General features: G+C 42.9%; 2 protein-coding genes across 2 annotated transcripts; both read left to right on the top strand.

The window, feature by feature from the left end:
- Positions 1-4,763: 4,763 nt before the first annotated feature.
- On the top strand, positions 4,764-7,536 carry LOC127301768 (gamma-tubulin complex component 3). The gene is made up of 2 exons (XM_051332036.2): positions 4,764-7,062; positions 7,154-7,536. The coding sequence occupies exons 1-2, from the start codon at positions 4,838-4,840 to the stop codon at positions 7,407-7,409; spliced, it is 2,481 nt and encodes an 826-aa protein (XP_051187996.1). The 5' UTR covers positions 4,764-4,837; the 3' UTR covers positions 7,410-7,536.
- Positions 7,537-23,032: 15,496 nt separating this feature from the next.
- On the top strand, positions 23,033-24,838 carry LOC127301769 (uncharacterized). The gene has a single exon (XM_051332037.2). The coding sequence runs from the start codon at positions 23,120-23,122 to the stop codon at positions 24,662-24,664; it is 1,545 nt and encodes a 514-aa protein (XP_051187997.1). The 5' UTR covers positions 23,033-23,119; the 3' UTR covers positions 24,665-24,838.
- Positions 24,839-72,089: the final 47,251 nt, after the last annotated feature.

Raw genomic sequence — 72,089 nt, forward strand, 5'->3', positions numbered from 1 at the left:
GATAGGGGCTTAGGGTTGGTGGAATCCTGCAAGCTGACACGAGACATCGGTTCACAGACAAGCGGGGAGAGCGATTTACCCAGGTTCGGGGCCCTCGATGAGGTAAAACCCTTACGTCCTGCCTGTCTGTTCTTGATTATGATGAAAACAGGTTACAATGGGGTGCCGAATAGTTCGGCTGTAATCTCGTCGAGATGCTAGTTGCTAGGGTAACCTAGTTCTAAGCTTCTGCTGGCTAATATTGTTAAGGTTGATTGTGTCCCTCGATAGCCCCTCTCCTGGCCTTTATATAGGTGGCCAGGTCCCGAGAGGTCTAATCGAGTACGAGTAGATTTACAGTAGATCTATCTCCAATCTTTCCTTGTTCGGCTTCTTCCGTGTCTTGTACTCCAAGTAATCTTCCGCCGCACCGCCCTAGTGGCCCATCTTGCCATCGGGTACCTTCATGGGCCTCCAGTTGGACCGTGTAGGGTAGAGCAACATTGGTTACCCGAAGGGTAATGCCCACGTCAGCCGACATGCCGCCTCCAGTCAATCTGTTCAACGGAATGATAAGCGAGCTCCTGCTGGCGACCAAGATGGTAAAGCTCTTTCCCATCTCTTGTAATTGTTGGCCATTGCTACTTGGTACTGTCGGCTTGTCATGGCCGCTATGCGCATAGGAATGTGAGGCCACGCACGACGAGGCCATCATGCAGGACATGATCTACGAGGGTGTCGACAAGGAATAAGGCGACTACACTGAGTACGACGAGACTCGGTACGAGGATGTTCATGAGGGATACTCCATTGACGAGCAGCCACTATTTGGCAACGACGGCTACACCCAAGACATGGCCGGGGAAATCACCCATGCCACCGCGGCCACACCAGCCATGTCACTTGCCGCCACGCTTGCCGATGGCAAGAAGGTCAGCCAAAGGACGTCGAGCTATATTGTCGAAGAGGACAAGATACTATGCTCCGCTTGGATTGAGATTTCCCAAGATCCACTTTGCGGTGCCGAGCAAAAGGGCAATGCTTATTGGAACCGTGTGGGCAAGTACTTCCATGAGCATCGGCTGTTGTGTGAAAAACTCTTCTTCAGCAAACACAAAAATCTCTCCCTTTCAAAGCGGTGGAGCTTCATCCATGTCGAGTGTAGCCAGTTCCAAGGCTCGTACGAGATGGTTACCGGAAGGCAAATAAGTGATGTCTCGACCGTTGACATAGTAAACCTCTTCCCATCGTCTCAATGTTCGTAGCACATATGAGAGCATATACCATTGTTTGTTGTGCATGTGTGTAGGTTGTTTATGCTTTGGAGCAGTACAAGAGTACCTACGACAACAAGGGCTTCACAACGAGCCATGGTTGGATGTTGCTCAAGGACACCAAGAAGTGGGAAACAAGCTATGCCCTTTGGAAGAAACTCAACGTGGCGAAGAAGGGCAATGGAAATTCATCAACGAACGACACCATCGACCTTGAGTACGATGGCCAAAGCCTAGGCACCGACGCAACCGAAGAGGCAGGCGGTGGTAGCTGTGCCAAACAGTCGGCTAGCCACAAGGCAACCAAGACCGAGATGCACCCTCAAGCTTCCTCAATGGCATTCCAAGAGACCTTGAGGGAATTGATGGTCAAGAAGGAAGAGGCCATCACCAAGAGGGAAGAGAGGCATCACAAAGAGAAAGAGGCAACCGCAAAGAGCTTTGTTGATCTTCAAATGAGAGCTCTTGAGGTGGAAGAGACCCTTGCCAAGTCTAATTTCATCGAGGCCGAGGCCAAGGCAAGGCTCATGGATGCCGATGCCAAGTCCAAGGTGTTGGATGCCGAAGCCAAGATCATGGTCGAGGAGAACCGGATCATGCTTACTGACTTGGCCACCATCACCGATCCCGTGCAAAGGGCTTGGATGAAGAAGAGGCACAAGATGATCCTTGCTCGCGAAGATTAAAGGTTGCCACTTTTTGGATATATTGTAATATATTGTCTAACTTTTCACATTCCGGAGACACTTGCCACTAGTTGGCGCTACCTGGAGGGCAAATCAACATATCGTGCTTGTCAATTTGCTATATATTTGTGTTAAAATTTAAAATGGAGTTTGCCAACTGGCCCTAGGCAAAGCCAGCGCAGACCGAATGGGTCGAGCTGCTGGACGCTCTGTCCGGACATGCTAGACAACGCGATGCATCCAGTTCACGGGCCGACCCAAATGGATAAAACCGGACCGTTTGGGTCGCCGGTTTGGGTCGACCCGCTGGAGATTCCTTAACAGATCAAGATACAGTGGTAATGCTGTCCCATGGTGACATACTTAGATACTAGTACGTTCCTGTCGTGGACCATACTGGACGCGTTTGGTAGCTTGGCCTCGCCTTGGCTCGCATCAGGGCAACCATATTTGACCCGTTTGGTTACTTGGCCTCACCCGCGTTGTTGCAGGAACCGATTCTCAAAGCACCCTCAGGCCAGGCCCTGGAGGAACGCCCGGATCGGTCGTTTCTAGCGAGCCACCCCCGTTTTTGCAGAACTCGAGAACGCCACGTTCTTGCAGAGCCACCGCGGGAGATGGCGCGAGCTGGCGCGGGATGATGAAATCTCGGCGGGATGAATTCAGTCACAGCGCTTGAAATTTCTCCACCGTATATAGGGGTGGCTCTCTCACTGCCAAATCCAAATCTCAATTTCCCCCCATTTCAAGCTCATCCACCCTTCCCGATCTAGCGACATGGCCGACTCTTCCTCACCCGCACGATCGGCGAGGCTTGCGGCGGCGACGGTGGCTGTGGCGGTGGCTACTAGCAGCGGATGGTTGTCTTCTTACTCTGCTTCGATGACTTGGGTTGTGGTAAGTTTCTGCAAACCCTAGATTTAGATCTAGATCTTTTGGGTACACATGGGGGTCTGAACGAATCCATTCTAGGCCATTCCTTCGTCGCCGATCGAGGTTGTCGAGGTTGTCCAGGTTGCATCTGACTCTACCACGGGGACGGTTGTCGCCGTTGCATCTAACTCTTCCACTGGGACGGTGGTGCTGCCTGCATCTTCGCCAGGGTCCCCTGCTTCCCCGACGTCGGTGCTGCGTGTGGCTCCTCTAACTATAAGGCCGCTTTTTTTTCTCGTTTTTCATTGATGTGGTAGTGCTTAATGATGTGGATGTGGTAGTGGTAGTTCATTGATGTGCTACTGCTTAAGGATGTGAATGTGGTAGTGGTAGTTCATTAGTCTGGTAGTGTTTGTCATGTAGGCGATCATACCATTGGGTTCCCCTGATATTTCCGCTCCTACCGTCAATGCTGAGCAATGTCCGATTTCAAGCAAACTAGCCATGGTTTGTAAACCTGAGCTTTCAGAGTTTGTGCTCAACCGGTTAGTTCAGCTCGTCCGTAGCGGCGTCTGTTTTAACATGGGATTCAAAGAGCAACAGATGAAGAAGGTAGCTGCTGATGTTCTTGCATTCACTGGCATACATGTGACCACTCTTCAGCTATACAACCACATCAGAAACTGGAGGACCAAGTGGAGCATCATACTGAAGATGAAAACCGATCACATTCTGGACTGGAGCAAAGATGGTTGCTGCTTCTATGCTGCTTAGGAAGATACATGTAGTAATCCTAATTGAGTTCCTTCATAGATCTGTATGTGAATATCGTCCGCACTAACAATTGTTCCTTGTGGACTGCAGCGCAACCCGAGGCATCGTTAGTACGTCGGTATCCCTGCTTAGTGCTTCTACATCCTTGGTCATGATCTGATGATTTTGGGAGGTGGTCTCGTATTCCTCCATTAGCTAGGACTTGCTTGAATCTGATCCCCGGTATGTAACATTGAACTTGTTTGAGGTGGTGTATACTAACCCCTCGTGTGATGAACTTGTGATGCATCGCCCAGTAAATACTTGCTTTGTATTACCAATACCTTTTGATGAACTAAATCTGCTGAATTGTGTTGTTATTCAGTTAGCAGTACTGGGATAACCTCACCACTCTAAGAGAAGGGGTTACCACAACACGCTCCTATCTACAAGACTGCAACCAAACAGGGTGTGGGTTGCACGAGCAGGGAAGAAAGTAGTATGTGCAGGCACCCAAACAATGGAGCCTGGCTTTCCTCTCCGGCGCAGAAAAGACCGCCCATGCTACTAAACTACCCACGTTTCATGGCTCATAAGGGCATGTACAAAGGAAGCAGTCACATGTAGTCGCTTCAGTTCAACCAGATCAGCACAAGCATGCAAGGCCACCGCTCGGTTTCCATCTGCCCAACGCACTGGTAGCTTTCTGATGTAAGCATAATGCACACGCTGGCCCACGGCCATCCAATCTCCTTCCTGAGTTTTACTTTTCTCCTTCTGCTTTTCCCATCTCCTCATTCTTTTCTCCTTTCTTTACTTGAGGATCATGCCTCCTCTGCAAGCAGCTACTTTCACAACCGAACCACAATTCAGCCTACACCGTAGCATCCGATCCTAGTTGGACCTGTGGGGAATCAAGTTAGGGCATATGATTGGCCATGCCCTAACCCGTTCGCGATGAGCAAGTGAGCCCATCTCAATAGGGCAGTAAGACACGAAATGGATGCAGGTGACCAAACGACCCCCAGTGCAACTCCATTTCCAAACTCTCAGCCCCACTTGCAGAGACACATCACAAGACCTTCTACACTCCTGATCTGATTTTCAAAATGATTCATCGCCGCGCCCAGAATATTGAAATTCCCCGAAACGCATATCCAACACACAAAAATTACAAAACAAAGCAACCACCCCCCGCAAAATTCCCAAACCCCCCACCCCAACTCTCAGCCGCTCTCGGCTGGAACCCTAGCGCGCACCCACTTCCCCCCAATGGAGGACCACCAGACCCAGGATCTCGTCAAGGAGCTCGTCCTCCGCCTCGTCTCCGCCGAATCCGGCGGCGGCGCACGCGACGCCGGCGGCGCGCTGCGGTTCGCGCACCGCCTCCTCTCGAGCCGCCTCGCCCCGGCCGTCCTCCCCGACGAGCACGCGCTCGCCGAGTCCATCAAGCGCCGCCTCGCCGCCTCCGGCCGCCCCGACGACGCGCTCGCCTTCGCCGACCTCCACTCCAAGCTCTCCGCCCGATCCCGCCCCGCCTCGCTCTGGCCGCTCCTCTACCTGCTCGACTCGCTCTCCTCCCACCGCCGCGGGGCCGCCGCCTCCTCCTGCCTCCCCAACCTCCCCACCGCCGCGCCGCCCACGACATCAGCAGGGAAGCCAGCCTCGCGGGTGCCCGGCACGCCGCTCGGCGGCGTGCTGCTGGTCTCCAAAGATCCGGACAACATCCGCGAGATCGCGCTGCGGGAGTACACCGAGCTGGTGCTCGACGAGACGGAGGTGTCCGAGGCCGCGCTGGTGCGCGACGTGCTCTACGCCTGCCAGGGCATCGACGGCCGCTACGTCCGCTACGACAAGGCCAGCGACACCTACGACCTGCCTGACGCCGTCCGCGTGCCGCGCTCCACCCGCACCCTCGTGCGCAAGCTCTGCGAGGTCGGCTGGCTGTTCCGCAAGGTGCGAGGCTTCATTTCCGACAATGTCAGCCGCTTGCCCTCTAATTCCGCCACCGAGGTCGGCACTGTTGCTCAGGCCTTCTGCTCAGCTCTACAGGAGGAACTGTCCGATTACTACAAGCTACTTGCGGTTCTAGAGTCATACTCATTAAATCCGATTCCAACACCTGGATCTGACTCTGGCGTCTCAGGCAACTACCTCTCCCTGCGGCGTCTTGTTGTGTGGCTTGCTGAGCCTGCAGTCAGGATGCGCTTGATGGCTGTCTTGGTGGATGGATGCCGTGGTCTGAGAGGCGGCGGAATGGCTGGCGCGATCCATGGGCACGCGCAGCATGGGGATCCCATGGTTCAAGATTTTATGGGCCGCTTGCTGCGCCGAGTGTGCTCGCCACTGTTTGAGATGGTCCGGAGCTGGGTGCTTGAAGGGGAGCTGGAGGATGTATTCGGCGAGTTCTTCATCGTTGGGCAGCCGGTGAAGGCTGAGTCTCTGTGGCGGGAGGGCTACCTTATTCAGTCTGACATGCTACCAACTTTCATTTCGCCGGTGCTTGCACAAAGGATTCTCAGAACAGGCAAGTCAATCAACTTCCTTAGAGTCTGCTGTGATGACAATGGTTGGGCTGAGGCCGCCACTGAGGCTGCAGCCTATGTTGGCACCACAACCAGTCGAGGCGGGCTTGGTTATGGGCAGATTGATGCTCTGGAGGCACTGGTGGTAGAAGCAGCCAAGAGGATTGACCAACGTTTGATGGATGTGATCCATAAGCGATATCGGTTTAAAGACCATTGTCTCGCTATCAAGAGATATTTGCTTCTCGGGCAGGGTGATTTTGTTCAGTATCTGATGGATGTTGTTGGTCCAGAGTTGTCAGAACCTGCTAATAGAATTAGCTCCTTCCACCTCGCTGGCTTGCTGGAGACTGCAATACGTGCATCTGACGCGCAATATGATGACCGTGACATCTTGGACCGCATAAAAGTGAAGATGATGGATCATGGAGATGGTGATCGTGGCTGGGATGTCTTCTCCTTGGAGTATGATGCCAGGGTCCCTCTGGATACAGTGTTCACAGCTTCAGTCATGAAGATGTACCTCAAGATATTCAACTTCCTATGGAAGCTTAAGCGCGTTGACCATTCCTTGACTGGAGTCTGGAAGACCATGAAGCCTAATTGCATCGTTTCGTCTCCATTTTACAAGGAAGGAACAAGCATCAGGGCTCAGTTTGTTTCAGTTCTTCGGAAATGCCAAGTTCTGTTTAATGAAATGAACCATTTTGTGACCAACTTCCAGTACTATATTATGTTTGAGGTCCTGGAGATTTCCTGGGCTCGTTTCTCAGAAGAAATGGATGCAGCAAAAGATTTAGACGATCTTCTCATGGGACATGACAAGTACCTCACCTCAATTGTGGAGAAGTCTCTCCTTGGTGAGCGATCCCTGGGAATTTTGAGAAATCTTTTTGCACTGTTTGATATCATATTACAGTTCCGCAGCCATGCTGATAGGTGGTTTGAGAGGATATATGAGTTGCAACTAAGGTTAGATTATTGCAGAAATAGCTAATGCATTTCCTTCAAAAATCCTATCACATCTACTGTTCAATTTACTGAGCTTTTCTTCTTAATGCAGGGGAAAGGGTAAATCAAAAACAAAATCCAAGGAAACAGGTTCATGGTTGGATGGAGGCAGAAAAGCCATGATTCAACTTGCTGGGGAACTTTTTCGGAAAATGGGAGAAGACTTGGATAGCATCGCAAAAGATTATACAGCTTCTCTTGATTCATTTATCTCCCAGTTGCCCCTCCAGCAGCATGTTGATTTAAAATTCCTTCTCTTCCGTTTAGACTTCACTGAGTACTACAGCCGTGTTTCGTCCAGCAAATGAGTGTGTGTTCCTAATGTGGAAGTAGGAGTTAGATTTTCCTTTTGGTTGGGATTTGTGAGGGCATTCTTTTGTACACCTTAGCCCCAGTGTTTGATGTTTTGTTAATTGAAAGGCATTGGCTCATTAATGTTTCGTGGGTTTCCTCTTGAAGGTAATTAAAACTGGGGTTAATGTGAATATTCTCAAGTTAAGCATGATTGTCAGTATGAAAATTTTCATTTATTACCATGTCGCTGTTCTGGTGCAGATGCTTTATTCACCCATGCCATGAAGTTGAAGGCTGCATTACAAGAAATGTTAGTGTACAGAGTTGATGTAAGTTTACTTTGATTTGACATTTGTTTTGGGTGAATTGGTACACATTTCATGTATCTGCTTTTGTGTTTTTTTATTTTTTTGAGTTAGATTGCATGGGGATTTATCCTTATCAGCTTGTATGCTTTAGTTAAAGGAGAATGAAACTCTAATTCTACTAGTTGCTGTTTGCTGGTTATAAAAAATCACTTGTCCTAATTTTCAGCTAGCTGAAATTTGATTTCACTGTCACTCTTATTTTTGAACATTGATTCTCACGGCACAGCGTGCATCTCAGCATCGTGTGTGGTGTGTACTGTGTGTGTAAAAGACCTTTTGCATCTGGGCTTCTGTTGGGTTTCGGGTGCCAACTTCAGATTGTGTTTTTGTGTTGGCCCTGTTTAGTTTATAGCTGCATGTCTTATTTTCCACCGGATTACATGGGAGAGAAACAGTATGAACTGTTTGAGAGAGAGAGAGAGATGGCGAAGGGGGTATGTTCCTCTCGCCGTGCGCTGCCATTTTGGCCCAGACATAGCGTGGGCATTTGGGCTTTGTGGTGGTGGAGTATGTCGATTTTGATTTTGCTTCAGCCGGCGTAGTGAGGATTTCTACTGTTCCCTGGCGTGCAGCAAGGTGTTTTCTGTTTCCGGTAAGCTGTGTGATTAGTTAGGCTTGGATTCTCGTGGCCTGGCATCAGGCCTCAGGAAAAATGGTGCCTCCATGCAGCCTGAGTTGGTCAGGCTAGCCTGGTACATGAGTGTTTGGTTGCTACCCTGGCCCGAGTTTTGTTGTTCAGCACTTAAAGAATCTTTACAAAGTAGACTATACTACTATTCACTTGAGATTCGTTCCCAGGCAGCTGCAGTAGCATGCCTGGCGTAGGAAATAGGGGGCCTGAGGCCAGGCTAATCATCCTGCTTGTGTCAAGCCTTTCATTTTCTTCTTTAACAAAAACTGGGCCAGGAACGCTCAGGCCAGGCATTCATTTATTTTCCAAGGACACAAACCAAACAAGTATGAGGCAGATTCCAGGGAATGTCTAGGCCAGGCGTGAAGTGCGCAGGACACCAACCAAACACCCCCTTAATCTGTGTGGTTCAGCTTCTCTGCATGTGTCCCTGTGTTCTATTTTCTTTTACAACCTTGAGATTGATCTCAAAGAGTAATCTATGTAATGTGTAGCACTACTCTTGTGACAGATCAGGTTCTGCCGCTACTATTTTCAGGCATTTCTGTTTGTGTATATAAGCCTGCAAAAGATTCCTTCAATTTTTAGTTTATTTGGCAGCCGCCATGAACATTTCTGTTTGTGTATACTGATAAGCCTGCAAAAGATTTCTTCAATTTTTAGTTTATTCGGTAGCCGCCATGAAATTGAATCATGGATTTCTGAAACATTCAGAGATTCAATTGTAGATAATGGGAACTCAGAAGAACAAAGCGTCGTTAAGCCAGCAGTTTCTTTTCACCATAACCATTAGCCTAAACCATCCTCTGTTTTCCGTGGCCCCGGAGATTTATTGGTCTGGCCGTGTAGGACATTTTACCGGAGTACTGGACAGTTGATGGTTTCAGTTCTTTTGTTCTATGTAGCAGTCCTATCAAGCTTTTACGGAAAAATAGCTTTGGTTGATAATGTTTAAGAGTAGTTTTTGTCTCTAGTAATGATTTCATACCTGTTAATGCCATGTGTGCTTAATGCGTCATGCAGTTTGTCTACTTAGTACATGTTTATCCAATTTCCCATCCTGTGGTTCATTTATATAGCGATGGATGGATGTTTGTTAGATTAGTACTGTTGCCGAATATCTGAAATGATATAGTGTTTCACCCATGTAGATGTGAACATCTGCATTCTGCAAATGTACAATACCTGCTTCTTTACTTGCAGCAAGCTTCGATGTGATACATATCAAATGCAGGAGACAAGCAGCCCAATATAGTGTGACATCAATCAACCTTTATTGGTGTCTTTCTGTCGACTTCACTGCCAAAGGAGTTGTAGTTACTGTGGATTATTGAGTGTGGTACTGGCCTTTGTTGTACCTGTGTATCCACCTATTATTTTAGGATTTAGACAACTAATCTGTGATGTGTTCTATGACGTGGAACAGTGTCTCCTTTTTTTTTTTGGATAATTGGTGAATTCCTGCAATTTCATGTGTGTGCATTTTCAGGCACGGTGTTGGTCTTTATGAATTCAGTGTATGTGCATGTGTGTCATTTTATTCATCCTGACTTGTATTTTCTTTAGTGTTATTTACATAGGTGTCTATATGCTTTTTTTTTGCGTGAGAATTTTTGGTATATATAGAGGGGTGATGACATGTCCATCAAGTCATTTTTGTGAGGGACTTTTTTCACACAGAATTACATTAGCGCAGAGAGTATAGTTTACACTTGCACCAAAACTGGGTGTGATCAGTGGCTGTCTTAAACCGAAAATAATGCATGGACTTAGTTTCTTAGTTTCTCATCTTAATTTACTTAGTATCTCAGCCATTCTTCATTTTCTTCTTTTGCTTATTTACTCTGTATTATAGAGTTTATCATATCAGTTATTCAGTAATGCATTCTCAGTTTTTCAAGATAATTTTCATTTTCTATTTCTTTCATCTCCTTTAATTTTCCCCAGCCATACTTCTTTCATCAATCTTTTATTTTCTTTGTTATTCATTTTCTCCTTTTTTATTTCTTTCATCTCCTTTATTTTCCCCATCCATTCTTCATTTCTTCTTTCACCAATCTTTCATTTTCTTTGTTATTCATTTCTCCTTTTCTATTTCTTTCATCTCGTTTATTTTCCTCAGCCATTCTTTATTTCCTATTTCCTCATTCCTTATTTTCCCAGTCCTTATTTCTCTCTCGCTCATTTTGTTTCTTCCTTTTTCTTCATTCCTACTTCTGTCTGCCATTCTCTCTCTTTTAGCTCTTTATATTTTTTCATGCTCTCATTTTTTTCTACATTCCCACTTCTCTGCTTCCTTCTCCCTCTCTCTTAGTTCATCACATTTCAGTTTATTATTGATTTCTTCTTAGTTTTGACTTGTTCAGTCCCTCCTTTTTCAGTTTCTTCATTTATCTCTTTCTTCTGTCCTTATCATAGCTCCTTTTTTCTGCCTTTAGTGTGTCGTATTTCAGCTAATCCACATTTAGTTTGTTCAGTCCTTATCATAGCTCCTGTTTCTTCAGTAATTTTTGTATCAGTATGTCCCTCGGTTTAGTTCTCAGGTCCCCAAAGGCAGGAAAACATATTCGGTAAGTCCCACTTCACCTCATCTCATTCTCTCAGTCTTTCCTCCCCTCAGTCTCTCAGTTTAATTTGCTCAGTCATCTCTACCTCAGTTCATGTTTGCTCAATCTCATTTTTCATTTCTTCAGTTGTCTCTCAGTTCATATTTGCTCAGTCCCATTTTTTTCATTTCTTCAGTTTAATTTGCTTAGTCTGTCAGTCTGTCAGTTTATATCTAGTTATTTCCTCAGTCTTAAGTTGCTCATTCTTATATTCCTCCGTGTTCACTCTTTGATTCTCTTAGTCTTCTCATAATGTTAGTTATTCTCCATGTTCCTCAGTTATATCATTTTACCAGTTAATTATTTAATCATTATGTAAGTTTCATAATTGGATTAGTGTTAATTTCCACGGTCCTAGTCCATTTAGTTCTTCAGTTTATTCAAAGAATAACCATGTAAGTCGTCTAGCCTCCCTTCTTGAATTATAGCTTAGCCTATCTGTTAATTCTGAATAATCATTCCGTTATTGCGTAGCCTCTTACAGATTTGTAGTACTGTTAATTATGTATTATCTAGTTATTTCCTTAGTCTTTTCCATCAGATTGGCCTGTAGTGTTTACAACTCATAGGATAGTTTTATAGTCATTGGATCATATTACCTTAGATATCCACTATTCTTGTTTTCCTCTGTTTTTAGTTTTCTTTTCTCTCTTTGGTTCGGTTCTTAGATTCTCACTCCCTCTTTCATTAGTATTCCATATATCATTTCCTTAGTTTCGTTTGCTCAGTCTATCATCTTCATTTACTTAGTATCTAAGTTAGCCATGCCAGAAAACGTGTTTTAGTTATCATTATATCACCACCTTCTTTCATATTTTGTCTGTAAGTTCCTTTTTTTTTTGATCTTGGTTCCTATCCAGAAACCAACGTAGATAATGATGTTTTGATTTTTATTCAGTAAGTACGCACCCTTGTTCAATCATTAACCTGCTTCAAATTTTCATTTCTTCAACATGTGCTTTAGTTTTGGTTGACACATTTATGTTAAGTCATATTTAACTGAATTTATGTAGTACTCCCTCCAATCCATAGTAAGTGTCGGGGGGTTTAATTCATATTTGAGCTAATTTGAACTAAAACCCTGACAGTTATTATGGATCGGGGGAGTTCAAGGTGAGATTGGTGCAGGCGATAATGGTTTTTTGGTGCGGGTTATGATATGGGTTTGATTGGTCCGGGCTGAAATGGTTCCAACAGAAAATTGGACTTCTGTGGTCTGGGCTTAGCAGAAAAGCGGACCGGCAAGGTGCGGTTTGGGCTCGGAAAAAAACAGGAATGGGGATAGGAATTGGCTGAACCCGTGGGTTCAACCCGTGGAAGTCGTCGGGGGCCATATGACTTCACGCGACTATGCCCTCGTCACCGGATTCCCATGCCACCTCTGTTTCTCCCCATGGCCATGGCAGCCGCACATCAAGCCTAGGGTCCACAGGCCCCACTTCTACTGCCGCTGCCCTGAATAGCTACTGCCGACTGCCGTCGCCCTGAACCACCACCCAGCGACGCACACCCTCGCCCTCTCGTTCCCCGATGCACTAGGGTTTCTTGCACCGCCGCCGCCGGCCTGCCTGCACTACCACCACAGCCGCCTCCCAGCAACGCTGGCGGCTTTCTTGTTCCCATGGCCGCTGCCCTGCCTGCACTGGCGATGCCGCTGCCCTGCACCGCCACCGCAGGCCACCTGTGCTGCTGATTGTTGCATACTGTAAGTTTAATTTGAAATCTGGTGTATCTTGTATGCAAGATTGGCTCACCAAAACAACCGTTGATTATTGTCTTGTTTATTCTTCTCACATGTTCGATATCTTGATGATTGTATATATGTTGTATGCAAGATTGTTACCTTACTGTAGTTGAGGCAGAAGGAATTCTCACTTCGTTCATGTCGTTTTTTCTTATTTACCTTATAGTAGTGGTACAATTATATTGTACTGAATACCAGTATATTTCTTGTCAAACTAAAACTTGCCTGGCTGCTTCATTGTTGGCTAAACCAAACAAAAACAAAAAATTCTTCAGTGTAAAGAAGTAGGCTGTTCTCTGTGTCATTACTATTTGTAAAGATGCTTATACTGTTACTTCTTGAAAAAAGCTTCTTCCACTTGAGCATGTTATATTTGCAGTACATGGTTACCTTCTATACATGGTTGTTTGTCATGCATCAACAATCAACAGTGCTTTATTTCACTTTCCAGAGATGGTTGGCTAGCTAGCTACTGCCATAATCACTTATTCTATGATTTTTTGGGGAGAGAAGCTTATGACATTCAAGCAAGACCACGTAGGACTCCAATGCAAGAGTTGGGGCTGGTGGATTCCCGTTTTGGCGGTTCCAAGGATCCTCGATAAAACTCCTTTCTATAGTCTAGTCTATAGACGGCGAAAAAGTTTGGATGTTTGTGAACCGTCAATCTCATACATGGTTGTTTGCCACTTGAGTTAGCAGTTCATATTATCATGCTACTGTAGCTGCATATTTGATTTGATTGTTAGCTCTAGTTTGATTTTTTTTTATGTTCTGTAATTATATGATGCATGGAGATCTCTAGGAAAAATTAGTATGTTTTTTTCTCGTTGAAAAGTTGTGCTGTATGAAGAAATGATATCTAAGTGTGGCATGGTCAAGTTAATCCTGAACTTGCGATATATTCTGAGTGTTGTGGCATTACGATTTATTCTGTATTTATAATTTTTTAAGGTTTTCTAAATGGCAAAGTAGGACTTTGTTGAAGAGATCTATGGGACTTGGGTGTTTATAAGCCAGTGTATTTTCATTTTTTGCCCACACTAGCAGTACCAGCTAGCATACACCAGAGTAGCATTACCATAGCCTGGCTGGTTACCTTGATGTGCTTGCTTTGCTGCTCTGTTGTCTCTGCAGGCAACTCAGGACTTGACCTCTCTCAAGAGTATGGCTAGGGAGAAGAAGTTGGCGTCTAAGTCATCCATCACTGTTAAGAATCTAATCGTCTATGACATCCATGATGTGGCTCCTAGATTAGCCAACTGATGTCGCCAGCGCTCTTGGCTGTACGTCTGCACCGGCCTCCTTAGAACTTTATTGTAGACATGCTTTTACAATTTAATGTATAGAAATGTTTTAGAAAAAATATTTTTATTTTTTCATGCCTACATAAATTGTAATGCATGAGAAAATGCTCTCCGAGAAGAGTCTATATAGTAGACAGTAGTATGTGGCCATCGGCTTTGGTTGCTTATTTTCCATCCTTACACCTACAGACTTGCTTAATACAGTTTTGGGTGTCCCCATGATTTCTGGCCTGGGCTGAAAACGTTTTCAAACCGCAAAACTGAAACAGGTTGGAGCATTTTGGGGTCTGATGTGTCGCGGGGTGGTGCGGGTTGGGCTGCCAGAGATTAATTAGGGTGTGGTTTGGTGTTGGAGTGACGTCATTCTGTTTGTGGACAGGTGTGGGTGTGGTGCGGTTCCTGCCCCATTCTCACCTTGAGGGGGAGTATGTCTTTTTGCAATAACCTGCACTAGTGATGGATGAAGAGGACAAGAACAAGGATGGCCGGATTTTTTATCGGCTCTGGATTGGTAGAGTTCACACTTAAAATGAACTCAAGTTAGTGCTCAATATGCTAATTCTGTTTCACGTGTATGGAGCTTTTCTGTTTTTGTCATTTGATGTGCACGAGTTAACAAAATACTACAGTTGGGGGGCTTACCTGTTTAGTGTTTACATAAGCTGGGACAGTGTCTAAGTTCAGATATGAAGCTACTGGGTTAATTCAGTACCAGCTTTGAGTCATCAACAAGTGTGGTTGTGTTTTTTTTGGGTCATTAAGATGTTAAATTGGATGTAATTGCGCTAGCATGTAGTTTTTCATCAGAGCCAAAATTTGGAAGGGCTTTTATTTGTGAATTCCTTGGTGGAAGCAGGTAAACAAACACCTTTAAGGTGTGGTGAAAGATATTGAAGTCTAATGTTCCTGAAGTTTTTGTCTATCACTCTATCAGGTTGGAGGACATGGGCAATGTCTGCGTTTGGAGGCGTGTGCCAGAATTAAAAAGAGCCGAATGGAGAGACAAACGAAGAATGAAGATGAAGATGCTAGTGCCACTGAACTGATGGACAGGGCCAGGTGAAAATGGGCAACCAGTTTTCGGGTCTGCAATCAAACCGGACAGACCCGAAACCTGGGTTGATTCATTTTCGACGGAGGTGTTATGGACACGCAGAAAACTGACTTAAGGCCAAATGAGAAATCATCTAGGTGATGATCACACTGTCCCTGTCCAAACTATCTTAGGGTTTCCCTTGCTACTTTATACAAAGAGTAAGTTGTTGGTTACGAATGCCGGGACATTATGATTTCCTTCAGGTATAGAAATCTTGAGCAATGTCTTGCGCCCCATGCTTACAAACTTTGTCATACTAGTGATTATGATGTGCTCAACTATTTTAACATTTAAGATCTTCTAATACGTAGTAGGTACAATCTGCTAATGTTGTTGCTGCCATTCAGATTCAAGGTTCCTGCATGTTTTGACAAATATTTCATGCTAGGTACGCTGGTGCGCCTAGGCAGTAATGGAGTTTGGCTGGAGTGATCATGCAGATGGGTTTGCCGGAACAGCTAGACGCTGGCGTACTGGTCCACTCTGTCTTGGGGCGTGTCATGGTGGCTTTGCTTTTCCTTGCTGTTCTCCCACGCCGCTGCTGTCTGACGCGCGCACCGGCGTCCTCAATTGTCGTTCCGCGGGGAGGCTAATTGCCCTAGGCGGAGACAAGGGACAAGGGCGGCGGCGACGGCAGCGGCAGCGGCAACGTGCGCGTAGAGTTGCCAGATACACCATGAGAGAGGGGAGCAGGTTCCCCGGAACGATGCGAATCTCCGCCTTGCTCGCACGTCCAGACCATAGCCCTCGAGGCTCGAGCAGCTTGGGTCTTCGTCCTCTAGCCTGGATCTGGAGAGAAGGCGGAGGTCCATAGAGGAGATGAGGGTGACAGGACGAGACGAAAGTGGACGGGGAGCGGGCCTCGGTGGGCTAGATGGGCCTCAACCGAGTATTTCGGAGAGGCTTTTTTCGTCGTCCGGCACCCGGGATGCGAAAATCCAGGGGGCTAAATCGCTGCTCAGATTAGTAGTACCACACCGGAAGTTTACATTGAGCGCGACCGCTTTATTAGCTCGGATCCTCCCAATTTCTTCGCCAGCACGGGGATGATGCACGGCTGTCAGCTGTGAAAGATGCCTAAGAGCACAAAAAAATGAGGCCACAGAGCCCATCCTGTGACCCAGCACACACACTAGTGCGCACGGGAAGAAAAAAAAGAGCCCCGCATCAAAAGAGTGCGGGGACAAAAATATACAGTGAAAAGAACCCTATGAGGACACAGTCGTAAAAAAAGCGCAACTGCATCCCTCGTGCCGGCATGCGCCTGGCTTTTTGTTTCAAAATTCTTTTACTTGTAGTTTCTTCATTCTAGTTAGTTAATGCCAGTAGTTGACATGCTCTCAAATTGAGTTCGGCTACCAAATGTTTTTTTACAATTACCAAAAAATTGATATATCGATTGTGATTATGCTTTCATACCCTTATCTAGGAGTTTGGCTACCAAATCAGTAGTACAAGTTACTAATGTAATTCCTTCATTTTATTTTATACCGATTTCTAACCTCAAGTGTCTTGTTGTGATCCATCTTCACTGTGGCAACACGAATTGAAGTTCTTCTGCAGGAGCCTGTACAAGTGATTGATGATGAAGCACTTGAACGATCTGTGCTTTCTGCCGCTCGCCGTCAAGATCGTCCTTCCGATCACGATGGTCACCCTGTTCCTTCGTACACGGTCCATCATTGTCGCCTCCCTGGCGCCACCGGCGACGTTGTTGAGCGTGGTGACAATGGACTCCGAACCCGTCGCCCTCCATGTCCTGCTTGCCCATGTAGCCCTACTTCACCACATAGCTATACACCCCTGCTTGTCCTGCTTTCCCAATTTCTACGAGTCTAGACACAAGCCCTTTTAAAATCCCACTATTAGCGACTCTCTTACTCATAACTGCCAAAACATCTACAACTAGGTCAAATAGCAGAGGAGAAAGTAGATCTCCTCGCCTTAGTCCTTGATGCGTGCAGAAATAAGGTCCAATATCATCATTCACTCTAACTGCCACTTTTCCTCTGTTTATAGTGTTCATGAGCAAGTCATTCAAGCCAAGCGAGAACCATTTCATCTCAAGGATTTGTAAAAGGAAAGTCCAATTTACCTTATCAAAGGTTTTTCAAAATCAGTTTTGAAAAGAACGCCTGGATATCTTTTTATATGCATCTCATTTAAAATTTCATGCATTAACGCCACACTCTCTAAAATATATCTCCCTTTAAGAAAATTAGTTTGCGAGATTTTAATCATTCTCCAAATAATCTTGACTAATTTACTAATAAGAACTTTTGTGAAAATTTGAAGATCACATCCAAAAGACATATGGGTCTATACTTTTAGATGCAGTCAACGTCTTTCCCCTTAGGTATAAGAGTGACCACACCATAACTATAATTGAATCTTGCAATGTCCAAATCTGAGAATTTATCAAATAGAGTTTTGATATCTTTTTCAACCAGCTCCCAAATTATTTTGGTAAAATTCTACATTGAAGCCATCCAGGTCTACTGCTTCAATTTTTTTTCCTTCACCGCCCGTTTGCTTTATGATGGTGATATTTTGAACTAATGTCTCCTTTTAATTCACGTTTCTTCGTCCTCTAAATCCATTTAAGTTCTTCATCTCTGATTAGCAATCTCAGTTGATGCTGCAGCTGGATTTGAGTTACTCTATTTTGAGCAGTCAACCCATCCAGCTCATCATCTGTTTGAGTTGACTAAGATTTTTTTAACAATCAACCTACAAAAGTTTAACTGAAATTTAGTCTTGCATGTATTCCAAATCATAATTATTGATCGCATGTCCATTGATACTACTTCGATGTGTTACCTGTATTACACTGAAAGTATGCAAAGTGTTTATAATACTCCCTCCATAGGGTTTTTTGGGCTCTTAGTGAAATTAAGAAAATACATAATAATTAATAGCCATTGTGCCTCTTGAAATTTCTCCCACCAATGTATCTTCGCCACCTAAAACTAAAACTAAATTGCCCCATGCATAACTAACGAGAAATAAGGGATTTTAACTTAGGATATCATTTTTCTCTACCAGCGGTTGCCTTGATTCTGAGACAACTCATTAGGAACACCCAATAAACCGGTTTAGAAAAAAACTTGTTTTGCTCAAGCGACCAAACATAATGGCAATGGAAAGCCAGCTCCCCGGCCCGGCCACACGACCGGAAATTTCTATGTTGCAACCTTAAGGCATCTCTAACGGGGTGACGCATTTCGAACGTCCAAATTTTTCGCGAGTGTCTGTTTGCGTCGCCTGGCGGACACGAAAATAACCTTGAGACGCAAATTATCTGTTTGCGTCGGGAGCACCCCAGCGGTCCGACGCATTTGGAGACCCCAATGTTTTGTTTTCAGAACTTCTTCTTCTTTTTCTTCTTTCAAGAACCCAACCAGATGCATGGCACCTGCCCATGAATCTTTGAAACAGCATGGAGAACAAACGTGAAAACAAGTTGTAGTGATCATACCATGCTTTCTCGAATCGAACAAGTTCAAATATATTTAACATACAAACTAAAAAAACAAACGCGAAAACAAACACATTTTAAACTAATTCTTGGCCTTCTTATAAGAAGGCCCCGCCTCGTCGTCCTCACGGACGCGCCTCCTGCTTGTCACCTCCTCCTCCGAAGAGGTACTGCCGGTCGACGCGTCCGACGAGCTTGAATTCTAGTCCGACGACTGGTCATTGGGTCTTCCTCGTCGTCGGTGAATGGACGACGAGCCTCCGCCTGCGCCCGCGCCCTCGCCCGGGCCCTTGCCTCCTTCCTTGCCGCCGCCGCGTCGTCTGCCGCCTCCAGCGCCTCCAGCCGTGCCCACTTTGCGTCGGAGTCCTCCTCCTCCTCCTGGCCGTCGAGGCCAACGGCGCCCCCTCCTCCTCGCCCTCCGCCGGTGGGGAGCTAGGGTTGCTCGACATCGCGGCCCTATCCCACCAATGCCACCATCCCGACGGCTTCCCCGCGCTGTCGGTGTCCAATGACAATGACATGTTGCTCATGGTGGCTAGCCGGTGTTGGAGAAGAAGAATAATGGCAGCCGGTTGGACGTGAATTACAACAGGCACATGGGTTATATTTAGCGGGGATTAATGGCGGCGCGTATAACAAAGAGGCATGCGGTTGCTCTTCCACGGCGGTTCGGCGCTCTATTCAGGCGGTTGGCAGGTTGATCGGCGCGGTTGCCACTCCGGCGGTTGACCTCCCTGACAGTTGCTCAACTTTAATTCGCGCCGATCGAGCCAGGGTCGCTGCCAGACGGGCCTATGGGGGAAGCGAGCGGACGCTCGGCACGACCGCGTATCGTCCACGGAGACGCAAACATGCCGCATATTTGCATCGCGTTTGCGTCTCTGCGGACGCCCCGGACACGATGCGTCGCCCCACTGGAGCTGGGTGCAGGCACATTTCTGGTCCACGCGATGCAAACGGGAAACAACTTATGCGTATATGGGTGTAAACATTGGAAAGATATTTTATCTTCGTTAGAGAATGTTTTATTACACAAAAAGTTTAAACATTACATTCGACCTCTGCTTAACTAGGAGATTAATACAATATTCGATCCATAGTTCAATTTGTCTCTTAATTCTACCATCCTACTTTCAAGAATTTTAATCTCGAGTCATGGATTTCTACTGAATCTGTCTCCTTTTGAGGACTTTGTCTAAGAGATGTTAAACTTTTCCTAACAGTTTGCTCTGGGTGAAAGCTCCAGATCTGCTCGGATCCGGCGGCAACAACACCAGTGGGCGCCGATTCCTTCCTGAAGACACTATCTTGGAGACCATGGTTTGTCTCTCCGTTGACTGTGGTGTTGGCGTTAGCAGTGAAGCTTTCGGGAAGCGAATTCTGTGACGGTGGTGTACGAGTCTTGGTGTGATGCAGCGTATGTTGGTGACCGGCTCAGGCTCAAGGGAGAGCTCTGGCCCGAAGACAACATCTCTTGTTAGTCCAGGGACATGGGTTCCCTCTGAAGACAAAAATCGAAGGCGGGACGACAATGCTCTACCGTCCATCGGGTAGTTATCCTTCGAAGTTTCTAGCTCTCTATTTGGCACTCCACATTGACGCGGTTTACTTCCGATGCCTAGTTTACTTTCTAGTTCTATCTTTGGGGCGTGTGTTGGGTGTTGTTCTAACCTCGATGAGCACTCTTGTATCCTCCTCCAATGTGGTGTTATTAATTTAACGTCGGGCCTCGACGCAATGTTTAAAAAAAGTTTAAAAATCCGTTCCATTAATATACATTTTTTTTAATTTCTAAACCTCCACACCTAAGCCACCCTGATCCTTGGGCCCACAAATGATGTTTCACCGAGAAAGTCTACACTTTTTCTTATGTCCAGTGGAGGAAAGAGAACTCCACACCTAAACCACCCTGGTCCTTTGAGAGAAAAAATGTTAATGTGAAAAAGTCTAATATTTTTCTTACCTCTATAGGATATCAAAGAACGAAAACAACATAACCTTATTAATACCAAGTTTATGAGAATAAACTATGTGAATAATAAGCTTTTGAGGACTAGTGCTGGTGATTTGAGGATTCACGTCGATGATGTACTTGCTTGGTGTTTTGGGCTTCATAGCATCGGCATGCGAGTGGGAGCGTCAACACAGGAGAAGTTCAATGTCTACCTTCCAGGGTGAAAATCCAAGATCTAATCTTAGCTGATTGTGTCCGGTAATAACCTTGTTGAAAACATTCAAGTGTTGTCCTGGTGGTGTTTCTGCCACTCCTATAAAGACTGAAACACTATAGCGAGACTTTTCCTTTTTTTTAAACTTCTTTTTCCGGCTGTGTGCATCCATACTACCATTAGGGCATGACGTTGTTGCAAAGATTGAATGTAATTGGTATCTTCGTAATATTAATATATTCATTTAATCAACAAATGAGAATAAACCAAGTGAATAAGCTTTTACGGGGAATGAAGTCCTTGGCCTACTGAAACGGTTCGCCCTCCTCACGTCGCCCCCTCCTGGCGATCGAGGAGGAGAAACCCTAGCCCCGCGCTGCCGCCGCTCCCCTCCCGTCTCCCCCTCCTCGTCGCCCCCAGAGACGCTGCCGAGCTTCTCTCGCGTCGCTGGTGAAGGGGGCGGTGGGGATCTGAGCTCTCTCCCCCACGCGGTGTGTAGGTGGAGGATCTCCGCGCCGAGATCGTCTTGACCGAGGCGGAGGCGCTGTGGATTCCTCTTGCTCCGACGGCTAGCGGCCTCAGGTAAGAGAGGCTTCTGCGGGTTTCTTCCCCGATGCGGGCTCGAGAAGCTAGGGAAGCGACCTTGGGCTGGTGGGCGGCGCCGACTCTCCGGCGGGGTGGCGCTCGTGTGGTTGCTGGCCGCCGTTCTTGGCTGCGTGGGCAACAGCTCGGTGGCAGGTGCTGGTCTGGCGTGCTGATCTCTTCGGCGTCGCGCTCGCCATATCTGAAGGTCATCCTTCTGCTGCCAGATCCATGGTCGCGCATGGTCGCCGAAGCTCGGCTGGGTGCGTCATGGGGCTGGGGCCTCCGGGAGAAATCCCTGGCCAGTGGCCACGACGGTGGTGACGCCCGCGGGCATCACTCCCTCGCTGGAGGCGCCGTCGAGGTTGTTCCCCTTCCTCCTATCAATCCCTTCTGCCCGGGTGAAAACCCCATTCCCCTCAGAATGGGCGGCGTCTACGCCTCTGGCGTGGTGTCCTTCTTGAAGGCGCCATTTTGGGTAAAGGGGGCAGTGTTGTGTTGGTCCATCTCAGTTGGAGGCAGTGGCGTGTTTCATCTGCAGCGTTCTTCTTCAGTTCTCCGGCGAGGGCGCCTTTCCTTTGAGCAGCTGTTCCTTCGTGGCACCGTCAGCTTGCGTCAGGCCGGGCGAGTTCTCATGTCCGGCGGTCGAGTTGGTCTCGTGGTGTTCTTGGCTGTTCTTGGTGGCCAACCCTGGCCTCTACTCTTTGGTCTCACTGTCCCTGACATCCGTTCGAGCTCTAGGGTGAGCGACTCCGGCCAACGCTACGGCGCCCTTCGATTGAGGGCGAGGGAGCAAGGGCTTCCTTCGGGTTCGGAGACGGACCATGGGCTTTGGCCATTTGATGTACGTGCATGAAGGATTTCTCCTCGACGACGATCCCCTTCCGAGTGTCAACGGTTGCCGCTTCAAGTGTAGGGCTTTGCCTTGGTGGCTGAGGACTCCGACGATCAAGCTATGTGTTGTGTTTTCGGTGTGTGCTTGTGTGTGTTGGTGTCTTGTAAGCTGTTCTCTCAGCATCCTGTAAAACTGTGTCGTTCGTGGCTTTATTAATTTAAAGCTAGGCTAAGGCCTTACGTTTTTTTTTTTAAATAAGCTTTTGCGGAGCTATGCTGATTTTTTGAGTCGTTAGAAACGATATAGATAATTGCACACCAAGTCTATTATCCACTTTATCCATGTCAAGTTGATCAATAGGACGCTAGTCTGGTTGCCATTTCTCTTTGACCTGCGTGATACAAAAAAATATAGAAGTCATTGTTTGATAGTGATACCACATCTTTCCCATCGATAGCTTGATAGTGGGGTTTCGCAACGCGCTTAATCTAGATTGTATTAAATACAGTCTTTTGATTGGGAAGTGCATGGTGAAATGGAAAACTCAAATGTTTTGCGCAATTTGGCTGACCTGCTCTCAGCTCTCGGTGGTCATCATCTGGGGTGGGGAGAATGAGCATCCACATAATTATAATCAGCAAAGTGGCAAATGGATGTTAATCAAAACTTTCGTGTCAAGTTCTTAGACTCCCATCCCATGTCAGTATGTCACCAACGCGTGGAAAGCGATCCAACAGGAGGGAGAAGGAGTCAGCTGGAGCTGAGGACGACAAAGAAACAGAGAAACGCGGTCGAGCCAGTACAACAATCACTAAACTGACCGAGCACTGTAAACCCTCTTCTTGGCTGAGGAGGTTGATATACGGGGTGGAGCCGGCCGTGAGGGAGCATCATAAGCCCACGCACGCCATGTCCACCTCCGCCGTGTCCTCGGTCGAGACCCTGAGCTTCTACTGCCACACCTGCAGCGCGAGGTTCTCGCTCCATGCCCCGTCCTCCCCGTTCTACCTACCGCTCTGCCCCTCTTGCCGCGGGGACTACCTCGACGACTCCCCCACGCCGCCCCAGCCGGTCTTGCCGCCTCCACCGCATCCACGCGCAGTAACCTGGCCGTCGGCTACCTCTTCCACGCCGTCGCTGCCTCCGCCGATCGCTTCTTCGTCGTCGTCGCCTTCTTCCACGGCGTTGACCTCGCGTTCGTCGCTCGTCCACAACCGCGGAGACCATGATCTGCTTCCTCCTCCGCTTCCACCTTGGCTGCTGCAGCCGTCCGCGTCTCACGATACATGGAGTCACAGCTTGAGTCCCTCTGACTGCCAACCAAGGTCGCCGCCGCCGGCCGCTCCGCGAGTCACCTTGTCGCCGTCTTCTTCTTCCACGTCCACACAGCCGCTGACTCTGGGGTCCTCCACAAGGCCACCACCGCCGTGGAGCAACGACGCATGGGAGTACTTCTTCGCTGCCTCTGACCTAGTCGTTGCCACGGGCAAGGAGGGGCCGCCGTTGAACATGTCCCTTCGCCAGGCATGTCGCCAATTCCGAGTTCTCTGCCCCCAAGAAGAGCAACGCCGCCGGTCTTCCCCTGCCCTCTCTCCCATATTGTCAGCATGCTCCTCCGCCTCCTCCTCCGCCTTCTCCTCCGCCTGCGCATCCCCTCTTTTGGCGTCACCGCCGCTCTACCGGCAGCACCAAGGGGAACTGCAACTTGAGCCGTTTCCTCCGGCCTTGTCCCCGTCCACAACCGTGGAGACCATGCCGACCTCTCCTCCGCCTCCGCCTTGGGATTCCCCGCTCCACGGTGCATGGGACGATGACTACAACTTCAGTCTGTCGGGCTCCGATTACGAGAGCCCGCCCCGACCGCCGCCGCTGCCCCCGTGGCCGCCTATTTCCGCCTACGAAGCCACGTTCGAGTCGTCGCTCCAACGTCAGGGGTTGCCGCCTATTTCCGCCAATGAAGACACGTTCGAGACGTCGCTCCAAAGCCACGGGTGGCCAGCGGCACCGTCTTCTGTTTCTGCCTACGATGCGACGTTCCACACGCCGCTCCAACGGGGCGGGTCACAACCGGCGCCGGCGGAGTCCATCGCCGCCCTGCCCACCGTCATCGTCAACGACACCGAGCTGGTCTGCCCCATCTGCACCGACCCCCTCCTGGCCTCGGCGCCGGCACGCCGGCTCCCCTGCGGCCACCTGTACCACTCCGACTGCATCGTCACGTGGCTGTCGCTGCGAAACTCATGCCCAGTGTGCCGCGGCAGCATCCCGTTGTTCGACTTCACCGACGCAGATATTGTGTCGTCGTCGTCGCCTTCCTTCCACCCGACGTCGTCCAGTAGGAGACGATCTCTACAAGGGACGAGCCGGATAAGAAGGATCTGCAGCAGGTTGCTCAGACGCATGGAAATTAGCCGTGGTCGCCGCACAGATAGCATCGGCAATGTGCATGTCTGATGGATGGCATTGTTCTGCAATCATACCATCGTCTGTGTCTCGTCACATTGCACAATATCAGTCTTCTCAAGTTCTCATGTGTATTCGAGAACATGATTATTGAGTGTGTCCATTGATACCTGAATATGGTAACTGTAATTACAATGAAAGTATGTCACGTAGTGTGTTTATAAACTAGATAATACCCCGCGCGTTGCTACGGAAATTGATGCAAATAAATTAAAAACATCTTGAATGAACTATTTGGTTAAAATTATAGTCTTTGGAAAAGACAGTGAGCATTGTGTCAAATACAATTCTACTCTTTCTAATAGACTACTATGCTAATTAGAAAGTGTGCTAGATATACTATCCAAACTATACAAATTAACTATGGGATTACTCAGCCAGTGGGAGCAATTTGCATCATTACTATTGTAAAGTAATACATACAAATTACTGATCTGATTTGTTCTTATACGGTACAAATCTCCATGCAAATTAATGGTATATTCAACAACCTTCTTTTTTGGCGGGGTTAATCCAACAATCTGTTCAACAAAGGCAAGACCAACATAATGTAGTTTACCTTCCAAAAATACATATGACACCTGAGAGCAAAGTAATATATTTGAAACATTATGAGATATACAAAAGGCATTTCATGTATTAAATGCAACCAATTCATGCATATAACAGAAATTTTTTCCTCTCCCGGAATAAGGCAGAATCACACATATTCAGATCACTAAGAGCATCTCCAGTCGCGTCCCCCAAACCGTCCCCCAAAGCGATTTGGGGCGCGCCGGACAAAAAAACGTTCCCAGCCGCGCGCCCCAAAGGCCTTTTTTGTCCGGCGCGGCCCGATACGGTGTCCGGCGTCCCGAGTCCGTCCCCGTCCCACAGGGGACGCACCGGGCACGCCGGACACAACGAAATGAGAGGCGAGGAGGCGCGGGCCCGACCCGTCAGCGGCTCGGACGCTCAACCGCCACATACGTAGCGACGGTGCAGTTGCCAGGAAGCAGAACCGTCGCATTGGCAACCGCGTCGACGGCGCGCCAACCCCGCCGGAATGGAGCGCCGACTCCTCGGAAGAGCAACCGCTGCTCTCTTCGACTTCTGCGCCGCCGTTCATCCGCGCTCAATAAGACCCGTACGTACGCCGTACGTACGCCACCATTCATCCAAGCCTCCATCCGACACCTCCAGCGACGATGAGCTACATCTCCCAGCTCCCGTCCGACACCTCCAGCGAGGGAAAGCCTGCTGGCTGGCGCCATTGGTGGGAGAGAGCCAGGACGCCGAGCAGCGGCGACGATTCCCCGCCGCCAGTTGACAGCGAGGAGGAATGGCTGGGCTGCAGGGAGGAGGACGCGGAGGAAGAAGAGAGCGAGGACGCGGCGGCGGCGGTGGCCCGTGCGAAGGCGAAGGCGGCCAAGGCCAAGGTGGCCAAGGCCAAGGCGGCCAAGGCCAAGGCCGCCAAGGCCGCCAAGGCCGCCAAGGCCAAGGCCAAGGCCAAGGCCAAGGAGCAGGCAAAGGCAAAGGCAAAGGCGCAGCCGACGTTCACCGCCGACGACGAGGAGGACTCCGACGCGTCGGGCGCCGACACCGCCTCTTCGGAAGAGGTGGCGAGCAGGAAGCGCCACCGCGATGACGACGACGAGGCGGGGCCATCAGCAAAGAAGAAGAAGTAGATAGTTTATATGTATTTAATTATATTTTTCCGAAGTTTTATATATAATTTGTTTATGTTCAACCGATTTGAATATTAGTAAATAGTTTTTTTCTAGCCAAAATAAGTACTTTTAATGTTTGGGGGCGGCGTTTGGGGGACGCGGCTGGGGAGCGACGTCCCCCAAACGCGGCACGAACAAAACACGTCCCCCAAACGCTCGATCCGGCGCAGTTTGGGGGACGGTTTGGGGGACGCGACTGGAGATGCTCTAACATGGATATATAGTACACACATATGGCAGTAGGAAAAAACATCTTTTGCCAAAATCAATGCTGTTGTTTCTGTGAATATTGTTAATTGCCTGATTTCCAAAATGCAGACCGGGGGCACAACCTTTTTTTTCTGATTAAGAAACTTGACATCGTTACATGTAAGATAGTCAATAAGAACTTGGTGTGGACGTAGAAGCCAGATTTCAACAAAGCTGAGGATTGCTGTAAGGGGACAACAAAGAAGCTAATGCCAGGAACCACTGGTAACCTTCAATTTAAGAAAAAAGGAGCAGCTTCATGTAGACTTACTAAGCGGCATCTTGTCGAATACATACAGGGCAGAAGGACAATATGCATCGGACATGAATGAGTGACAAAATAGAAAGAAGGGAGAAACAAAATATTCAATCGCACAACATACAGAAGGAACAAAAGAGAAACACACATCTGCAAGGGTGTACCTTTTTGAGCCTCTCAGGGTGCTATTTCCGTTGATCCTAAATATTCCGTTGGACCAAAGATGATCTTGTTGACCACCAGAATTAGTAAGGTATATTGCCGATCTGCGGCTTCGTCCTCGTTCACAGATAATACCAGCGCTGGTAAACCATGAAAGAGCATGGTGAAGCAGACCATCGAACACCCATCTTCTGTTGAGAGAGACGACAGAACTTCAAAATCATCTATTCAGTAGCAGCGGTTTCCCCGGGGAGAAATCTGCTGGGTCTGTCAAATCTCGACCGGTGGAGGCAAGAGCGGAGCAACTCTAGAGCAGGAGGCGAGCATGAGGCGTGGGGAGGACGGGAAAACGGAAGAGATGCAGTATTTAAACTGGAGAGTAACTCTCCGCTAATTAGTGCTGCAGTTTCTCGAAGTGGAAGACGAAGGACATGAGAACCATCAGTTTAGGTAAACACTATCTATCGTAGTCCGATGCAAAGGAAAACGTCGGACCGATCCGATGCCACCCATTCCAATTTCATCGCACGACCCGCATGCATCAAGCCTTCTCAAAGAAAAAAAAACGAGACCATTAATCTCGCATGTTGACCACCGTCACGCCCGAAATTTCCGGCAGTTGGCACCTTCCCAAAATTCTCCATCGGTGAGCTCCTCCCAAAATCGATCTGATGCCGCCGCCTCTGCTCTCCCACCGTGCCCCAGCTCCACCCCCCACCTCATCGCGCCGCCACTCCTCTCCCAACGGCGCAACCATCTCCCATCTATGTGGTGACCTGCGCCTTCACCTGGTTCAAGCCCTGCATCGGCGCCGCTCCGTCGCGGGGAGTCGTCGTTGAGGCGTCCCTGGCCGCGGACGGCCGAAGGTCTAGAGGCTACACACCGCACGAAGCTGCAGGCCGGAGGGACGACCGTATGTAGACCGCACGGAGCAGGCTGGACTGAGAGGCTACTTCCTTGAACAACTAACGTAGGTATTTGCAACTGACCTATGTCCCAATCTTGGGCTTAGATCTTTCTGAAGTTATACTGGTAATTATCATATAATTACGCATCCACAAGACCAGTCCGTTGAGATAGTGCTAATATGAAATTTATACTATTGGGATAGTGTATATGAAATTTTTGTGCTTCCGATTTAGATCTTCATGTTGAGATTATGTTTAGATGGCACTAATCTCTTGCTATGTGCTGCATGTGAAAGGGTATATGAAATTTCTGTTCTTCCAATATTTATGATTTGGCATGGGATGGCACTAATATCATGCTTCAAAATAACCATGCTTCATATGTACATTATGTTTCTTTCTTTAGTCTGGATAGTTTGCTTCATATAACCATGCTTCACGCTTGTTGATTTTTGCTATGTCATCTTCGTTACCATTGTAATTTAAATATTATCATCATGATACTAGTTACAACATTGATGCTTCCAAACCATTTATGTGTTTCTTCCTGAAAGTTTGCATAAATAGTACCATTCTTCTACCTTTTTAATTTGTTTTTCAAATTGTCAATAGCATTGTATTTTAAACATTGCCCCATGCTTCCTTTTTTATCATATATGTTGCTCATGGTTGAAGTGAACACATTTCAGATTACCTTTCTTTCTGAATGGCTGCCATCCTCCGGCTACAACTTGAGCACGAGATTGCGTTGGTCAACGTTTCTTTTGTGAAGCACCACCAGTGGGGCGAGCGACTTCTTCACTCTATTGGAAGCATACTAATGTGCTACTCTTAGTACCTCAGAGCCCTCGGTCGTTGTTACATGTCATCAACGAGCCTCTTATGTTCTCGTGGATGCGCATGTTCCATTGCTATGAGAGGTGGACGGCGGGCATTGTGCCGGACGATATGAACCCTCTGACTGATTCGTATTATATATAGAAGCAAATTTTAATATTACTTGAAGCAAAAGTTATTTTAGTTGCAAGAAAATATGTCCTCCTTTTGGAAGCAATTGTGCCCTAGGAAGCAATGATGATGGAAGCACACATTTGTTTCATTGAAACTTATACTACTTCTTCTGGAAGCAGTTATATGTTCTCTTGAAACCAATGTTGATAGAAACAAATGGTGTCACATTGTAAGCAAACACTATGTCCTTCGTAACAAAATTATGTTATTGGCTGGAAGCAATGTTAATATAAATGAATATTTGTTGCATCTTTTCTATATGGCGGAAATGAAATACTAGGAAGTAACAATTGTCTTGGAAGCAATCAAGTTGGCCAAGAGAAGCAAAACATTCTTCCAAGGAAGCTATATTAAGTTGTTGAAAATAAATTGTCAACTCTCAGAAATAAGAGTTGGATATGCCATGCTTATTCAAAAAAAAAAATAACAAGGATTTTTTTCCCAACAAAGGGGGGCTTGTAGTGCTGAATACAAATGCTTCCCAGGTACAAAACTATGCTGTTGTCATTGGAAAAAATCGTAATTGGTTACAACTCATAATTTCCCAAATCGTTCCGCTGAAAATAAGCTATTGTTTTGGATAAACCGGACGTGCATCACGGTGGCAGTTCAGATGGAAAGCATGCAAGCTGTTTCCTGTTTCCTGGAATCACGGTCGGCAACGAATCGCGGAAAGAGCGAAGCGGGGCCTGTTGAAAATCGTACGACCGAGCTGCTTCCAATCCTACGGCCAAGCACAGGTCCGATCGGAAGCAAAATATCGGCATCCGATTCCTAGCGCCCCCCATCAGTTTATATTCCACAAGAAGATGAAGGGGGAGATGGGAATCAATAATTGGAGAAGTAATTGGAGAGTTAAAGAAGAACACTGCTGCCTTTGAAACGAACGGAACGCGTCACACGGACTGAGTGCCTCGCTGGAAAAAAGAAGATGAGGTAGCATCGCCAAACGCTGATGGCTTTGTGAGGTGGACCAATTAGAGGCTTGCTGATGTGGATAGCTTGCATGTGAAGAGAAATGAGATCACCTATTAAGAATAGAAAGATAACTTGTTCTTGTTCAAGCGACAGCGATCAGCCACTCTGCGAATCGAAGAGCCAACTCCCCCGGCCTACCATGTCATGAGATGCACACATCCCAAAAGTCATGTTATGTGGCATAATTAACTGAAGGCCAGCACATATCTCTGAACTACTCCTATATCATACGGTACATATTTCTAGAGGATTCACCGGTTTAAGTCGACCAAGATAATTTTTAAGTCTTAATCGAATTGAATTTTTTAAACTGAAATTTAGTCTTGTCAATGTGTTACCTGAATGTGTTACCTGAATGTGTTACACATGTAATTATAATGAAAGTATGCAAGCCTGTCCACACGACCCAAAAATTCTGACAAAATCGTTGCAACCCGTAAGGAGTGCAGGTATATCTGTTACACCAGGAACCAACTTCTCCGTTGTTGTTTTTACGCGCCCAGAATTTTTTTAGGGGAGGAGCACCGGAGCAGAAGTGCAAGAGATTAAGCGTACAAAATTTGATCAGTCCACTATGTCTTCGGCTTCTACCATCGATCATACCTTCATTAATTGTTATCCCTAGGTCATGGATTCCTATACATGGTTGCTCCGAACTTTGTCTACGAGGAATCAGACTTCTCTTCTGCACTTGTCTCTAAGTGAAATTTCCAATGCATCCCATTTCTAAAAGTTGTATCCATTTAGGTATTGGTGCCCCGTTTATTCTGTTGGCATTTTTGCTCTCCTATTAGACTCGTCTATATTGCCACCGTGCCTGATTGTATCATACACGCCAAATGCAGTTTCGGTCATTGCTTCCGGCAACATGAGGAGGTTTATATATTTGATATTGAGTGCACACTTCAGTGCTACACTAAATTTCACATGCCGCTGCAGTTGTTGTTGAGCAACTAACATCCCTAAGGTGTTATAGCATCCCGGGTTTATGCAGCCTCAGACCGTGACGAGCCTGGTTCCATCTCGGTTGTGAGAATAACCATAGTCACATGTTTTCCTTTTTGTGGATTCTTTTAGCCAACATCTTCCTCCTTCCGTGTCGAGCTTTTAGTATGTAGTATAAGAGGAATATATTCAAAAGATTATATCAGTACAACCGGCTTATGTAACAACATCAATCAAATAGTCAAGCAATCACTCACGCACTTTCCTATCTGTAATAAGATTTTTTCAAACCCATGATGCTTTGTTTACATTGTCCTAGGGATATTGTTTTCTTTTGCTTTCTTCGTACAGAGCTGCCCTCCACATAAACATAAACTCAAGCGAAGCTGAGCTCCGTGTTATTCCGCCACTAATAACTAATATTAATTAGTCACATGCCAATGTGGTTCGACATAATTTCTGATAAGCGCGTGATATCTTGTATAACTTGTTGGGCGTCGCCATGTCACAACTCATCTGCTATGTAGCTACATTCTTTCCTGGGACTTGTTTCCCATGATTTGTCTATTTACATCAAAAACCAAAGTGAGAAGTTTCTTACACCTATAGTGCATTTTTCTCCGTTACTATTCAACTCTATAGGCGTAATTTGTTAGATAAAAGCGGCACTAGTCGTGGTGATTGATTAAGCATTGGTCACAACCAACAACTAAGCGAGCACTAATTCAATATTTGAAAAATGGTTTTGAATTTATAGGGTTCATCTTTTTAGTTATTTGCAAGTCTAATTTGTTTGAGAGACAAACTCAACTTAGTTTGCAATTTTTAGTTCTCATTATATGACACTCCAATAGTAGATTAAATATTAGGTAAGAAAAGTTGCCAATAGTAGATGCAGTAGTGTCACAATAACATCATTGAGTAGTAGTTTGACATAAACTGGATCCCAATTCATAATCTTGAATGATCCCATAGTTGAATCTACTATGATACCAGTATCATCTCTTTCATCATTAATTGTTCTGACACATCAGTTTTTTCATGCATGTAGTGCATGAGTGTAATAATTAGCTTGTAGGCTCATTCTACCTTTAAAAATATATATTGTTATGGTAACATAGCTACTCCCTCCATACCGGTTTATAGGGTAATTACGCATTTCGAGAAAGAAGTTTGATTACAAATTTAGTCAATAAAATACAAGATATATGCCACAAAAATTATACCATTTGATTGATATTCAAAAGAATTTTTCAATAGTATAATTTTTGTGATATATATCTTATATTCCTTGACCAAATCAGTAGTCGAACTTCTTTCTTGAAATACGTAATTGTCCTGTAAATCGGTATGGAGGGAGTAATTACTACGACCATCTCATTTTTTCATTTAATACCATTCCATGTCATCAAAATTCCTAGTTAGAAATACATGTTCCATGTTAGTACTACCTTAGCTCCCACTATAAGTAGTGTAAAGCTTGCATGCACATCTCCTTAGGCTTTTCTAATTAGAGTAAAATACATTGGACGTCACCAAACTCAGCACCCTTACCCGCCTCCATCACCATACATAGAAATACTCAAAATACGGTCACTAAAAATGGATTGATGGTCGTAATGGTCACTGGGGAGGGTACAGCCTCGTATATTGCTGATGTGGCCTACAATAGACCCCATATATCAGCCACCCACCATCAAGAGAAACTATTTTTGAATAACAAAAAAATAAAAGGGTTATATCAAAAAAGTGATAGAGATTGGGATCCACTGGGGCGCCATCTCCTCCGTGCCAGCACCGGCGAGATGCCAGGGAGCTGGCCACCGCCCGGGCTCTGGAGATCCTCGAGGTTCTAGCAGCATCGCCACCGCGAGCCCCCCTCTCCCCGCGCCTGCACTGGCGACGTCGCCGATGCCGACGGTCCCCTGCGCGCACGCGAGCATCTGCTTGAGGTTGTCGTCCACGGGGCTGGTGGCGCGGCCTTGGGCGAGCGGGCGTAGGCGCGCTGGGCGTATGTGCCGGTGGTGGCTGGTGGAGCCAGGGGTGGGCGGGTCGCGTGCGGGCGCGGCTCGACGGTCTGATGGTGGGCGAGCAGGTCGGACCAGGTGGCGGCGGCAGGCGGCGCTGCGAGCATCGCGGAGAGGAGCGGGGAAGAAGCGCAAATGGACAATTTGGAGAGTTTTTTCGCAAAAAAATGCCTACGTGGCCTAAAATCTGGGTCCACTACTTGCCACGTCAGAAAATACGCTGCTCTACACAGCCCAGTGACCGTCGATGGGCCTCTCTGTCGTTTTTAGTTACCGTAGATTGCGTATTCATATGTACGGTGATCGAGGCGGGCAAGGATGTCGAGTTCGGTGACCCCTGATGTATTTTACTCTTCTAGTTAATTGTGACAACTAACGAGAAATGAGAGACTTTAGCTTGGGACATCACTTTTCTCTACCTACCATGTCCATACGACCCCAAATTTCTCACAAAATATGTTGTAACCTTAAGATGTGCACTGTGTCTGTTGCAAGGGAGACAACTTCATGTGTATATATAGATGTAGGGACTATCTATTTGGCATCCGAGTGTTTTCTTTTGGGACATCACTCGAATTTCCTGCACCAATAAACAACCGCCAGCTGTTCGTGGTCCCTGTGCCGAAAATTCCAGAAAAGTGGGCTTGTACCGGTTGGTTCGCTGACACCTTTTGACCAAAAAAAACCAACAACTCCAGCTCGTTGCATCACGTGACCAGCTTCTTGCTTGGCAAGAAAAGGAAACAGAGAACAGAACGTTCCCATCTCTTCCAGAAACAGAACGCACCACCATCTCTCCAGATCTAAACACAGGAGAGGGGGAAAAAGAGAAGAACAGCTCCATCACTCCAGATCTAAACGGTGCAGATGGAAGAAGATGATGGAGATGGAAGAACCAGACCTGCTGATCCAATATCTGTGTTGGACAACAACCAACTAAGCCAGGTGCATATTCTGCTCTCTGTCCTGTGTTGCTTCTTCCTCCAAAATCTCCAAAATCCATCCTGAAAGAAAATCAGGGACATGTATCCATCCTGCTGATCCAATATGCTCGTCCTGCATAGATCAAGGACATCAATTAACATGAGGGAAACCATTTAACATGAGGAAACTAGTATACTGTTTGTTCTCCATCAGTAACATGAAATCCATCCTGAAAAAGAAATTCTTCCTGTACTTTATTTTCCATGAACATTAGGAGGAAACCAGTACCAATGCCTAAGTTGACTGTGAAAGAAAAAGATTTGATTTTGTGCTAAAAGCCTTGCAGGTGTCCTGGAATGGACGCACTACTCTGATGTTGTGGTCTGTAGCATCTTTCCCATGTGTGCACCTTGCATCACAGTTCAGATACTTCAATCTGATGCTTTGGTCTGTAGTAAGATGTATGAGAAGCAACGGAAATCAAAGAATTAGATCTCAGCTCCCGTCAGCCCGCTACTATTTCAAAATTTTGAAAACCAAACTGAGCACGTGAGAACGAAGTTCAGTTTTTAGTAAAACGCATTTGAAGTATCTCTGGAAGTTTCGGATAAAATGGACAAACATAACACTTAGCAATCTAAATTTATTCCATTCAAATAAAATGTAGGTACAGCTGACAACAAAAGTAGGGAGGAAAATGTGTTTTTACTGGATAGAAACTTAACAGAAAGATGGAAACTTTACAACAATACAATGAGGAGTGCACACACAATGAGTAGTCCATGTCATTTAGAGAAGTTTGTATTCTTAAATAGCATGCTATACACTAACTTGAAAAAACTATGCAAGCTATACAGAAGCAAATTTCAGAGAAACACTGCAATAGCACTAGATGGTTTGACTGTCCTCACGTTTTAACCTTTTTACTAGTGGATCAAACCAATTGTAGAAGTAACAAATCCTCAAAATGTTCAATTACCAGCAATGAGTTGACACCAGACAAAAAATGCACAGTATCTTTATTTGTCACACTTGTTAACCACTAAGTTTACATCATTTTACCAGGAAATGTGCAGGTTCCAATTTTAATCTTTCTTTTACATAATTTTACCTGGGTGTAACTGCAAGTATATAGTTCTCTGCCAAGCTTATGTTTGTTTGTCACACTTGTTAACCACTAAGTTTTACCTACACAATTGATGCAGCAGCTTTGAACTATAAATCGACCAAGAGAAATGCAACAATTTACAGTGAAACACTTACACAGAACAGAAACATTGGTTTGATAAAGAAACTTGTACACATTTTACCTACACAATTGATGCAGCAGCTTTTTACTAGTTCGCTAGTGTACACGTTTCTAGTGGGGACAATCTACACAAAAAAGCTCATAAAGAAACCTTTGGTGGCAGGATTTAACATTCTAGTGGTCTTTGCATACCACATATGACTATAAACATGGAAGCTATGTATTGCACACCCATAGATCATCACAAAAAGGAGATGCCTGTACGTGACACTAATATACATACCTGAAATCTGTGCTCCAAAGTTGTGCTGAGAACCTTAGCTTGTAATGTCCAAACAGAAAACCTGAAACAACTCCTAGAGTGAATAGAAACGGATAAGCACAAAGAAAACCTGAAACAACTCCTAGAGTGAAAACCTGAAACAACTCCTAGAGTGAATAGAAACTAACTAGCTGACATGCCTTACATATAGTGAAAACCCGTCGCAAATGTATGTACCCTGCATTTAGTAGAATACAGAAAATAGTTTGACATGCCTTACATATAGTGTGCATGCTACTTACTTACATCATTTCTTAATATGTATATATGTCCAAGTAAAATTTCCTTACACTGCAAGAAATACAAAATAATTTTAATGTGCCTAAAATTGTACAGGGACAGTACACACAGTTAATGCAAGACATGATTTGCCTTGGCAGTCAAGAGGACCCCGCTTTACATGTTAGTTTAGTATTTAAAACATGATATGCTTGCAGAGAAAACATAAAATTGACTATATGTATTAAACTATGTTTGTTTTTCTTTGATTTCAGTCTATGTTATACATGGAGCTGTTGGGCATGGATGTGTTTGTCCCTGATGTGTCTGTCCCTGATAAGGTAATTGACTATATGTATTAAACTATGTTTTTTATTTTGAAACAAGATAGTTCTCCTCTTGTCACATTTTGAAAAAAAGAATAAACATTTTATTCTGCTTCATTTTGTAGAATGTTAACCTCCATGATGTCAGATACAGTGATGTTCCAATGGATGATGTTTGCGAATATGTAAGTTTGGAATGAGCTATATGACTGGAAATTGTACTATTCATGAAGATACTGATTTTGCATTTTCTCTAATCATAAAGTGACTTACTCAAAAATGCAGGATAGAGGTGCTTATGCTCATTCACATCCAACAAATCAAGAAGCATCATCTGAGCTTGCTCTGGTTGATGAAAATCCATGGGGACTTGGCATGTTTGAAAACATCGAGATAGAAGAGGTAAATCATTTAGTTTCAGTAGCATGAGATTTTTTGAGTTGCATAGGAAAAATGCTAGTTAGCTCATGGGGAGTCCATTGTTGTTTACCTCTGTATGTGTCTCTGCAGGTTGCAGCAGATTATGTTTCTTCTGAAGTACAGCAATTAGCTCATGTTGGTTGCACAAGTTCAAACAAGGAACACACAGAAGCTTCTGTCGATGGAACACCTGAAAAGAATGTTGAAAATGATCAAGAAATTCTGTCAGTAGAGGATATTGAGAATTTTCTTGATAGTGAAAGAATGGAAAAGGAAACAGACTGTGCTAGTGAAACAACTATAGAAGAAGATTTGAAACCTTCTTTGGGGATGAAGTTTAGCACCAAAGAAGAAGGGCAGAATTTCTTCAACTTCTACAGCAGTGTTGTTGGTTTCTCAGTGGCTATTGTCAATTCCTACAGAACAACAAGCAAGAAAAGGAACAATGAAGTCACAAAAGTTGTTATGAAATGCAACAAGCATGGCAAGACAGGAGAAGTTGAGAGAGAACAGTTGGTGCCTCAAAGGAAAAGCACACTTATAACAAAATCAGGTTACAAAGTTGAAATGAGGATTACAGAGAAGAATAATGTTTGGGAAATCACCAGGTTAATTCTTGAGCACAATCATGACCTGTCTCCGAAAAGCCGGTTCTTCAGATCTCACAAATACATGTCACCGGAAGAAAAAGATCTCATAAGGACCTTGAAGTACACAAACACGCCGACAGGGAAGATTGTTGATATCTTGGCATACATCAGAGGTGGAATTCAATGCCTTCCATACACAAAGAAGATGGTAAGCAACTATGGTACTGAAATAAACAAGGAGTTACAGAACACAGACATGATGGAGGTTGTGAAAATGTTCAACAAGAAACAAGCAGAGAGCCCTGGTTTTTATTATTCATTTGAGTTGGACAGTGAAAACAAAGTCAGAAGCATTTTTTGGACAGATCAGAAATCAAGGTTGTACTATGAGCAATGTGGTGACTGCCTTAGTTTCGACACAACCTTTCTTACAAATAAATACAATTTGCCATTTGCGCCATTTGTAGGTGTTTCGCCTCATGGGAACACCTATCTGTTTGCATGTGCCTTCATTGTGAACGAAACTGCAGAGACCTTTGAGTGGTTGTTCACCCAATTCCTAACAGCTATGGATGGTGTTCCACCTGTGTCAATCATCACAGATGGAGATAGAGCAATGAAAGCAGCAATTGATGCCGTTTTTCCAAATGCTTTCCATAGATGGTGTCTTTTTCACATCAAAAAGAAGGCAGATGAGAAAATAACTACAAGCTTTCAAGCAAACCAAGGTTTGTATGAGGATTTCCAGGATATTATCGACAACTCTCTAACAGTTGAAGAATTTGAGACACTTTGGCCAGAGATGATTGAGAAGCATGGAGTGGAACATGTTGAATATTTTGGAACATTATGGGAAAAAAGACAGTACTGGGCACCAGTTTACTTCAAATCGAAGTTTTTTCCATTTATTCAAACTACTGCAAGAAGTGAGGGTACAAATGCTATCTTCAAAAGAGGAGTTGGGGCAAAGTTTAGTGTCATAAGTTTCATAAGGGAGTACCAAAGAATTTTGGACACCATACATGACAGGGAGGACGAATGTGATCACAGATCAAGGAATAAGAAAGTGGCACAAGACAAATATTGGTCTAAGATGTACATTGAAAGGCAAGCACTTCACTTTTACAACATTGGTATTTTCTGGAAATTCCAGTGGATACTACAAGATATCACACGGTTGCAGGTCCGTGAGGAAGAAAAGGAAAAGTTGTATCATGTGTTTTAGGCAGCAAACTATCCTATCAAGGAGCACAGACCAAGGACATATTTGGTGGTCGTTGACATGTTGGCACAAGATTACTCGTGTATTTGTTGCAAATTTTAGAAAGATGGCATTCTTTGTGCACACATTCTCAAAGTTATTGTTCATCTAAACATACCTGAAGTTCCTGAGAAATACTTCATTGATCGTTGGAGGAAGAAAGTTGAGAAGGTGCACTTGGTAAAAGAACCAGAAATGATTGGACATAACCCCGCCCTCATGTTCAACATTCTCTCCAAAAAGCTTGTAAGAACAGCTTCCACTGCTTCCAAAAATAAAAGGAAGTACCAGTACCTCCTGCAACAAATAGACAAGATAGAAAGGGAAATGAATGACATGGACAATGAGGATTTGGAAACAGCAGAGCAAGTTAATATGTCGAAAAGAACAGTGACCAATGTGAGTTCAGGAAATGATGGTGATGCAAGCTCTACAAACATTGAACTACAAGACCCCGATGTTGCTAGCACAAAAGGAAGACCTCGGATGCTTACAATAAGGGAGGCAATCAAGCAAAAGAAGTTTTACACTTGCAGCCACTGTGGTTCTAATGAGCACACAATTAAGAAGTGCACAAACAGAGACAAACACTATGATTTACCTAGCCGTAAAAGATCAAAGTCAAATCCATGGAATCAGAAAAAGAGTAAGAAAAATAGTATGGGAAAGTTCACAATTTATTAATTGCTACATGTTGTGCCATTACCATTTTTGTTCTAAAGTCATTAATAGAATCTAATGTGGACTAAAATGTACAGGTGAAGGAAGCAGCAAAAAGAAGAACAGTAAGCCTAGAAAAGCTAGTAGCAAGTCGAATATGAAGAACAAACAAGATGCAAGCCAAAGCAAAGGAGGGACAGGAAATGATGTGGCTTTGAATGGATAAAGCAGACAATGGAGTTTTGATATTATGTAGTGACAATGTTACTTGAAATGTTACTATGAGTGTAGTATGTCTCGAACAAGTGGATGTATGGAAATGAACATGAGTGTACTGCAGTTTTGATTTATGTACTGAAATGGTAGTTGAAAATAACATGGTTTTTACCTTAGAAATTCTTCTATGATTGTTTATCCTCATGAACATCGTGAACATCGTTTTCTGTATATCCTGATGCACTAAATGAACAAAAGGTCAGTAACAACAGATGCTAACACAAGGAACTAGAAAAACTTAGTGTAGACAAGGATAAAAAGCTTTACATTATAATGATGGAAGAACTCATCAGTGGTCTTCAAGAAAACTTAAAAATGGTTTGTAACAAGGTTAATCGGGTTTCCTCTCTTGCCATAACCAGGATGAGCAATCAGGGCTCTCTTTGGCTTTGCCAATTTCCTTGCTTCCTCAGCTTTAATAGAGTCTACATTTGGGGGTAATGGTGGTGGTGGTGGCAAGTCACCAACCTACTCAGCTCTGATAGGCTCCACATTTGGCGGTAGGGGCTGTTGGAGATTGATGGCGTGTAACTCACACGTTCGTTGGGAACCCCAAGAGGAAGGTATGATGCGCACAGCAGCAAGTTTTCCCTCAGAAAGAAACCAAGGTTTATCGAACTAGGAGGAGCCAAGAAGCACGTTGAAGGTTGATGGCGGCGGGATGTAGTGCGGCGCAACACCAGGGATTCCGGCGCCAACGTGGAACCTGCACAACACAACCAAAGTACTTTGCCCCAACGAAACAGTGAGGTTGTCAATCTCACCGGCTTGCTGTAACAAAGGATTAACCGTATTGTGTGGAGGATGATTGTTTGCAGAAAACAGTAGAACAAGTATTGCAGTAGATTGTATTTCAGTAAAGAGAATTGGACCGGGGTCCACAGTTCACTAGAGGTGTCTCTCCCATAAGACAAGCAGCATGTTGGGTGAACAAATTACAGTTGGGCAATTGACAAATAAAGAGAGCATGACCATGCACATACATATCATGATGAGTATAGTGAGATTTAATTGGGCATTACGACAAAGTACATAGACCGCCATCCAACTGCATCTATGCCTAAAAAGTCCACCTTCAGGTTATCATCCGAACCCCCTCCAGTATTAAGTTGCAAAGCAACAGACAATTGCATTAAGTATGGTGCGTAATGTAATCAACAACTACATCCTTAGACATAGCATCAATGTTTTATCCCTAGTGGCAACAGCACAACACAACCTTAGAACTTTCTCACATCGTCCTGTGTCAATGCGAGCATGAACCCACTATCGAGCATAAGTACTCCCTCTTGGAGTTACAAGCATCTACTTGGCCAGAGCATCTACTAGTAACGGAAAGCATGCAAGATCATAAACAACACGTAGATATAACTTTGATAATCAACATAACAAGTATTCTCTATTCATCGGATCCCAACAAACGCAACATATAGAATTACAGATAGATGATCTTGATCATGTTAGGCAGCTCACAAGATCCGACAATGATAGCATAATGGGGAGAAGACAACCATCTAGCTACTGCTATGGACCCATAGTCCAGGGGTAGACTACTCACACATCACACCGGAGGCGACCATGGCGGCGTAGAGTCCTCCGGGAGATGATTCCCCTCTCCGGCAGGGTGCCGGAGGCGATCTCTGGATCCCGAGATGGGATCGGCGTTGGCGGCGTCTCCGGAAGGTTTTCCGTATCGTGGCTCTCGTGCACCGGGGGTTTCGTCACGGAGGCTTTAAGTAGGCGGAAGGGCAAGTCAAGAGGCGGCACGGGGGGCCCACACCATAGGCCGGCGCGGCCAGGGGTGGGGCCGCGCCGCCCTAGGGTTTGGCCACCCCGTGGCCCCTCTTCGTCTCATCTTCGGACTTCTGGAAGCTTCGTGTAAAAATAGGCCCCTGGGCTTTGATTTCGTCCAATTCCGAGAATATTTCCTTACTAGGATTTCTGAAACCAAAAACAGCAGAAAACAAAGAATCGGCACTTCGGCATCTTGTTAATAGGTTAGTTCCGAGAAAATGCACGAATATGACATAAAGTGTGCATAAAACATGTAGATAACATCAATAATGTGGCATGGAACATAAGAAATTATCGATACGTCGGAGACGTATCAGCATCCCCAAGCTTAGTTCTGCTCGTCCCGAGCAGGTAAAACGATAACACAGATAATTTCTGGAGTGACATGCCATCATAATCTTGATCATACTATTTGTAAAGCATATGTAGTGAATGCAGCGATCAAAACAATATATATGACATGAGTAAACAAGTGAATCATAAAGCAAAGACTTTTCATGAATAGCACTTCAAGACAAGCATCAATAAGTCTTGCATAAGAGTTAACTCATAAAGCAATAATTCAAAGTAAAGGTATTGAAGCAACACAAAAGAAGATTAAGTTTCAGCGGTTGCTTTCAACTTGTAACATGTATATCTCATGGATATTGTCAACATAGAGTAATATAATAAGTGCAATAAGCAAGTATGTAGGAATCAATGCACAGTTCACACAAGTGTTTGCTTCTTGAGGTGGAGAGAAATAGGTGAACTGACTCAACATTGAAAGTAAAAGAATGGTCCTCCATAGAGGAGAAGCATCGATTGCTATATTTGTGCTAGAGCTTTGATTTTGAAAACATGAAACAATTTTGTCAACGGTAGTAATAAAGCATATGCATCATGTAAATTATATCTTATAAGTTGCAAGCCTCATGCATAGTGTACTAATAGTGCCCGCACCTTGTCCTAATTAGCTTGGACTACTTGATCATCACAATGCAATCGTTTTAACCAAGTGTCACAAAGGGGTACCTCTATGCCGCCTGTACAAAGGTCTAAGGAGAAAGCTCGCATTGGATTTCTCGCTATTGATTATTCTTCAACTTAGACATCCATACCGGGACAACATAGACAACAGATAATGGACTCCTCTTTTATGCATAAGCATGTAACAACAATTAATAATTTTCTCATTTGAGATTGAGGATATATGTCCAAAACTGAAACTTCCACCATGGATCATGGCTTTAGTTAGCGGCCCAATGTTCTTCTCTAACATATGCATGCTTAACCATAAGGTGGTAGATCTCTCTTACTTCAGACAAGAAGGACATGCATAGCAACTCACATGAAATTCAACAATGAATAGTTGATGGCGTCCCCAGTGAACATGGTTATCGCACAACAAGCAACTTAATAAGAGATAAAGTGCATAATTACATATTCAATACCACAATAGTTTTTAAGCTATTTGTCCCATGAGCTATATATTGCAAAGGTGAATGATGGAATTTTAAAGGTAGCACTCAAGCAATTTACTTTGGAATGGCGGGAAATACCATGTAGTAGGTAGGTATGGTGGACACAAATGGCATAGTGGTTGGCTCAAGTATTTGGATGCATGAGAAGTATTCCCTCTCGATACAAGGTTTAGGCTAGCAAGGTTATTTGAAACAAACACAAGGATGAACCGGTGCAGCAAAACTCACACAAAAGACATATTGAAAACATTATAAGACTCTACACCGTCTTCCTTGTTGTTCAAACTCAATACTAGAAATTATCTAGACCTTAGAGAAACCAAATATGCAAACCAAATTTTAGCATGCTCTATGTATTTCTTCATTGATGGGTGCAAAGCATATGATGCAAGAGCTTAAACATGAGCACAACAATTGCCAAGTATCACATTACCCAAGACATTTATAGCAATTACTACATGTATCATTTTCCAATTCCAACCATATAACAATTTAACGAAGGAGAAACTTCGCCATGAATACTATGAGTAGAAACCAAGGACATACTTGTCCATATGCTACAGCGGAGCGTGTCTCTCTCCCATAAAGTGAATGCTAGGATTCATTTTATTCAAACAAAACAAAAAATAAAAACAAACCGACGCTCCAAGCAAAGCACATAAGATGTGATGGAATAAAAATATAGTTTCAGGGGAGGAACCTGATAATGTTGTCGATGAAGAAGGGGATGCCTTGGGCATCCCCAAGCTTAGACGCTTGAGTCTTCTTGATATATGCAGGGGTGAACCACCGGGGCATCCCCAAGCTTAGAGCTTTCACTCTCCTTGATCATGTTGCATCATACTCCTCTCTTGATCCTTGAAAACTTCCTCCACACCAAACTCGAAACAACTCATTAGAGGGTTAGTGCACAATAAAAATTAACATATTCAGAGGTGACACAATCATTCTTAACACTTCTGGACATTGCATAATGCTACTGGACATTAGTGGATCAAAGAAATTCATCCAACATAGCAAAAGAGGCAATGCGAAATAAAAGGCAGAATCTGTCAAAACAGAACAGTTCGTATTGACGAATTTTAAAATGGCACCAGACTTGCTCAAATGAAAATGCTCAAATTGAATGAAAGTTGCGTACATATCTGAGGATCATGCACGTAAATTGGCTTAATTTTCTGAGCTACCTACAGGGAGGTAGACCCAGATTCGTGACAGCAAAGAAATCTGGAACTGTGCAGTAATCCAAATCTAGTACTTACTTTTCTATCAACGGCTTAACTTGGCACAACAAAACATAAAACTAAGATAAGGAGAGGTTGCTACAGTAGTAAACAACTTCCAAGACACAAAATAAAAACAAAGTACTGTAGGTAAAAACATGGGTTGTCTCCCATAAGCGCTTTTCTTTAACGCCTTTCAGCTAGGCGCAGAAAGTATGTATCAAGTATTATCGAAGGGTGGTGTGTCGTTATTATGAGCTCCCCCATCCGCAGTGGTACTAAGGGCTTTGTCAATTTTAGGCCTATAATAATACTTCTTTGGTTTAGGAACTTTAGAGACATACATAAACTTTTGCTCCTTACCCACATAAGCTTTCTCCTTATATTTAAGAGAAGAAAATGTTGAACCCAAGGTTCTCATAGCTTTTTCAAGTTCATCAATCCTATTAATTTGATCATCATGGACAACACAAGTTCCTAGGACACTAATTCTTTCATCAATTCCTCCTAAGGATTTATCAAGTTCATCAGTTTTATCAAATAACATTTCCAATTTAGTTTCAACACTTGGAAAATTTTTCTCTATGGTTTCCAATTTTTTTATAACATCTTCAAGAGAGATTTCAGTTTTAACTTCATCAACAGGGGGTATTCCAAATAGACTCTCAATAATGCAGCTAGCTTCTAATGCAGGGGTACTTAAGAAGTTACCTCCTGCGAGACAATCAAGAACATGCCTATTCCAGCTAGAGATACCAACATAAAAATTCCTGAGTAAAATAGTGGTGGAGTGTTTCTTAGTGCACCTATTATGGGCATTACTAATTCTATACCAAGCATCTCTTAAACATTCTCCCCCTTGTTGCTTAAACGAACGAACTTCAACTTCAGGATTACTCATTTTAGCAGTAGTAAATAAAGCAAACTAGATAAAGTAAATGCAAGTAAACTAATTTTTTTGTGTTTTTGATATAGCAAACAAGATAGCAAATAAAGTAAAACTAGCAACTAATTTTTTTGTATTTTGATTTAGTGCAGCAAACAAAGTAGTAAATAAAACTAAGCAAGACAAAAACAAAGTAAAGAGATTGAGAAGTGGAGACTCCCCTTGCAGCGTGTCTTGATCTCCCCGGCAACGGCGCCAGAAAATATGCTTGATGGCGTGTAACTCACACGTTCGTTGGGAACCCCAAGAGGAAGGTATGATGCGCACAGCAACAAGTTTTCCCTCAGAAAGAAACCAAGGTTTATCGAACCAGGAGGAGCCAAGAAGCACGTTGAAGGTTGATGGCGGCGGGATGTAGTGCGGCGCAACACCAGGGATTCCGGCGCCAACGTGGAACCTGCACAACACAACCAAAGTACTTTGCCCCAACGAAACAGTGAGGTTGTCAATCTCACCGGCTTGCTGTAACACAGGATTAATCGTATTGTGTGGAAGATGATTGTTTGCAGAAACAAGTAGAACAAGTATTGCAAGAGATTGTATTTCAAGAAAGAGAATTGGACCGGGGTCCACGGTTCACTAGAGGTGTCTCTCCCATAAGACAAGCCGCATGTTGGGGGAACACAGGCCAGGTGGGCAATTGACAACTCAAGCCGGCATGACCATGCACAAACAGCTCATGATGAGTATTGGGAGATTTAATTGGGCATTACGACAAAGTACATAGACCGCCATCCAACCGCATCTATGCCTAAAAAGTCCACCTTCAAAGTTATCATCCGAACCCCTCCGGTATTAAGTTGCAAAGCAACAGACAACTGCATTAACTATGGTGCGGAATCGAATCAACAACTAGATCCTTAGACAGAGCATCCAACTATTATACCTAGGGGCAACAGCACAACACAACATTAGAACTTTCTCACATCGTCCCGGTGTCAATGCAGGCATGAACCCACTATCGAGCATAAGTACTCCCTCTTGGAGTTACAAGCATCTACTTGGCCAGAGCATCTACTAGTAACGGAAAGCATGCAAGATCATAAACAACACGTAGATATAACTTTGATAATCAACATAACAAGTATTCTCTATTCATCGGATCCCAACAAACGCAACATATAGATTTACAGATAGATGATCTTGATCATGTTAGGCAGCTCACAAGATCCGACAATGATAGCACAATGGGGAGAAGACAACCATCTAGCTACTGCTATGGACCCATAGTCCAGGGGTAGACTACTCACACATCACACCGGAGGCGACCATGGCGGCGTAGAGTCCTCCGGGAGATGATTCCCCTCTCCGGCAGGGTGCCGGAGGCGATCTCCTGGATCCCCCGAGATGGGATCGGCGTTGGCGGCGTCTCTGGAAGGTTTTCCGTATCGTGGCTCTCGGTACTGGGGGTTTCGTCACGGAGGCTTTAAGTAGGCGGAAGGGCAAGTCAAGAGGCGGCACGGGGGGCCCACACCATAGGCCGGCGCGGCCAGGGGTGGGGCCGCGCCGCCCTAGGTTTGGCCACCCCGTGGCCCCTCTTCGTCTCATCTTCGGACTTCTGGAAGCTTCGTGTAAAAATAGGCCCCTGGGCTTTGATTTCGTCCAATTCCGAGAATATTTCCTTACTAGGATTTCTGAAACCAAAAACAGCAGAAACAAAGAATCGGCACTTCGTCATCTTGTTAATAGGTTAGTTCCAGAAAATGCACGAATATGACATAAAGTGTGCATAAAACATGTAGATAACATCAATAATGTGGCATGGAACATAAGAAATTATCGATACGTCGGAGACGTATCAGAGATATGCCCAAGAGGCAATAATAAAAGTGGTTATTATATATCTTTATGTTTATGATAAAAGTTTATATACCATGCTATAATTGTATTAACCGAAACATTGATACATGTGTGTTATGTAAACAACAATGAGTCCCTAGTAAGCCTCTTAACTAGCTTGTTGATTAATAGATGATTAGTTTCATAATCATGAACATTGGATGTTATTAATAACAAGGTTATATCATTATATGAATGATATAATGGACACACCCAATTAAGCGTAGCATAAGATCATGTCATTAAGTTATTTGCTATAAGCTTTCGATACATAGTTACCTAGTCCTTATGACCATGAGATCATGTAAATCACTTATACTGGAAAGGTACTTTGATTACATCAAACGCCACTGCGTAAATGGGTGGTTATAAAGGTGGGATTAAGTATCCAGAAAGTATGAGTTGAGGCATATGGATCAACAGTGGGATTTGTCCATCCCGATGACGGATAGATATACTCTGGGCCCTCTCGGTGGAATGTCGTCTAATGTCTTGCAAGCATATGAATAAAGTTCATAAGAGACCACATACCACGGTACGAGTAAAGAGTATTTTTCAGAAGACGAGGTTGAACAAGGTATAGAATGATACCGATGATCAAACCTCGGACAAGTAAAATATCGCGTGACAAAAGGAATTGGTATCGTATGTGGATGGTTCATTCGATCACTAAGTCATCGTTGAATATGTGGGAGCCATTATGGATCTCCAGATCCTGCTATTGGTTATTGGTCGGAGAGAGATCTCAACCATGTCTACATAGTTCGCGAACCGTAGGGTGACACACTTAAGGTTTGATGTTGTAATAGTAGAACTTGAATATGGAATGGAGTTCGAAGTATTGTTCGAAGTCCCGGATGGGATCCCGGACATCACGAGGAGTTCCGGAATGGTCCGGAGAATAAGATTCATATATAGGAAGTCATTTTATAAGTTTGAAAATGATCCGGTGCATTTATGGAAGGTTCTAGAAAAGTCCGGAAGAAATCACTAAGGAAGGAGGAGTCCCGGAGGGACTCCACCTCCCAATGGCCGGCCAACCCTAGAGGGGGGAGTCCAAGGTGGACTCCACCAAGGGGGCAGGCCATCCCCCTTCATGGAAGGGTGGGAATCCCACTTGGGTGGGAGTCCCACCTTGGGTAGGTTTCCCTACTACATGGAAGGTTTTGGGTTCGGGTCTTATTCGAAGACTTGTAGTCCAACACTTGGGGTTCCACCTATATAATGAGGGGCATAGGGGAGGGGGGCCGGCCACCACAAGCCACCAAGCTGGCCGCACCCATAGAGGCCGGCTACCCCCTCTCCCAAACCCTAGCCGCCCCCTCTCTCCTCCACCTCTCCCGCACGCTTAGCGAAGCTCCGCCGGAGTTCTCCATCACCACCGCCACCACGCCGTCGTGCTGCCGGATTCAAGGAGGAGCTACTACTTCCGCTGCCCGCTGGAACGGGGAGAAGGACGTCGTCTTCATCAACACCGAACGTGTGACCGAGTATGGAGGTGCTGCCCGATCGTGGCGCCGTGATCAAGATCTTCTACGCGCTTTTGCAAGCGGCAAGTGATCGTCTACCGCAGCAACAAGAGCCTCATCTTGTAGGCTTTGGAAATCTTCAAGGGTGAGTCTCGATGATCTCCTCGTTGCTCCCGTCTTCTAGATTGCATCTTGGCTTGGATTGCGTTCTCGCGGTAGGAATTCTTTTTTGTTTTCTATGCAACGAATCCCTACAGTGGTATCAGAGCCGTGTCTATGCATAGATGGTTGCACGAGTAGAACACAATGGTTTTGTGGGCGTTGATGCTTATGTTGTCTTTAGTTTGAGTACTTTGCATCTTTGTGGCATAGTGGGATGAAGCGGCTCGGGCTAACTTTACATGACCGCGTTCATGAGATTTGCTCCACGCTCGACATGCAACTTGTATTGCATAAGTGGCTTTGCGGGTGTCTGTCTCTCCTACTATAGTGAAGATTCAATTTACTCTTCTATTGACAACACTAGTATCACTGTTGTGGTTCATGTTCGTAGGTAGATTAGATCTCTCTCGAAAATCCTAAACCACGTAAAATATGCAAACCAAATTAGAGAACGTCTAACTTGTTTTTGCAGGGTTTGGTGATGTGATATGGCCATAATGTGATGATGACTATGTATGAGATGGTCATTATTGTATTGTGGCAACCGGCAGGAGCCTTATGGTTGTCTTTAAATTTCATGTTGAGTAGTATTTCAAAGTAGTTGTAATAGTTGCTACATGAGGTGAACAACCATGAAGACGGCGCCATGGACCTTGACGCTACGCCGACGATGATGGAGATCATGCCCGTTGATGATGGAGATCATGTCCGTGCTTTGGAGATGAAGATCGAAGGCGCAAACACTAAAGGGCCATATCATATCACATATGAATTGCATGTGATGTTAATCCTTTATGCATCTTATTTTGCTTAGAACGCGACGGTAGCATTATAAGATGATCCCTCACATTAATATCAAGATAATAAAGTGTTCTCCCCTCGTATGCACCGTTGATATAGTTCGTCGTTTCGAAGCATCTCGTGATGATCGGATGTGATAGACTCAACGTTCACATACAACGGGTGTAAGCCATGTTGCACACGCGGAATACTTGGGTTTGCTTGACGAGCCTAGCATGTACAGACATGGCCTCGGGACAACGGAAACCGAAAGGTTGAACACGAGTCATATGGATGATATGATCAACATGTTGATGTTCACCATTGAAGCTACATCATCTCACGTGATGATCGGTTTTGGTGTAGTGGATCTGGATCGTGTACCACTTAACAACTATGAGGGATGTTGTATTAAGTGGGAGTTCATTAGTAATTAGATTAAAACATGAACTAATTATCATAAACATAGTCTGAGTAGTATTTTGAATTAATTTGTAGTATTGGCATCCGTTTTCTACCAAGCGCTAGTCTTGTAATTGAGATAGAAATACTGTTAAAATCTGACAAGAAACTTTACGGACTGGTACCGTATTGTTAAAGAATCAAGAAATGATTAAGTCCTATTGCAAACTTTTAGTAAACCTCACATTATTGATTCAAAGAGCTATGATTTCAATTAGTACCTAAAGTTATCTTGTCTCCATGAAACTTGAAGTTCAAATCTGTTTGAAAAAGTAAGGAGCTGAAAATTTAGTTTTCAGAAATTATCAAGGTATGAGATATATGTGATATCTAAGACCTTATTGCAAGATGATAGAATATAATTTGGTGAGACTACATAAACTCATAAGTTTTATGGGAATGTACGAAGGTTAAAGACGCAAGGCGTCCTAATCCTCCAACTATTGGGGCACTAACGATATTCGCATATCCATGAAGTTATCATCCTTAGTATGCACCGTTGCTAAGACTCGTCGTTTCGAAGCATCACGTGATGATCGGGTGTTATAGATTCTACGTGTGCATACAATGGGTACAAGCTAGATTTGCACATGCGAATACTGAGGTTAAACTTTACGAGCCTAGCATGTACTGACATGGTCTCGGAAAAGTCGTCATGATATGATGGATAAAATTATAAGTGAAATTATTCATCATATTACATAGTTACTAATAGTGAATTTTGAAACACTTGTCATATGATGATCAACTTCAAAGTAAGAACCTCAAGGTTATTGGTATTTGACCAACAAACCTAGAAGTTAATGATGTTAAAGTGTTTTTCTGAATAATGAGGAAAGCTAAAAGAGAAACTACAAAAGATATTTTGGCAGAAAGAAAAGAAAAGACTAGAAAGTCTAGCTCAGGTGTATATACATGATATACATGTTATGGTTGTATTCCTAGTTTGGTCACACAATGAAATTCTTGGGTATTAGTACCACATTGGTTGGTATGAAGTGTCATACAAAACAACGCAATACAAGAATACAATGGCCTAAGTGACTAATAAGGAATATGGTAATAATGCACATCTGGAACATAATAAAGTGTTATTATGCTTGTCATTGGCATTCTACCTAGCCCTTATAATTTATAATAAAGAACTTAATAATTGTTATTTTGCTCTGGTCAAATAAAAACAATGAGTTGTTCAAATTATGACATTACTCCATGTACGATGGATAAGTTATTATAAATCTTAATGGTGAAACACACATACATAACACTGACGCTAAAATGCCATAAGGCAAATGATTTGAATTCCACTTATTTGTGGAACCGCCATTTAGGTCATGTTAGAAAGGAACGCATGAAGGAACTCCATGCAAATGGATTTTTGGAGTCATTCGATTTATGAATCGTTTGGTGCTTGCAAATCTTTTCTAAAGAGAATGACTGAAATACCGTTCATAGGCCAAGAGTTGAATGGGCAACTAACTTAGTGGAAATATACATGATGATGTATGTGGTTCACTGGGCATAGTTGTGTGCGGGAGATTCTTCTACTTCATGAAAACTTCCAACAATAAATTGAGTATATAAATGTGGATATATTTGATAAGGAAGAAGTTTGAAACATTTGAATGGATTCAAATAAATTTCAGCATGAAGTGGAAATCATCGTAATAGAAAAGTCAAATATCTATGATTGGATCATGGGGGAAATATTTGGATTACGAGTTTTAGCGAACATCTAAGAGAGTTATGAAATTGTTCTACAACTCACGTTTCTTGGAGTATCATAATGATGATGGAGTATCCGAGAGATGTATCCAAACCTTGTTGGATCAATGATGAGATAAAATATTGATGCCATTATATTTTTGTGGATTATGCTTTAGAGACTACCGCTTTTACACTGAATAGAGCATCATCATGATCCGTTGAAATGACACCATACGAGTTATGACATGGGTATGAACCCTAATAGTCCTTTCTTAAATTTTGGAATGCATAGCATAAAGTAAATAAGTTTACAACCAAAATCGGATGAATGTCTTTGTTGGTTATCCCAAAGAATTGATTGGGAATTCTTTTCACTATAAAGTAAAAGACAAAAGTGTTTGTTAATGTTACTTGCTTATTTCCAAGAAATTGTTTTCTAGCGAAGTTTTTGAGTGGGAGGACAATAGAACTTGATAAGGTTTATGAACCTGAGCATAATGATCAGAGTAGCGCAGCATTGGAATTGGTTCCGGAAGCGGTCACGATGATCATAGCTCTCATGACTAAAAAGTGTTTTAGTCATGGAGATCGAAGTACATATTGAACCTTGTAGGTATGATTTACTTTGTGATCAAATAAATGATTTGTGAACAAAGGATTGATTTTGAACAATGATAAATCAACTACAAACAAAGAAGTTATGATGGGCCCTGACTCCATTAAAATGGCTATACACCATGAAATCCAAGATAGATAAATACTTTTTGAAAGTAAATAAATCTATGAAATTGATAGACTTGGATGAAATGTCCTTAAAGAAGCTAGGCTTGTCGAAAAGTTGTTTACGACAAAGTTCAAAGAGTTGACTACGATAAGATTAGATCTTCCGTAGCAATGCTTATAGTCTATGTGGATTATTCTAGTAATCACTACATATTTCTTTTATGAGATATGTTAGTAGGATGGCAAAATATATTACTTAACAGAAGTGTGTATTAAAGGTGTATACAAGATACAACCAAGAGTTTTGCTAGTCCATAGAATACTAGATAGGAATACAAACTTCAATTGGATGAAGTGAGTATTACGAAATTGGAATCTTCACCGGATGAAATGATCAAAGAGTTATGATTTCATCAGAGACGATGAAGAGGCTTGCATTTGCAAGAAATTAAGTGGGAGCGCTGAGACATATTTGTAATACTTTATGTAGGTGACATATCATTGATTATAAATAATGTAATTATATAATTGATTAAAAAGGTTTCATTGAGAATTAAACTTCAATGAAAGGATATGAACTGAAACATATTTAGTGTCAAGATCTATGAAGATGGATTGAAACACATAAAAGTTTAAGTTAAAAAGTACATAGAATGAATATTGAAGTAGTTCAATATAAAGAAGGTGTTCTTTTCATGTGAAGGTTTTACAAGACTTGAGTGTATTTGACACTCAATGAGTAAAAACACATGAGTGATTTTAGATCACGAATAATATGTACAATATCAGATGTCCTATGCTCTAAATGGTTAGGAGCATATACCAGAATGATTCATGTGATGATCATTGGATAAATAGTAAGAATATCCCTGAGTACTTTAGAAGAACCAAGGATATATAGTTTTGTATGAGTAATGACAAACAAATCGCTGTAAGGTGTTGCACCGATATTAGTTTGGTCACATATAAAAATAAAATTTCAATCTCAAATTAGGCTAAGTGTTGTTTAAAAGGTAGCACAATGAGCTAGAATTTGTCTATGCTAGATTTAGATGAGTTCTAAATGTTGTGACGGATTCTACAAACGAAGGCAGAATATGTCATTGTTTTGACAATGACTGAGGATGTTAAGTCAAGAGGTTCTTTGAGAACTTGGTGTAGTTCCGATAGTGTCAGAACTTTGAAGCTGTATTGTGTATGACAATATTAGTGACATATTTCATACCGCGGAATTAAGGTTCCACCAGAAGACCAAACATATTTAATGCCGACTCATTTGGAAAATGAGTGATGCGTGAAGATGCAAATGAATTGCAAAATACATACGTTTCTGAGTGTGTCAGAACCGTTGACTAAATCTCTCCCTAGGGCAAAGTATGACCAACACCAGAATGCCATGGGTGTTAGGTACCTTACAATGTAATCTAGATTATTAACTCTAGTGCAAGTGGGAGATTGTTGGAGATATGCCCAAGAGGCAATAATAAAAGTGGTTATTATATATCTTTATGTTTATGATAAAAGTTTATATACCATGCTATAATTGTATTAACCGAAACATTGATACATGTGTGTTATGTAAACAACAATGAGTCCCTAGTAAGCCTCTTAACTAGCTTGTTGATTAATAGATGATTAGTTTCATAATCATGAACATTGGATGTTATTAATAACAAGGTTATATCATTATATGAATGATATAATGGACACACCCAATTAAGCGTAGCATAAGATCATGTCATTAAGTTATTTGCTATAAGCTTTCGATACATAGTTACCTAGTCCTTATGACCATGAGATCATGTAAATCACTTATACCGGAAAGGTACTTTGATTACATCAAACGCCACTGCGTAAATGGGTGGTTATAAAGGTGGGATTAAGTATCCAGAAAGTATGAGTTGAGGCATATGGATCAACAGTGGGATTTGTCCATCCCGATGACGGATAGATATACTCTGGGCCCTCTCGGTGGAATGTCGTCTAATGTCTTGCAAGCATATGAATAAAGTTCATAAGAGACCACATACCACGGTACGAGTAAAGAGTACTTGTCAGAAGAGGAGGTTGAACAAGGTATAGAATGATACCGATGATCAAACCTCGGACAAGTAAAATATCGCGTGACAAAAGGAATTGGTATCGTATGTGGATGGTTCATTCGATCACTAAGTCATCGTTGAATATGTGGGAGTGATACGTCCAAAACGTATCTACTTTCCCGAACACTTTTGCTATTGTTTTGCCTCTAATTTGTGTATTTTGGATGCAACTAACACGGACTAACACTGTTTTCAGCAGAACTGCTCTGGTGTCTCGTTTTTGTGCAGAAATCCAACTTTCGGGAAAATCCTCGGAATTTATGCAGAAGGCCCTATTTTCCCAGAATAATGACGGAGCCAGAAGGTCAAGTAAGGTGGAGGCCCGAGGGCCCCACACCATAGGGCGGCGCGGCCCAGGGGGGCCCGCGCGGCCCTGTGGTGTGGCCCCCTCGGCCGGCCTCCGACGCCCTCCTTCGGACTACTTATCGGCCTCGACCTAAAAACGCACGAAGAGAAGTCGAAGTCGCCAGAAACCCTCCAGAACGCCGCCACATCGCGAAACTCCGTCGCGGGAGCCAGAAGTCTCCGTTCTGGCACTCCGCCGGGATGGGGAATTGGAGGAGATCATCGCCATCATCACCGCCAACGCCTCTACATCAACCAGCCATGTTTCCCCCATCCATGTGTGAGTAATTCCCCCGCTGTAGGCCGAAGGGGATGGTAGGGATTGGATGAGATTGGTCATGTAATAGCATAAGATTGTTAGGGCATAGTGCCTAGTGTCCGTAATTGGTACTTTGATGATATTGTTGCAACTTGTTATGCTTAATGCTTGTCACTAGGGCCCGAGTGCCATGATCTCAGATCTGAACATGTTATTGTTTCATCAAGATAATCATTGTTTATGGTCTTACCTATAAGTTGTATACACATGTCGCTGTCCGGAACCGATGGCCCCGAAGTGACAGAAATCGGGACAACCGGAGGGGATGGTAGCGATGTGAGGATCACATGTGTTCACGGAGTGTTAATGCTTTGCTCCGGTACTTTATTAAAAGGAGTACCTTAATATCCAGTAGTTTCCCTTGAGGCCCGGCTGCCACCGGCTGGTAGGACAAAAGATGTTGTGCAAGTTTCTCATTGCGAGCACGCACGACTATATATGGAACACATGCCTATTGATTGCTTTGTACTTGGACACCGTTTTATTATTATCTGCAAATGCCCTGCTATGATTGTTACATGAGTTTCTCTCATCCATGCAACGCCCGTCATCCGTCCCCGTGCCTACAGTATTTTAATCCTGCTGTTTACTAAAATCACCACTGCTGTCTTTGTTACTCTGCTGCTGTTATTTCACTACTGCTACTGCTATAAAACTGTTACTACTGATAAACTCTTGCGAGCAAGTCTGTTTCCAGGTGCAGCTGAATTGACAACTCCGCTGTTAAGGCTTCCAAGTGTTCTTTGTCTCCCCTTGTGTCGAATCAATAAATTGGGTTTTACTTCCCTCGAAGACTGTTGCGATCCCCTATACTTGTGGGTCATCAAGACTATTTTCTGGTGCCGTTGCCGGGGAGCATAGCTTTATTTGGAAGTTCACTTGGATTAATATTGTTTGCTGCAAATTCTCCATCATGGGTAAACCTCGCGATACTAAGATCGCCATATTACCATCCACTACAAGAAAAGGTACAATTCTGAATACCTCTGCTGCTCTTGATTCACCATCTGTGATTGATAAACTTGTTTCACCGCCGCATGCTTCACATGCGGGTACTTCTGCTGAATCTGAAAACTCTCATAATATTGATAATGTTTCTGCTGTGCTTGATGATAGTGGTTCATTGGGATCCTTTCTAGATGCTACAATTGCTAGGTCTAGACAAATTGAAAATACTGAAACTCCTAATGCTACTACACCTGTTAGTTCACCTGAACTTGATTATTTTAGTGATGATCCTGAGGAAGATTATGTGGAGCTTAATGATGATTTTATTGAAAAATGCAATGCTACTACTGATGCAAGAAAAATTAAAAAGTTGCTTGCGTAACATGTCGTTAGATATAAACTGTCTCCTGATCCTAAATTTGCCACATCTCCTATAAACATTAGGGATAAAGATTATGATTTTTCTCTTGATCTATCTCATATAGCTATCGTTGAGAAAACCCCCTTTTGTGGTACTGAAAAAGAAAGTGCTGTTGAACACATGACTGAGTTATCTACTCTAAGTAGCTTGTTTTCTGATGATGTCAAGATGCGTACTTACTTTGTTGCTAAAATCTTTCCATTCTCATTAAAGGATGACGCTAAAACTTGGTATAATAATTTGCCACCTAATTCTATTAAAAGTCCGAAAGAATTGCTTGATGTTTTCTTCCGCAAATACTTTCCTGCTAGTGCTCAACATATTGCTTTGCAGAGAATTTATAATTTTGACCAGGGAGATGAAGAGAAATTGCCTGAGGCTTGGGCGAGATTTTGCTCTCTTATTAGAGCTCAGCCTGACCATGATTTGGAAAAGCATGATTTACTTGATATATTTTATAGTGGACTAACCATTGAGTCTAGGGCATACCTAGATAGTTGTGCTGGTTGTGTTTTCAGGAAAAGAACTCAGCACGACTGAAGAATTATTGGCTAAAATAAGCCGGAATCATGATGATTGGACTACGCCTGAACCAACTCCAACGCCAATATTGAAGAAGAGGGGTTTAATTAAATTGAATGATGAAGATATGAGGGAAGCCAAGAAGTCTCTCAAGGAGAAAGGTATTAAATCTGAAGATGTGAAGAATCTACCTCCTATAGAAGATATATGTGAGATAATTCCCCCTTCATCCATGATTGAGGTAAACTCCCTTCAACGCTTTGCTAGGGAAGATATTCCGTATTCGAAACCTCCTGCACAATGCTTAGATGAGTTTGATAATTATATTGTTAAGCAAGAAAATTTTAATATGAGAGTAGAGAATCATTTAATGGAAAATTCTCAAGCTATTAGTGAATTGCATGATATTGTGGAGAGAACCTCCAATGATGTTAAGATGCTTGTTAAACATTTTCATATGATTCAAACTCAAATTGATCAACTCACTAAAGTGCAAAATGACTTGTTAGGGAGTAATTCTAAAGAAAAACATGCTTATGAAGTAACAACTAGAGGTGGTGTCTCTACCCAGGATCCTCTATATCCTGAAGGGCATCCCAAAAGAATTGAACAAGATTCTCAACGCATTGAACCTAGTGCTCATTCTAGGAAGAAAAAGAAGAAGAAACATAAAAATGTTGTAGAATCCTCTGAACCTGTTAATGATCCTAATAGTATTTCTATTTCTGATGCTGAAACTGAAAGTGGTAATGAACATGATAAAGATAATGATAAGAATGATGCTCCTGATAAAGAAGAGGTTGAAGAAGAACCCGAAAAGCATGCTAAAAATAAAAAGTACACTAAAGAAGACTTTATTGCTGAGAAACATGGTAATGAAAGAGAACCTTGGGTGCAAAAGCAAATGCCTTTTCCTGCTAAGAAACTGAAATCAAAGGAAGAAGAACACTATAATAAATTTTGCGATTGGATGAAACCTCTATTCTTGCAAATCCCTTTGACTGATGCTATTAAATTGCCTCCTTATTCAAAGTATATGAAAGATATTGTTACTAACAAAAGGAAAATCCCAAATGAGGAAATTTCCACTATGCTTGCTAATTACTCTTTCAATGGCAAAGTTTCAAAGAAGTTGGGCGACCCAGGTATACCTACTATTCCTTGTTCTATTAAGAATAATTATGTTAAAACTGCTCTATGTGACTTGGGAGCCGGTGTTAGTGTTATGCCTTTTTCTCTTTATAAGAGACTTTACTTAGATAAGTTGATACCTACTGATATATCTTTGCAAATGGCTGATAAATCTACTGCTATTCCTGTTGGTATATGCGAGAATGTTCCTGTTCAAGTTACTACTAACTGCTTGATATTAACTGATTTTGTTGTGTTGGAAATGCCTGAAGATGATAATATGTCTATTATTCTTGGGAGACCTTTTCTTAACACCGCAGGGGCTATTATTGATTGCAATAAAGGAAAGGTTACTTTCAATGTTGATGATAGGGAGCATACAGTTTATTTTCCCAAGAGGATTGAGAAAGCGTGTGGAGTTAATACTATTTCTAATGTGAGAACTATCAAAGTGGGAACTATTGATTGTCCTATATATGAGCCTAAAGAAGAATATCAAACTCTCGTGATTGGATCCATATCAATACAATTCAAGGTAACATGATTGATCTGAGGTTTATTTCTTCTTATGCTATGAAAAAGTTATTTGGTGACAAGACTTGATCAACCTTGTTAACAGATACTTTTTATATGCATAGAGGAGGTAAACAACATATCTTTCTTCCTCCACTTGCTCTAGTTGCTGTAGCACTTTTAGTTTGCAAAGTTCCTTAGTTATTTGGAGATTTCAAAATTTTTCCTGGCCAGTAATAATAAACTAAATACCCAGAAATGTGCATTTTTCAAAGTTTTCAAAAATTCACAAAAATTATACCGTTGGTCCTATTTTTCGACGAGGCACCTGGGAGCACCAGAGGATGACCTGTGGGGCACCAGAGGGCGCCAAACCACAGGCCGGCGCGGCCAAGGAGGTGGCCGCGCCACCATGTGGTGTGGGCCCCCCTTTGCCCCACTTTGTCATCTCTTTCTCCCAGCACCTTCTCTCTCCCGAAAAAACTCGTACCAAGTTCCTCTCTCTCGCGTTTTTGCTCCAGAGCTCCAGATTTCTCGATCTCTTTGCTCAGCCCAGATTTCCTGCTGAAATTTGGCACATTTGCTCCTTGGTATGTGACTCCTCCACCCATCCAAGTAGAATTTTGTTTGGTTGAGTATATCTTGAATATTTTGCTGCTGTAGGTAACATGTTTAGTGAGCTTGCATGCTTGTTCTAAGTGGTAGAAACTAGTTTTGATGCATGATTAGTACTCTAGCAAGTTCCTATGGTAGTTTCCCTCAATTATATGTCACCAAATCAAATTTTATATCATTTGTTAAAAATTTCAGAGAAGCTATGAAGAAGTTCAACTTTGGAGAGTTGTTCAAGAAAGGGACAACCAGCACCGGGAGGCCTTCTAGGGCCGCCACCCGGATTAGGCGATCATACAATGAAGACATCATCGCGCCTAGCTTCGCGCCCGAAGAGGACAACGGGGCTCCTAATGCTTCGTCTTTTCCATGCTATGATTTTCTTAGGAATGCAGGGATATTGGAGGATTTCTTCACCCTTGTCAACAGGGCAGGGTTAATCACCTATGTGGGCGATGAAAGGGAGCAATACTACATGCTCACCAAGATCTTCGTCGAGAGTTTCCAGTTCAACAACAAACAATATGAGCCGACGGTTGCATTCAGGATCTATGGTAATCCTGTTACTATGAAATTGGAGGATTTCTGTCGTGCAATGGATATTGTCCCTGTAGGTACAGTGAGTAGGATTGAGGACAACCCCCGGGACTTGTTGGAGCTCTACCGAGGGATCACCGATGATGATTGTCGCACCATTCAGCGGGGCAAGATAAGGAACATTCAACTCCCCGCTATTAAGTATTTTGCATACTACATTGCTACTAGCATTCATGGTAGGGAGAACACTAGCAACATTTCTAGTTACCATCTTGCTTTCTTGAATATTGCACTTACTGGTCAGACATCCTATCACCTTGGTGCTCTTATTGCTCGCCGCCTGACTACCAGGGGGCCTATTTTTGGAGGAACTATCGCACTGCGCGTTTTAACATATCTAAATCTTCCTATTGATCCTAATGATGTGCCATTGGCCCCTAGGAGACTCGATATTACTGCTATGAAGAGTCATCATTTTGTTACCACTGATTCTACTTTAGATAATATGGTTTATAGAATGTTGTTTTCTGACGGGGATGAGAAAGAAATTCCTCTTCCCCAACCAGGTTTGTTCAGTATTGACAGGCAATCATGGTCGTGCACTAAGGAGGAAGTGGATGAACATTTGAAGATAAAGGACTTCCACCAGCAACATGACTCCGAGGATGCCGGGGCCTCCTACGACCACACCGTCACGTATCCGGGTGCTTCTTCTAGCACATACCCGGAATACGATCCATCTTCGTCATACTACGGAGACACTACCTCATGGGATCGATGGGATTGAACTCCACTTAGGCCAAAAGCCTAAGCTTGGGGGGAGGTATACCGGCATCACTCATTCTTTGCATATTATGGTTGCTGGATACTTGCACATACTTGCTTTGTTCGTTTGAGTGGTTTTCTAATGAGAGGAAGATGATATCTGGGGAAGTGCTGCCTGAAAACAGATTCTGGAACGTTACCGTAAAAATTCTCAAAAATAGCCAGAGCGTCATTTTGAGCTGCCAATTTTTGTGCATGTTCCCCAGGTTGTTATCTAACTTTCATTAGTTGAACACTTTTCGATCGGAGCAACGTAAGATTTTTGTAAAAATCGATTTCTGTACTGCTGTCAGGTTTTGGCAGATTTCTGCCATCCTGCTGTTATGTGTTTCTTTTAGTTTGCTATTTCTTGTTTTCGCTTTGTTTCTTTCCCAAAACACAAAAAGACCAAAAATATTTCTGTTGTTTCTCTTCACCATTTGTTTGCTTTGATTTCTTGCATTTGTTTCACTTTATTTGCTATTGCTAATTTGCTATAAGAAAACCCAAAAAGATTTTGCTTTGTTTGTTTGTTTCCTCTTGTTATTGTTCTCAAATTCGAAAACACCAAAAATATTTGCTGTTCTTCTTTGTTTTGTAAAGTTCATCTTGAGTTCAATGGTCTTCGGTGGCTGGAGCGTGGTTTTCATTTCATATTATCCAAGCTACACAAGTGAAAAGGCAATAATGACGATCTACGACAATCTGATTGTGGTGAGAGGCTGGTATGAACTCTATTTGTTTTCATTTTTGTACATATACTCATCCATGTGAGCATGCTTAGTTGGTTCATGTGAGGTAAATGTTATTTGAGAAAGTCTAGTAGTTTATGATCTCTCATGTTTAGCTCCAATCTATTAATATGAGTAGCATGTCATGGATGTTTGCTTGCATTGTTTTATTCATAAGTAAGTATGGCATTGTGGTATCCTCCTCTGAATAATTCATTTATATCGACTTGGCACATGCTCACGCATGCATATGACTGAACAAAAAGTCAATTAAGCCTCGATGATCTATATTGCTTCAGAGTTCTTGTATCACTTTTATGCCTCCGTTAATTTATTTTGCCGCAAGCATGATTATGACGATTCGCTCTCTTGATTTGTCGCTCCCTAGTCTATTGCTAGCCTTCACTTGTACTGAGCGGGAACGCTGCTCGTGCTTCCAAACACCTGAAAACCAAGTTGTTCCAAAAGTGTCCACCATAAATACCTATGCATGGCATTTCAAACCATTCCAAGTAAATTCTCGTGCGCTACCTTTAAAACCTTCAAAATGCTTCTCAATTTGTGTTTATGTTTCATATCTCATGAGGAAGTATGTGGTGTTTAGCTTTCAACCTTGTCATTTACTTTTGACGGACTCTCATATGGACTAGTGGCACATCCGCTTATCCAATAATTTTGCAAAAAGAGCTGGCAATGGGATTCCCAGTCCCGAATTAATTAACTTAATAGACACTCCTCCATGGTTTGTGATTGTTGGACGGCACCCGAAGGATTCGGTTAGCCATGGCTTGTGTAAGCAAAGGTTGGGGGGAGTGTCATCATCATAATAAAAATAAAATAAAAAGGCACTCCTTCATGGTATGAGATTGTTGGCAGGCACCCGAGGATTCGGTTAGCCATGGTTTGTGCAAGAAAGGTTGGAAGGAGTGCCACATAAATATGCAAATAATTCATGGGAGCCGCTCTTGAAAGTCCGGTTGGCGAGGTAGTTGGTGTACCCATTACCATTCGTTGACAACAACAAACACCTCTCAAAATAATTTTACTCCTGTCTTTATAAAAATGAAAAGCTCTAGCGCATGTTAATCCCTGCTTCCCTCTGCGAAGGGTCAATCTTTTACTTTTATGTTGTGTCTCCATTATTTCTTTGAGCACTATCTTGAGAGCACAACTGTCATTCTTAGTATAATATGCTTGTCTCAAAATATGATTGATTGTGGTATAACTTTGATGCATTTATCTTTTGACAATCACTACTTCTAGTCTTTCTATGAACTCCAGAGGTGCCCGGGCATTTATGTTTTGCCAATCAAATACAGGCAAGCGAGATACCACTTTATCATACTCTCTTATGAACATTGCAATCCTGCTTATATACATGATTCATGATGCTTATTATTAATTGTTGGTACCTCTCCATGATTGACATAGCTGTTAGATGATCTTATTTGCATGTATCTCATTATGAATTGCTTAAGTATTAGCCATAGCATGAGAATATATACATCATATGAGCAAATGTGTTCGTGAAAGTTCTTTTATCGCTCGATTGTTAATCGAATTGCTTGAGGACAAGCAATAAGCTAAGCTTGGGGGGAGTTGATACGTCCAAAACGTATCTATTTTCCCGAACACTTTTGCTATTGTTTTGCCTCTAATTTGTGTATTTTGGATGCAACTAACACGGACTAACGCTGTTTTCAGCAGAACTGCTCTGGTGTCTCGTTTTTGTGCAGAAATCCAACTTTCGGGAAAATCCTCGGAATTTATGCAGAAGGCCCTATTTTCCCAGAATAATGATGGAGCCAGAAGGTCAAGTAATGTGGAGGCCCGAGGGCCCCACACCATAGGGCGGCGTGGCCCAGGGGGGGCCCGCGCGGCCCTGTGGTGTGGCCCCCTCGGCCGGCCTCCGACGCCCTCCTTCGGACTACTTATCGGCCTCGACCTAAAAACGCACGAAGAGAAGTCGAAGTCGCCAGAAACCCTCCAGAACGCCGCCACATCGCGAAACTCCGTCGCGGGAGCCAGAAGTCTCCGTTCTGGCACTCCGCCGGGACGGGGAATTGGAGGAGATCATCGCCATCATCACCGCCAACGCCTCTACATCAACCAGCCATGTTTCCCCCATCCATGTGTGAGTAATTCCCCCGCTGTAGGCCGAAGGGGATGGTAGGGATTGGATGAGATTGGTCATGTAATAGCATAAGATTGTTAGGGCATAGTGCCTAGTGTCCGTAATTGGTACTTTGATGATATTGTTGCAACTTGTTATGCTTAATGCTTGTCACTAGGGCCCGAGTGCCATGATCTCAGATCTGAACATGTTATTGTTTCATCAAGATAATCATTGTTTATGGTCTTACCTATAAGTTGTATACACATGTCGCTGTCCGGAACCGATGGCCCCGAAGTGACAGAAATCGGGACAACCGGAGGGGATGGTAGCGATGTGAGGATCACATGTGTTCACGGAGTGTTAATGCTTTGCTCCGGTACTTTATTAAAAGGAGTACCTTAATATCCAGTAGTTTCCCTTGAGGCCCGGCTGCCACCGGCTGGTAGGACAAAAGATGTTGTGCAAGTTTCTCATTGCGAGCACGCACGACTATATATGGAACACATGCCTATTGATTGCTTTGTACTTGGACACCGTTTTATTATTATCTGCAAATGCCCTGCTATGATTGTTACATGAGTTTCTCTCATCCATGCAACGCCCGTCATCCGTCCCCGTGCCTACAGTATTTTAATCCTGCTGTTTACTAAAATCACTACTGCTGTCTTTGTTACTCTGCTGCTGTTATTTCACTACTGCTACTGCTATAAAACTGTTACTACTGATAAACTCTTGCGAGCAAGTCTGTTTCCAGGTGCAGCTGAATTGACAACTCCGCTGTTAAGGCTTCCAAGTGTTCTTTGTCTCCCCTTGTGTCGAATCAATAAATTGGGTTTTACTTCCCTCAAAGACTGTTGCGATCCCCTATACTTGTGGGTCATCAGGGAGCCATTATGGATCTCCAGATCCCGCTATTGGTTATTGGTCGGAGAGAGATCTCAACCATGTCTACATAGTTCGCGAACCGTAGGGTGACACACTTAAGGTTTGATGTTGTAATAGTAGAACTTGAATATGGAATGGAGTTCGAAGTATTGTTCGAAGTCCCGGATGGGATCCCGGACATCACGAGGAGTTCCGGAATGGTCCGGAGAATAAGATTCATATATAGGAAGTCATTTTATAAGTTTGAAAATGATCCGGTGCATTTATGGAAGGTTCTAGAAAAGTCCGGAAGAAATCACTAAGGAAGGAGGAGTCCCGGAGGGACTCCACCTCCCAATGGCCGGCCAACCCTAGAGGGGGGAGTCCAAGGTGGACTCCACCAAGGGGGCCGGCCATCCCCCTTCATGGAAGGGTGGGAATCCCACTTGGGTGGGAGTCCCACCTTGGGTAGGTTTCCCTACTACATGGAAGGTTTTGGGTTCGGGTCTTATTCGAAGACTTGTAGTCCAACACTTGGGGTTCCACCTATATAATGAGGGGCATAGGGGAGGGGGGCCGGCCACCACAAGCCACCAAGCTGGCCGCACCCATAGAGGCCGGCCACCCCCTCTCCCAAACCCTAGCCGCCCCCTCTCTCCTCCACCTCTCCCGCACGCTTAGCGAAGCTCCGCCGGAGTTCTCCATCACCACCGCCACCATGCCGTCGTGCTGCCGGATTCAAGGAGGAGCTACTACTTTCGCTGCCCGCTGGAACGGGGAGAAGGACGTCGTCTTCATCAACACCGAACGTGTGACCGAGTACGGAGGTGCTGCCCGATCGTGGCGCCGTGATCAAGATCTTCTACGCGCTTTTGCAAGCGGCAAGTGATCGTCTACCGCAGCAACAAGAGCCTCATCTTGTAGGCTTTGGAAATCTTCAAGGGTGAGTCTCGATGATCTCCTCGTTGCTCCCGTCTTCTAGATTGCATCTTGGCTTGGATTGCGTTCTCGCGGTAGGATTTTTTTTTTGTTTTCTATGCAACGAATCCCTACAGGGACGGTGGTGGCGGCAAGTCATCTTGTGATTCCATCTGTACAGTACACCACTCAATAAGCAACTACGAATCTCAGTATAGTGGTACAGAAGTACATATTCTATAACCGAACATTTAAAGAATAGGTAAAAGGCATCAAAACTAGAGAGGAAGACAACAAAAAATAGCCATTGTTTCACTCTGCTGAACTGAAATATACAGATAACTTGCACACAGATACTACCATCTATATATAAAATCCACAAACACACAGAGGGGAACAACAATGATCAAGTTCAGCATTTGGGATAGTATACAAGCACGTCCAAAACCTTTATTTTTTCAGCATTCTAGGAAGCCTCTTATAGTCTTATTTGACTGCTTATAGTTTACATGAAAGAACAAAACTAACCCAAGATGCCAACCTAGAATCCCTAGGCCCAAGGCATTACATAAAAAAATTCAACAAAATTTGCACCACTAGCTTAAGCAGAAAGTCGTTGGACAACAGGCAGAACATGTAGGCATGAGTTGTTTGAAGCGAGTAACTACATATTTCATATTATGTATAAGTAAGAAACAACACATTCAGTTTAGTGAATAGGTAAAACAAAAAAATCAGGGTAAATCTTGGTGCCGCATTTATCAAATTCAACACACAAGGGAAAAGAACATCTATCATCTCTCAGTCCTCAAACAATATGAAACAGCATGGGACAACTCATGTTAGCAAGTCCGACTGAGTACAAAATTAAAGCATCCTATTCATATTACAAAAATGAAAGCAGTAGAACGATAAGAACAGAGTGTGCTTACCACCGATGGCAGCCGAACCTGGCCCAAACCTGCTAAGCATCTGCACTAATCTGCACACAATGGATGGAAATTAGTCAGTCGAAGTGTTGAATTAAAGAGAATACAGAAAGAAGGGTGCACAAAAAAGACTTGGTACAATGATCAAATGCAGAGGAAAGGGCATGCAAAGAAGAACTTAAAAATAAAATCCAGCAGGTGGAAAAGTGTAACATGTCTAGAACAAGTGGATGGATGCAAGTGAACATGAAATTGCACTGCAGTTTTCATACTATGTACTGAAATTGTAGTTGAGAAATAACATGTTTTTACCTTAGAATGTCTTCTATGCTTGTTGATCCTCATGAACATCCTTTTCTGTATATCCTCATGCACACATAGTACATGTTATTAACATAGGGCTCGAAACAACAATAACAATTATATAGAGAAACTAATTTATCAGCATAAAAATGATAACACAAAATGCAAATGATCATCACACATTTGTTACTAACATATGTAGTATGTTTGAACATCTGCAGTATGATTGAACTGAAGCAAAGAACATAATCATCCAACTTGAGTATCAAAAGATTCAAAAACATAAGAGCACGAAAAATCTGTAAAAAGATTACACGCTGTGACCACTTCAATTTACATCGCTTGAAAAAAGAAATGAAAAAAAGAGGCTCGCACGCCCAAAACCCTATCCGCACTAGCTTGAGTTCACATCTTCATTTGCTTGTGTTTGTCTCTTCATGCTTCAGTTTTAATATTCACATTCCAATCTGAGGAGAAATGGAAACAGCTTAGACTTAAACCAATATGGGGAGATAATGAAACAGATGGGATATGTAATGAATAACTGTTCAACTAACAAAGCAAAATGAAAAGGTACGTACATCACTGAAGAATTCAGACACAATAGTTTTGTCTATTTTGTTCAGCTTTGTGAAGAAAATCTCATTAGCATATTTGATTCTCAGGTTAAGAATGTCTGCTTGAGAAAATGAGTTACTGCATTTGAGTCCTTGGATCATGAATTTCCATAAACTTCATTAGGAAAACACCGCAGTCGTCACTGTTGTTGTTAGAAAAAATATTAGAAGAACTCAATCTAGTTTATGGAAATTCACAGTACAGCATGCATTTAGAAGAAGAAATGTCTAGCATAAATTGCACAGTTCAACATGCATGTTTACCTGTTGTCCTGTTTTGGAACAGGTGGGTATCTGGTTTGAAATTCATTGAAGTCAATTTGATAAGACATTTGAGGAGTTATAATAATATTCCACAGTGCAATGAAGTTCTGAATCTGTGATGAAGTAAAACAGGAATAGTAATATGTTACACAAAAAGAAAATGAGTTCAATTTGAATAACAGTAATGGTGTGGTAAAATTACTGATTAAAATGTTAGATTGAACTAACCAGCGGTTCTCTGATTGCATTATGGAAAGCATCACCTTCACTATAGAGGGAATCACAAAATACAAAAACTTTTGCTTTCAAGCACACAGAAAAGAGAAACCAGTGACTTTCTATTACAATTGGGAATTGCACCTATGAGGGTTTGAAACAGATTAGAAAATAAATTGAGATGACACCACATCGAGAAAATATTTGATTAGAGAAAATGAAAGAGGAGCTCAAATTGCACATAAGAATAAAAAATTACTTGATCTGATCTCCATAAACGGGATGCAGAATTGGCTCCTTCAAATGCAGATTGAACAATGTCGCCATTATTTCCATTGTACCTCAGAATTGTCTCCTAGTTATAGAAAAATCCACAATTTATTATGCAAAAGAAGTATACATCGTACAAAAGAGAAAAGTCAGTAATAAGAAATGTATCTGAAATTTACCCCAACATAAGGAAAGAAGAAATGTTTTTTTGAAACACTTGGATGCTTGTCGTGAAACAACTTTCGACAGTAGCAAAGTATGAGGTAATTGTGAATATGGCCATAGGGTTCAAGAGTTGCTAGCGACTCCCATGAACAATAAGCTTTCTCATATCTTATACCTTCTTCACTGTGAAAACAAAAGAGAAAGAGAGAAAAAACATTATATTGGGTGTTAAAAAAGTGTAGAAGATGTACATGCAATTTTATGAGGAAGGAATGGACACCTTTTCGTCTCAGGCATTTTCCCAAGATGACAGATTGCACTATAGTACCGTCTTTCTGATGGAAGGACAGGAAAACGAGTTGTGTTGTTGACAAAAGGCACAAATGGGTCTGTGTATCTCTTAGAAGGTGCAACATATCTCCTAGGCACAATATTTTGATTACTGTTTGTAGAAGATGGGATGTATGCAGTACGTCCCTGTAATAGCATTGACAAAATTTATACTATTAAAAGAAGAACATGCTAAAGCCAACCAGAACATATAACATTGTAAGTAAAAAAGAATATAGAAGAACAGAGTTAGAAGAATATTAATTATTTAAAAATGGGAGAACACTTGACCTCATTCAATTTCATTAGACAGTCGCCATTAGCTGGAGTTGATGTAATGCTCTTCAGTTTGTTGTAAGCTTGATCTGCTTGCTTAGACATAGCTTCATACTTTTGGTTGAAGCTAAACTCTCGTGTGATCTGTACTTCTGGACTTACTGACTACTTGCCAAAAAATAGAAAATAAAAGAGAATTGAATGTGTAATATTTTTCTTTAACTTTGAATTGATATACATAGAAATGAAAATAACATGGTAAAAAAGAAGAGATTCATTACATCGTCTAGAATTACAAGTTGAGGATCGCAAACTGGAGATGATAGATCAATGATTTTCTGTGCAATGTGTTTGACAACAGCTTCAAGTTTTGAACTACTGACACAGGGTGTCGTTGGGGAATCCTTGAAAATAAACATGTCATGTCACCAAACAAGTATGGAACTAAAAATAAAAACAACAACATCAAGTTTTGAACTACTAACAGAAATCTAATTACCTTTGTGGTTACATGCTCACTGAAAATCTCTGATAACCTAACAGGCACAATTGGGGAAAGGACTTTATCTGTTTGATGCATGGTCTCGCTTAGTTCTTTTGATCTTTCTGTAACTTCTTGCACAGGTATTATGTGCATGTGTATGAGTACCCATATCTGATTTAGTTGATGTAATTGGATTTTCTGTTGAAAAGATAAAAGTAAATTAATAATCAGATAATTATGTTATTCACCACATACTGCTTTAAAAAGTTCGATAGATAAAACTAAATTACCGATTGGTACTTGAAAAGTATCTACCACTACTGGATATTGAATGAATGTTGATTCAGGGACATCTACATTAACAAGTCAGAAAAAGAAACTATGTTAAAATTAAAGAATGACAGGCAGTGAGGAGGGGAAAAAGATTTTTGAAACTACATAATTTTAGAAAAACATTACCAGGTTTATTAAGTGAGGCATGTGGTATAGTCTTGGATAATATATTGTTCAACTGTTGGTATTTACCGGACGCAAGCTTTCCTTTACTGAAAGTACCACTATCTAAGTCAAGGATATTGGTGCCTTGAAATATGTTGTGTTCACTGTTTTGTTCTTGAATCCCTATGTAAAGTTGAAAATAAAATCTCTGTAAATATTTATATATGTGGGAAATTTATAGATATAAAAACAGGAAACTAAGGTAGAATAAGATGAATCATACCGGGACTATTCTCATTGACACGTTCATTAGGGACATGCAACTCTTCTCCATTGTTGTTACCTGTGATTGTAGGACTTTTCTGAAATCCTTGAGGGAATTTAAACTGGAAGAGGTTCCCTGCATAAAATTAGTGGAAAAAGCATAAATTTACACAGAAACATGAACATTATATTGCTAAAATGATTTATAAGGTTTAGTCAGATAAAAACCTATTGAGTTGTTGCTGATTGTACGCTCATTCACATGTTGGGGATTGTGCAAACAGCTGAGCACATCACAAACTAAAGATTGTGACCATGATTCAAAATCCTTAGGTTTCCCAATGTTATTTGTGAGTACAACATGAACACTATCTTCAATAGCCTATTTAAAAAATAAGTGGAAACAATCAGCATATATACATCTCATATACGGAGCATGCAATGCATTTACAACTCATATACAGTGCATATACATCTATAGAACGGAGCATGTATACTCCATTTACATCCCCATATACAGTGCATATACATGTCATATACGGAGCATATACATCTCATACACAGAGCATATACATATGAATCATATATTGATGGAAATAATGAGCCTTGACCAGCAAAGGACACATTTGCCATGAACAGGATAACAGGGTCTCCATTCAATAAATCAAAATAGAACCAGGGATCTTTTTTTAGCATTGATCAGTTTCAATAGCTATGTTGCACGGAGGGACAGAAAACTCTAGCATTTGTATAGAACTGCCATACCAACTTAAAAGCAAAACAGGGTACAAAAGAATCATGTAAAAGGTCAGATATAGTGGGTTTCTAAATTGAAGCAAAGAATTGGGGTGAGTATGGCCTGGTCACTGAATTTAATCAGAAATCAACACATGATGTACAGAATTCTACATAAATACGTGCCTTCATCTATTCATCAAACTAGTTCAACTATAATATGACTTATTATGCAGACTCTAGAGCAGTTAAACTGAAAGGAGAAAACTCAAAATAGTGAAAATACTAAACATGATACATTGCTCAGTCACCAGAAGCAAGGGCAGGCCAAAGCACTATATAGGCATCCAAATACTGGCAAGAGCATGCCAAAGCAGAAAAAAACTTTTCATCGTAAGAAAATTACCTTTTCAGTAAGGAAAGATGAAAACATTGACTTTAGCTTCCCATTGAAATTGTAAGGTGAACTAAAAGCCTTGGGAAATTTTGTACATGAATCCTTTCCAAATGATCGGTCAACCTGCAACAACTCAAGATGATTTAAAAACAAAAAAGGGAAAATGTGTAAAGAACATAAACATTGCTGCAACAGTACTTAAATTCATGTAAAGGGTAGAAAAAGAACATAAAGAATTCAAACCTGGTACGCCGAAGCAGGTACCAATCTTTTCAAAGGCCTTTTCCCAAATGAATTGCTGCTATTTTTGTCCATATCTGAATATTGCCTAATTCTGTACCTTTCCAAACAAGCATTCGCGGGTACTCATCAGGAAGTGAATTTAGACCAAATTCCACACTGTCAAGATATGAAACCTGAGATAATAAGTTCTAAGTTAGCTCATATAATATGTGGCATTGAAAATACATGAGGAAAAGAATGAAAAAAAATGAACAGAAGAAATGAAAAATACTCAGAGCTAAAACATAATGGCATCCACCAAATGTGATTGTGCGTTTTGACTTTTTCTTTACTGCTTGCTTAAAGCTTCTGATGCTACTAACTAACCAATCATAGACAAACTTTGAGAGATCATATCTTCTGACATTTTTGCAATCCTTGAATATATGGAAATATTGAGTGCTTGGTAAGACGCTTGAATTAGGACAAAGGAAGCTTGTGAAACAGACAGACATGAAACAGATGAAAATATCTTCATCGGACAAATCTTCTCCAGATATTAGCTTCTTTGCGAAGAAGTTGACATTTGGAATGGAGGTAACATGGAAATGGGACAGGAGGAACTCACGACCAGCTTCACAATCCGGTACAAGCTCAATGCCACCGATTGGAAGATCCAGAATGTTGTGAATTGTTTGTTTAGTAACAGGTATGAACTTTTTTGTTAACTGGATTTCTGAGGCATTTGTATCAAAAACACTTGCTATCCATTTTACAAATCTGAGTGGAACATCTGTTTTTACAAACTTTAACATGCAATCCATCCCATACCCTTCTATCACAGATATCTGCTTAGGAGTCAATCCTCTGATTACTGATGCAAATAATTTGCCAGAATACCTTGTTGAAACTGTGGTCTCTGCATATTCTATCCTAGCCTTCTTAGGCTGCAAATTTAAAAAATATATAATATTAGGGAAGTTACTACATTGAGAGTGACATAATGGAAAATGAACTACTGCTTGCAATGAAAATAATATTGAACACTAATTTTAAAAAAAGAAATGGCATAAAGTGGTAAATGAATCCTTCCCAAATGAATCTTTCAAAGTTGTAGGATATACAAACCTGGTGATAGGGAGTAGATGGATCACGTAATTTTGATGCCATGATTTTACGTTTTAGCCTCTTAGCTTTCTGCAAATAAAATAAGAAGTTATTGATCAATTCTCATAGTTCCTTCCCACATGTTTTTGAAAGCACTTTAACCAAAATCAAAGAACAAAGAAGAAAATCAATTTATAACAACCCGGGAACCAAGTCAAAACACAACTTACATTTTTCATGTAAAACTCTATGAGCGCCTCATCAAAGTTGTTACCATTGATGACTGTATTCTGATTATCACAAAAAAACAAAAGAATCTTAGCAATTTTATTACCAGAACAAAAAAGGCAGTGTAAAACTAATGTTGAAGTCACCAGAACAAAAAAGGCAGGGTAAAAAAATTTATTACCTCAGTAGGGTTACAAAATTCTTCAATGTTTGCTGACGAATCAT

The sequence above is a fragment of the Lolium perenne genome, chromosome 5, assembly GCF_019359855.2.
Source record: "Lolium perenne isolate Kyuss_39 chromosome 5, Kyuss_2.0, whole genome shotgun sequence".
Lineage (NCBI taxonomy): Eukaryota > Viridiplantae > Streptophyta > Magnoliopsida > Poales > Poaceae > Lolium > Lolium perenne.

Coding starts and splice junctions, on each gene's coding strand:
- LOC127301768 (XM_051332036.2), top strand. CDS start 4,838: ATGGAGGACCACCAGACCCAGGATCTCGTCAAGGAGCTCGTCCTCCGC. Junction 7,063..7,153: donor ATATATGAGTTGCAACTAAG/GTTAGATTATTG, acceptor TTCTTAATGCAG/GGGAAAGGGTAAATCAAAAA.
- LOC127301769 (XM_051332037.2), top strand. CDS start 23,120: ATGTCCACCTCCGCCGTGTCCTCGGTCGAGACCCTGAGCTTCTACTGC.